The 72,089-nt window shown below is 45.9% G+C and overlaps 1 protein-coding gene across 4 annotated transcripts; it reads right to left on the bottom strand.

Moving 5' to 3' along the window:
• Positions 1–29,210: 29,210 nt before the first annotated feature.
• Positions 29,211–70,284, bottom strand: NPFFR2 (neuropeptide FF receptor 2). 4 transcript variants are annotated; one of them, XM_075929401.2, is made up of 7 exons: positions 70,138–70,284; positions 43,380–43,439; positions 41,140–41,202; positions 40,754–40,872; positions 39,687–40,115; positions 32,989–33,088; positions 29,211–31,281 (listed from the first exon to the last, which is right to left on the bottom strand). In XM_075929401.2, the coding sequence occupies exons 5-7, from the start codon at positions 39,991–39,993 to the stop codon at positions 30,438–30,440; spliced, it is 1,251 nt and encodes a 416-aa protein (XP_075785516.2). In that variant the 5' UTR covers positions 39,994–40,115; positions 40,754–40,872; positions 41,140–41,202; positions 43,380–43,439; positions 70,138–70,284; the 3' UTR covers positions 29,211–30,437. The 4 variants fall into 4 exon arrangements, with proteins under 4 accessions (XP_075785516.2, XP_075785519.2, XP_075785515.2 ...); XM_075929404.2 differs by lacking the exon at positions 40,754–40,872; XM_075929400.2 differs by lacking the exon at positions 41,140–41,202.
• Positions 70,285–72,089: the final 1,805 nt, after the last annotated feature.

Raw genomic sequence — 72,089 nt, 5'->3', positions numbered from 1 at the left:
CTGACATTAATGGAAAACTTTGCATGACTCAGTATTGCCCATCCCAATCGTTCAAAAATCATGAGTCGATCATGGACCATTGAGGGTTCACATTTTCTATCTTTTCTCTGCAGCCGTGAGAGCTAGAAACTCTTTAAAAAAAAAAAAAAAAAGAGAAGCTGAAATTCTCACATATTAACCCGACTGGAGTGGCAACAGCAGAAACACTAAGGCTGCGTCTAGACTGGCATGATTTTGTGCAAATACGTTTAACGGAAAAGTTTTTCCATTAAAAGTATTTGTGCAACAGAGGATCTACACTGGCATGGATGCTTTTGCGCAAAAGACATCTTTTGCACAAAAGCATCCGTGGCAGTGTAGACGCTCTCTTGCACAAGAAAGCTCCAATGGTCATTTTAGCCATTGGGCTTTCTTGCACAAGAAATTAACTTGCCTGTCTACACTGGCCCTCTTGCGCAAGAATACTTGCACAAGAGGGCTTATTCCTGAGCGGGAGCGTCAAAGTATTTGCGCAAGAACCACTGATTTTGTACAGTACAAAGTCAGTGTTCTTGCACAAATACTCGTGGCCAGTGTAGACAGGCGGCAAGATTTTGCGCAAAAGCACCTGCTTTTGCACAAAATCTTGCCAGTCTAGATGCACCCTAAATATCACAAGGCTTGCGATAACATACAAAGAGTCAGTAATGCTGGTGAGTTCAGTGGACTTTGAATTACTCAACATGAAATCTACACGCAGTGTAAGTCCCACTAAGTCCTTCTGTGGAAATGTAACCTGGTGCGTAAACCATGCAGGATGAATTTTATCCATTGTGGCTGACTGTAACCTACTATATTTGCTTCTTAGCACTAAATTCATTCTCAACAGTGTAGTATTAGAAAAGATTACCCTGTGCTATTTCCAATGATTAAAAAAAGAGCACATGCATGTTTGACTCACTTTTTTTGTATAGAGATATAAAGTTCCCTGATGTATTTCACAAAAAATGAATGCTGCTGTTTGAGAATGTGTGGTGGGAATTTTGCTGTGACTTAGCATTAATCTAATGCATTAAACTGCCATTCAAAATACCACCATCAGATAAGTAATAGCAGTCCTGGTTACCAGACAGATTGCATTTCAAAGGAATCTGGTTACTCTGTCTTAGCAAAATCTGTAATTACTGTGCTGTCAGTAGTCTGATGATTTGTCCTCACAGTCATGGACAATTTTGATTTCCCTCTAAATTTCCCCACAGAAATTTTTGTTTTTTTTGGCAATCAATCAAAAGCCAAAAAAATTCAGCTGCAAGCTAAAATTTTCAACTAGAAAATGCTGTTCTGGTGCCTCATGGGAGTTGTAGTTTGAGTTCTCTATTGCTTTCATGATGCATCACTTTCCCTCTTCTTGATGAGCCAGCGCTCCACTATTGCTGGAGAAAGTGTACATGAAACTTCTGTTAGGGGTCACTTTCCTGAGACCACCCTCGGTATTGCCTGTGGATTTACTCCCCCCTGCCTATCTAGATAAAGATATTGATAAGCATGACAGCCTTCCCTCATGGTTAACTCTTGCTTTCCCAAAAGGAGAGGGTGATATTTAGCTAGAGGCATGCGCTTTGGAATTTGGGATCCTCTTGATCCCTGCCTGATCAAGCCTTCTGTATCTGACAAACCCCCATATCCCCAAGCACTTTCCAACCTCTTTGGGCCCTCTGGAGCATGAGCTCAGAATGATGTATTCCCACAGAGCAGATTCATTCCAGTTCCCATGCCTGGCCTGGCCTACTTTCTCCAGGATGCTTTCTCTCCCAGCTTCACAACTGTCTCTTCCTCTGCTGTTTTTTTCCCCCAGCACAAAAATGGAAGGGAAGGGAAGCTGACTGGCCTACGTGACCTACACCTTCCCCTTCTCTTGACGTTGCAGTGACATCTCTCCTCCCCAGTGAAACTCCAGTCACAGGTAGACAACCCTTTATCTTTGTTTGTTTCTGCCAAATGAAAACCTACTGGTCTATTGGTCAGTCTCCTGCTCCCATTTTGCCTCCACCGTAAAGGAGCAGCCACAGTGGAAATTAGGTGGTGGTGCTCTTTTTCATTCCTTCCGGGTTCAGAACTTTTCCTGGAGAGAAAACAGCTCGATGCTCTTCCACAGTTAGAAATATTAACTTCAGCTGAGTTGTAGCTGATTTACACTTGTGGAAGGGAGACCAAAATGGGGCCCAGAGACAATTATCAAAATAAGTCAGAGCAGTAGTTTTCAACAAACATGTCTTGTCTAAAAAAAACCCCAGCATATAGCAGATGGCACTTGCTGCTGAGTCCCAGCTATTGTGCATTACAATTACCATTGTTAAATCATGAATTTTACTCCCAGTCGGAGCTCAGATGGAAAACCTGATTTCAGGTGGCCATTTTTAGGAAAAGTCCAGTAAAATGTTTCCTCGTTAAAAATGCTACTTTTCCCATAATAATTGTGTCAGTTACTATGTACCACAAGTAGAGTTAAGTGTTCTATTCCTAAACTTTTATAAATATTGTAATCGGGGAAGAGAAGTGAGATTTGACACTGGATTTCCAGTAGCCGAGATTCCATTACACCAACATGAATCCAGATAGTTACAGGGTACAAACAGCCTTTCTATATATTCATCTCTTCTATATATGTTCTTTCATCACCTGTAGTATGACTTTGCAGTAATGAATTAAACAATCGGACTAACATCTGTCATGCTTCATTCATTCTTTCTCTCATCTTTTCCCTAGGGTATAATGGGGTGTGCATTGTGTCTGGGGAACATTTTTGTTTGCACTATTACGAACAAAAATTAAAATAAATAACTTAATACACCGCTGTCTTGTTTGGTTTTGTGGCTGCTGGAGAAGAAATGGCACTGTCTGGCTATAATTCTCTGTTCTTCCTTAAACAAAAAATGCAGTGTAAAAAAAACAAAAACAAGAGCCAAAAGCCAAGTAATATAGCATCATTACCAAGCATTTGTATACACTTTATTATTGCATAATCACTTTTACTCTCATGACATATTTTTTACCTTCAAATGATCCTTTTATTTTAATGATCTGGTTTGTCTGCCCGCACTGAAATAATGTTTGGGGGGCGGTTTTCTGTACAGCTCAGTTTTGCAATTTAGCTTCCTCTTTCATAGAACTTACTTTTTTAAAACGTTGTTTATGGCACCAATTTTTAACAACTTATTTGTTTTTCCCTTTGGATTGGGAAGACATTTTATGTCTAATTTATTTTATGTTATGTTTGACAATTTTCTAAATTAATCTGTAAACAAGGCCTTATGAATCGCCCAGAACTTCTCATAGATTTACAAGGAGGCTGACAAAGGTTTTGAGTTGTTTTGGAATTTTTATGTGTGATGGCTCCATTTATTTTTCTTATACAGACAATGAAATCTCTGCTTCTTAAAAAGATAGCAAATTGGTTCTTAGTTCTTAATAGACAATATAGTAAGTCTCTTCTTATTGTTAACATGATGTAGTATCTAGAGGTTCTGTCCATGAAAACGGCCTTATTGTGCTAGGCAATATACAGATGCCTCTCTTAGACGATTATAATCTAAATAAACAAGCAAAGGATGGGAAAACAGAGGCGAAGGGAACTGAAGACTGGGACTTTTCAGTTTAGAAAAGAGGAGACTGAGGGGGGATATGATAGAGGTCTATAAAATCATGAGTGGTGTGGAGAGGGCCGATAAAGAAAAGTTATTTATTAGTTCCCTAAATAGAAGAACTAGAGGACACCAAATGAAATTAATGGGGAGCAGGTTTAAAACGAATAAAAGAAAGTTCTTCTTCACACAGCGTGTAGTCAACCTGTGGAACTCCTTGCCAGAGGAGGCTGTGAAGGCTAGCACTACAATAGAGTTTAAGGAGAAGCTAGATAATTTCATGGGGGTTAGGTCCATAAAAGGCTATTAGCCAGGGGATAAAATGGTGTCCTTGGCCTCTGTTTGTCAGAGGCTGGAGAGGGATGGCAGGAGACAAATCGCCTGATCATTGTCTTCGGTCCACCCTCTCTAGGGCACCTGGTGTTGGCCACTGTCGGCAGACAGGATACTGGGCTAGATGGACCTTTGGTCTGACCCAGTACGGCCATTCTTATGTAAGTTCTTAGAGTGCACTTGCTTCACATTTTCAATCTTTTCTCCTCTTAAATAAAAGGTCAGAAATGTATTTTTTTAAATTTAGTATGGAATCCCTTTGTAATCTCAAGACTCATGATAAAATTGCAGAAGTTCCACATGGGTTCAATGACAGGACAACCTGAGCATGGCAGAGTTTCTACTTCTTGCTTGTCCCTGTGTTCCATTACAGGGCTTAATAGTATCACAGTTGGGAACTGCACTGCTTCCTTATAAATGTGGAGTAGTTGTAGCTAAGGAAATGCTCACTGCCTGAAGGCAGAGCTTCAAAGCTCCGTAGAGAAAAAGTCACATATAGGGAAGGTTTGAATAATGCTTTCCACCGTCCCTGGAAAGAGCATTATGGCTGCTCAAAAAATGATTTTCTCTTCTGCAAATGTTCCCTGTTCCCCATTCTTCAGTGTACGTAAACACACAGAGAGAGTATTTTGATGGCAGTACTTCCCATGGCTGCAATGCAGAGAAACTAAATTACTTCTTTGCATTGGTCTTCCTGGCTGAGGATATGAGGCAGATTTCCAAACCTGAGCCATTCTTTTTAGATAATAAATGTGAGGAAATTCCCTAATGGAGCTGTCTGCAGAGGAGGTTTTGGAACAAACTGATGAACTTAACAGCAATAAGTCACTGGGACCAGACGGCATTCACCAAGAGTCCCAAAGGGACTCAAATGTGAAATTGCAGAATAACTAACTGTGGTTTGTACCCTATCCTTTAACTCAACTTCTGTACCAATTCATTACCTTGCCCAGGGGGTCCGACAAGTCTGTCACCTCCCTGGATATGCCGCGCTGCAGACTTCCCAGTTCATGGCTGAGCACATCTGGAGATGATCTCCTACCTGCCCTGAAAGCATTGAGGACAGAGTGCAGGACACGTCTGCGGCACATGGCATGGAGTAGTATACCTTGCCACCACCACGTTAGCTCAGGGTTAGCTAGTGGGCTTCACTCACTTCTGTGAGCAGCTGCTTACTCAGATGAGGGAGCAGTCACTCGTGTGAGTAAGGGGCTGACGTTCGCCCTCAATGCTCGTAAAATTGATTTTTATGGGTGAATGTATAAGTGGTTCTTACTTCTCTATAGATGTGTTAGGAGAAGAGAATCAGCTTAGGAATTTTGCATCACCTGTTGCTAACCTTCCTCCCTGGTCTTCCCTTCCCATGGTCTGAAGAGCTTCCTGCCTGCCTCCTTTCCACCCACAATTCATCAGTATTTATTGCGATGTCAGTAAATGGCAATGTGAGATACTGTATCCCTTCTTTGATGCTTAACTTTTGTTGGCTGAGCTTGAATATGGGATGAAAGAACACTGCCCGTTACAGTCCACAGCAATTATGCCCTAACAATCACCATCAGAGAGACAGACCTGACAGAGAAGTGAGCTGAAATAGGGTCTGAGTCATCAGCATCTTGGCTTAGTGAGGAGGGAAGGAAATTTTCCTTCCCTCTTCTGTTCGTGGAGCCTGAGCACAAATAGCTCAAAGGCTCCTGTTCAGAAAGATTAAGAACTTATTAAGCAGTACTTCGAGGAACGAATGGGGCTGGGAGTACGTCCCCAAAACAGTTTAGATGATGTATGTGCCATCTGGTGCACCAGCACACAACCACGAGGACTAGAATTATGTGTAATCAAGTAGCTGACAGCAGTTCACAGCCTTTGCTGGTATCTGAATACCTTCTGACAGGGCTGGACGGAGGCATGGGCGAGCCGGGCAGCTGCCCAGGGAGCCAGCCCATGGGGGGCACCTGATGGCAGCTGTAAGGGGCGCATGGCGTCCCTTACAGCTGCCATCAGGAGCTGCACGCCCGGCTCCCGCAGCGCTGGCCCTGCGGCACCGGAAAGCAGTGCCCTTGCCCCTACTGGCTACACACCAGTGGCCATGGCCAGCATGCGCCATGCGCCCCAGGGGCAGGCCCGCACACTGTGGGGGGGCGGGCCCACACTCCATGGGCGGGCCTGCGCATGCGCACTGTGCCAGGGGGCAGCGCCGCATGCCCGGGCCCAGGGCGCCAAAACGGCTCAGGCCAGCCCTGCCTTCTGAACACTGCTCTTGATAGAATGATGCTGTGATATTATGCCAGGTGTCTCATTGCTTCTTTTAATAAATCCAGCAGGCTGTTTGGCCAGATGAGCTGCAGGATAAGTGCATCAAGTGAGCAGGAGAAAGGGATCAGTAGAAGGATGGTTTTGTGAGAGGGACCTGAGCTAGGACTCACATGAAAGGGGCTTTGCCACAGACTTCTTGTGTGACCTTGGGCAAATCAATTTATAGCTCTTTGCCTCAGTTTGCCATCAGTAAAATGAAAATGATCCTTTTTGTCTGTTTAAATTGGAAGATTAATAGGGCAGAGATTGTCTATCACTGTGTGTTTGCACAACAGCCACCACAACAAGGGTGGGGGGGAGGCTAATTTCAGCTGGAGACTTGAGTTGCTGCTGGAATGTAAAATATAACAAGTGAGTTAACTTTTTGTGGTGCCATAAATCTCCCAAAATAATCTACTGTGTTGTAAAGTTTCATTTTCTCTTACTCCTTAGCAGCGGAATTAACAGAGAGCTCATGTATCAATAGCACATCTCCTATGTTACTTATATGTTGTGATTGCCTACTTTGCATCTTTTCTTCCTCTGTTTTAAAGAACAAGTATCAGGAAGGAGTAAGTTATTTCATGAAAAAGAGAACCTCTGTGGCTTGCCCCCAAAATGTATTCCACAGACTTGTGCAAAATCGCCTACAAAAAAAACACATCAGTTTTAGTGCAAAAAGAAATTTGTAGGAGTCTTCTGTAGGGCTGAAGAATGAAATCATACTTTTAATGAATTATATTTACCAATGTGATGTGATGTAATCTCATGAATTGTGGCCCAATTTTTATGAATAGGATTTGGATTAATTTGCTAGTAACCTGTTAAGAATTGTCTTTGAAGAATGTGATTGTCACTTTTTTCGTAACTTTATTATATATTGTAACTGAAAACTGTTAGGTGGCTAAATCATTTTAGAAGGATAAGGCTGTATAGGTCCCCTAACAAAACTAGGCCCTCTGTCCGGTTCTGTGACAGCCAGCATCTATCATCTGGCAGTGTGCCTCCCTCTTCCCTTAATTAATCAGAGATAACAACTCATTGTAGGTAAACCAAACATATAGAAAATTTATTTAGTGAAAATTTACAAAAATGGGGAATTCAATGGGTAACCCAAAGTAGTTAAAAAACAGAAGAACCATTTAACTAGTATAGTACAGTAGTCATTCCCCAGCACCCACTGAACAAAAGAAGCCTTTGCCTGAGTATAAATAATATGTTTATAGAAAACTTCTTGAAAGTTCCCAAGATGGACGCTCAGGACCTCAGATCTCATGGTTCCTGGAGAGCCTTGAGAGAGGAGGACTGAGGAGAGCCCTCGTAGTCTTTCCTGCTTCAGGTGGAAGGTAACTGGCAAAGCTGCTGGCTGTCTGGTGGTACATGTGGAGTTTTCAGTATGACTGCGGCTGTCTGGTCCGGAGTCTAGATGACGTGGAAAGGAAAACCCCATGCAACCTGCCACTAGGATGGGCCACACTGAGCTGTTTGGCTGCCAGCCTTTTATGTAATCTATGGCGGGACACACACACACACACACACCCACCAGGGAGACCCCATGGAACCCGCCCCTACAGGGAAACCCAAGAGGATCTTCTGAGGTGATTCTGGTCCTAACTGGATCTTGTTTACCTTGTTTACAGTTGTAAAAAGGCGGGAAAATCTTTGCCTGTCAGACCCAGTGTCATGGGATTGATCTTCCTTTTTGTTTTTCAAAATGGATGCCCTAGAATACATTTAAGCATTAAAAACCTAGGATTTTTGCCCTTAACAAAACCCGTTTAAAACTGTTAGAACACTGTAACTAAAGTGACTCCGTATTGTAACTGAAACCACATTTTAAACTTTGAACTCTGTTTAAAGTTAGGTGAGTGTCTATGTAACCTCATTTAAAAGCATTCACCCAGCTTCTGGTATCTCTACCTCCACCAAAATATTATAGCCAGCTGCCCTGGGTCTGTCACAGTACTTTTTGGGGGGCTTTGCAGTGGCTCTCAAACGTTTGTTTTGTGACCCCTTTCACACAGTGAGCCCATGAGTGTGACCCTCCTTATAACTGAAAAACACTTGTTCTATCTATCTATCTATCTATCTATCTATCTATCTATCTATCTATCTATCTATCTATCTATCTATCTATCTATCTATTTTTGCCTCCCCTCTCCCTAATAACCTTGCAACCCCCTAAAGGACCACATCCCCCATTCTGAGAACCCCTGCTATAGATACGAGGTAAGAGCTGGGGTGAAACCACCCAGCTGGTTGAGAAAACTCTGGTGCTGAATGAGTGTGATTGCATAACTGAAAAGTAGGAGAATTAAAGTTCTGACTTTGTTTGAAGGTGACTTAATTTTGTGTGATGCCAGGAGTTACTGCTTGAAATGCCATGGCCTATGTTATGCTACAGATTAAACTAAACTTTTGGCCTTATAGTCTTGACCCTGATGTCTTAGACGAGCTACAAACTTGGAAACACTTTTTTAATGGTTGCATCTAATTTTATTGTGTTCCTTCTGTGCTAGGATCGTTGCATATTATTTAGTACTTTGTTAACAAAAGGCTCCTCTAGGAAAAGGCATTTTTACATTAAAAATCACTTCCTAAAAATCCCACCTACACTGCAGATGAGCAACAACTCCCATATTTTACTGTTCAGTGGAGAGACATACAATGTCTGTTGCCATTCTGTAGTGTTTCAGGTATGCTATTAATGTGAACAAGGTACTCAGTACAAGACCACTTGTAATGCCTGTGTACAACATCTATAGGGCTGCCTTGGTTGAAAAGAAACAGGCCTCAAGGTAGGAAATCCAAAGAGCTGCTGAATAAGAGGCTGTGAACTCATAGATCATAGCTCACACAACCAGTGTCCATAGAAAGTATTACTGACTACAGTTACCTCATGGTCTGTCAGCTCTCCACTATTATCTCAGGGTCTTAGATGAGTGCAAGGAAAGGGAAGCAAAAGTGGGTGTCTGGTCTTTATCCAGTTGAAATAAATAGCTGATGCGAAATGAGAACACTTTTGGTCGGAATCGTTTCACAGTCATGCTGGAAAGGAGATCTGGGAGCAGCTCTGTTCCATGCATCCTATTTTCCAGGTTCAAATGGAACCAGTGCAGAACGGCTACATGGCTATTTGTAGCACAGTGATTCCAAGTCGCTAGACTTGGGTTCTGAAACACACAGCCCTCTTCCATTTGGTTTGCCATGTAGATGTACCACTGCAGTCTCCACACCCGAAAACCATCAGAGACAACCACTTCACATTGTTAAACTCACCGGGAAACCCCACAGCTGTGGAGGTGGAACTGGCATTATTTTCTCAGCTCTCTCAAATTTCAGAATATCAATACATTGCACATGAGCCCTGCCCTAAAGTTAATCTAACTACGGTAACTAAGAACCCAAAACTATGGGTTATTATTGTATTAGAATTGCCTCGGCATCAAGGTCTTTTAGAAAAGATAGCACAGACAGCTAAGAGAATACAAACTTGAGGTCTAAGGCTAGATTTTGGCAACCTTTCCCAAAATTACGGTGTATCTTTGTTTTGTAACAAGTTCCAAGCACGATTATTAGAAACTGGCTTTGAAACAGGACAAGACACTGTTAATCAAGTTTGTGCAACAGTGTATACGAGTTTACTGTAGCTAATGGTTTCAGACTGCTTTTTAAGTTCTAGGGCTGTGTCTACATGTGTTTTTGCGCAAGAGGCCAGTGTAGACAGGTAACATCAATTTCTTGTGCAAGAAAGCCCGATGGCTAAAATGTCCATCGGAGCTTTTTTGTGCAAGAGAGCGTCTACACTGGCACGGATGCTTTTGCGCAAAAGCAAATCTTACTCAAATACTCTAACGCAAAAACTCTTGCGTTTAGAGTATTTGCACTAAATCTTGCCAGTCTAGACGTAGCCTAGGTGTAAAGAGACATAAAACAACATCAAGCGTGCAAGCATTTAGAATTACACTCAATCTATGGAGTTTATCATTGATCTAGGCATTTGTTAGGTATTTAGGAGTGTATGTAGTTTAAGTGGTCTGATTACTATAGATCCATTAAGGAATTGGTATGTAAGTAATTGACCAAGCTGTCATGTATTTTAGTTTAGGATTGTGTTGCCACTGTTGTGTTATCAGCATCGCAGTTGATGACCAAATGGCACAAGTGAGGCCCTATTCTGGGGGGACTGTAGTCAAAATCTAAACTAAGTCATCTTCCCAGAATAGAGATTAAGTATGTGTGTTTTGTATTCCATTGAAGTTGTAGTTTTTTATTCTGAAAACCTGGATCGTTATCGTATTGGCCAATTTGCTAGTTTATTAGCAAAATTACAGCCCAGTACTATTTTTTTTCCTTTTCCTGTTTTAGTCTACTAGTTGCTATTGTTCAGAATAGATAATAAATATAGAAAATTTAAGTAACCTTTAGTTAAGCATTCAAAAAGAAAGGAAATACAAGAAAGGTGATACAGGTAATTAAAGAACTTGCTTGATTAAGTTTCTTTTGTACCCTTTCTGTGTTACATTATTTAAACATTAAAGAGATGGTATCATGCTGAATTTTTTTCCCTGCAATTTTAATTTGTGATGCAGATTAAACTCACAATTTTCCAGCATGGCTTTACTATAGCCCTCCCTACAATCCATTTAGCAGGCTCTTTGCCTGTGATGCAGTTTGGAATAGACATGCACAAACCACTTTATGGTTTTAAAGCAGTATTGTCTGTTTGCTCCAATTGAAAATTGAAGACAGAGTTCTGCAATGTGTGGTCCTTTGCTGTCTTCAGCCTAAGCTCATGCAGTTAGTCATCGTGACTCATACCGTGATATCCAAGTTTGCGTGATGCCAAATCGAGAAAATGTTGTAATTTAAAAGTTGATTTTAGAATAATGCAAGAACAGCTTGTCCCTTCATGCCTTACTAATCTGGGAAGCTGTGTGCCAATTGATATCGTACCTTTACACACACCTTTGGGATTATTTGTCTCTCCACATACCATGATTTATGTGACTAGCATACATGATGGTTAGAGGGGATGGCATGCATCCTGTATCTAATGAAAATCGTCACCTTTGTCCTATACTGCCTCCAGCAACTATATTAGTACAAAACTGCTTATTAGAAACATTGATTCAATTAAATGTTTCATTATCAGGGAACTGATCTTCAAACCCATAGCTAGTGCTAATCCTGAAACAATCTGAGTACCCCAAATTTCCACATATTCAAAAGACTTACAGATAGTGGTGGATGACATTTTTTCAGATTAAATTGTTACTCCCCCACCAAACAAATACACATTCAGGATGATGAAAATTTTTTAAAAGTTCACGTCAAATTCCCTGAATTGTTTTGGCCAAAGAAATTTTTTTATCAAGTCAGAACATTTTGATTTGTTCCAGAAAAGATTATTTTGCTTCAGATACTTTATTTACAAAACCTTCCATCAAAACAAAATACTTTGCTGGATCCATTTTTTATTAAATAGCTTGGTTTGGCACTGAACCACGATGCCCATTTTTTCACACAGCCCTTCTCACAAACCTCATGCAGTTCTGCAATGAGACTTTTACAATCTGTCAGGAACAGTTGGGCATTAGCTAGAGAGAAACATCTCTAGAGAGCTGGGTACTGTGTGGTACTGAAGTAGGAGAAATGGTTGCCTGTGTGTGGCCAATAAACAGAGCAAGGTTGCCAGAAAATGGGAATACCTTCCCATCCAAAGTTTTCAGAGTGACAAGAAGGGTTTAAATACCTGAAGGAATTTCTCTAAACAGTATGAAAATTAGGCATGAAAGCCTCAGGCTCAATTTGCCATAGTGTGTAATCAGGACATTTAGGAACTGAGCAAAGCACATTAAGTTCAATGGGAGTCATTCCTTTACCTGTGGTAGTGCTTGCATAAGCCTTTACAGACAAACTGTACAGCCCTTTCTCCTGCGAGTTGTCCCAATAAGACCTCTTGTAGAATAAGAAATGTGTGTCTCATCTTTCCATTGACTTCCTTGGGCAATCGATCTGGCCCTACTTCTTGTGGAAAATGCAAGAGGATCTTTAATGCCTGTCCAGGGAGGTTACATCGGAGTACCTGTAATTAGTTTGCCTTAAAGTGTCTTGTGCATATAGCCTTTTATTGAAGCAAATTATCTGGTGTTGTAGGTCCCAGTTAGGAATCTTCTCTAGCATGGAAGCAACTCCACTTTGCAAGGAGTTTGTTCACTTTAAGGCTCGTGCGAACGCATTCCTAATTGTTCTTCTGTTGCCAGTCCACCACCTACTCTTACCCAGTGTATTTCTTCCCATCTGGGATGACTTGTCTTTGCACCCTGCATTGCTCGAAGGTCATTTTGGCCCATTGTCACCTCTGTCTAAAAGCTGGCATGCATCTACGAGTGTCCCTTTATAGCAGCCATGTCCCTACCCACCTATGCATCCCTCTGGACCCCTTCAGAGGTCGGACTCAATTGCCCTCTTTGGAGAGCTGCATGCTTGGTTTTATGTGGAGCAGAGTCACCAGAATGCAGGCATCTGTAAGACAATGGGAGAGTAAATGAAGGTGAGGGGGCATTCCCAGATAGAATCAAAGCAAAGATCCTTAGCTATTTCTGCCAGAGCTCAAGTCGCCAGAACAGGAGCTCTGCTAAGACTTCCATTGCCTGCCCTTATGAGGAGGAACTGTACAGGAAACCCCCGACTTCTGACCGCCCGAGTTATGATCCCCCCACACTTACAACCATTTTCATAAGTGCGGAAGGGGCCAAAGACCCCCGACTTACGTCCTCAGCCCGCATTTACAACGGTGCACGGCACCTATCGTAAATGACAGTTCAAGTTACAACACCCCTACCTTGTGACGCTTCCCTGGGAACCAATTGCATCGCAAGTTGGGGGCTGCCTGTCCTGCATTGTTGCAAGCTATGCTGCCACTGAACCTGAAAATGGAGTGGTTACCTACCAAGCACCCCGGACAGCACGGCTAGCACGTGAAAACCCACCAACATCCCTTTGATGTCATGGGGTCCAATTTATCAGAGCAGCCATAAACTGCAAGGCCCCTCCAGATTTGGAGATGACACAAGAACTCCAGGCAGGCACTTGTACTGAAGCTGCCAGGCAGAACTGGGGCATCTGGAACCCACTTGGACATGCAGAGGGCGGGAGCTGTGCCTGCGAATATTATGTCCCGTGTCATAAAACAACTGCATATGGGGAGTTCAATGACTTTTTCCCAGTACCTGTGTCTGCTGCCATTTTGGACAGAGCTAAGTCCTTATCTGCCTGCTTGGCATTTTAACACTCTTTCCCCGCTTCCAGCATGCTGAAAATGGGGTTCTCGCCAGACAGTTAAAGACTTTCCTGCAGTACCCTCCTTTGCATTCTTCTGCCTCAACTTCCCTTGCCCAGGCTGCTCAAGGTCTCCGCACCGTGTTGATAACAGAACCAAGCTCACTGGATAGCAAGCGTGTTTATAGTAGCAGCACTTACCGAAAGAGCAGAGCCATAGGACAGGTACGTTGGTTCTGTTTCATTACTGCACTCAGCTTCCAGCAAAGCTGAGATTTCACGAGGCAAATGGCCCAAATTATGATGCTGGGACATTTCCAAAGGCACAGTGTTTGAAGCACTATGAGGCATTTGGGATTAGAACAACTATGGCAGCATTCTATAAATGCTGCAGCACATTTGCTGCTGGATGGTGGGTGTCACAAAAGAGACTAAAAGCTTCAGAGGGGTAGCCGAATTAGTCGGTAACAGGAAAAACTTAAAAAACAACCAAAAGACTAGTAGCACCTTAAAGACTAACAAAACACGTAGATCAGTGGTCCCCAACCTTTCAGGGCTGCTGGGCACCTGGGGGTGGGGCCACACATGCGCCATGCACCTGGGGGTGGCACCGCGTATGTGCCGCGTGCCCGGGGTAGGGGCCACCACTGCACATGTGCTGCGCGCCCGGGGGCAGGACCGGCCCAGATCATTCTGCCCAAGGCCACCGCATTGGGGACCACTGATGTAGATGGTATCATGAGCTTTCATGGGCACGACCATCTTCTTCAGATGACCGATTGTGCCCACGAAAGCTCATGATACCATCTACATGCTTTGTTCATCTTTTAGGTGCTACTAGACCATGGGTTCCCAAACTGGGGGCTGTGCCCCCCTGGGGGGGGGCGTGAAGCGACCCAGACATACACAACCCCATCAATCCCACCCCAAGTTTTGCTGCTATTTTGGGGGGGGGGGGTTAGGGTTTCTCAAAAATCAAAAAGTGGGCGTGATGCCGAAAAGTTTGGGAACCACTGTACTAGATTATTCATCGTTTTTTAAATTTTTACAAAAGAGAATGCAAGGCAAAGATGGTGCTCTCTTTTGGTACGCACATTAATGTCCATACAGCTAGAATTTCCTTTCCGTTCCTAGAGGTGGGGGTGGCAGGGGCCATTCTGGTCAATGGAGCCTACTTTTATGGTTTGCCCATTGCCTTTTAAGTTACCTCAGCATAACTCTCTCCACTGTAAGAATAAACCTGCCAAGTCGCACCTGAAATTACTAACCTGCCAACAGCTGCCCCCATCTCACCTGAAACTAATACAGCTACCCAAACATCCAGATCAGCGGTGTTTTCTCCAGTGGACTGGTATCAAGGGAAGGTAATTTGGAGATTGTCTGCCCCTCTGGAAGCAAACCCAGGAGTGGGAAGAAAAGGTGGGAACATTTCAAAATTATACAAAACATTTTCATCACTGCTGGCAATGGAACTAAGAATGGAACAAGCGTGTGCTTTTTTCTGATGTCCCTGGGCATCGGCTATTCCGCATCCCCTGTGATGTTGGCGTTATCACCCAGAGAGAGGCGGACATCAAACCTTCAACTGACGCAAACAAAGAACAAGTCACGAGAGGACTAGTGAATGCATCCCAGCAGACGTCCACAAAGGCAGAGTTGTGGAGGGATGGTTTCCTGGAGTAATCTCTAAGTATCAGAAGGGAACATTCCTCCATTAGTTGCATCACTGTGAAACCAGAGTGCCAAATCCATCCACCCGCACAACTACAAATGCCATCTGGACAAATGGCTGCCATGGTCACCGTTCCTAGCAGAATGTGCTCCATGAGCCCTGACAGCAGTTCAAAAATTGGCCAAACTGACGGACGCCAGGCGAGAAATCATGGGAGTTTGTTAGTTTGATCCCCTCTCCCAGATTTCCTGTCATTTCCGGTGGGCATCCCACAATGCACCAGGAGAAAAATCTGAGAGCACAGAGCGGAGCATCATGCCATGGAATAGCTTCCCAGACTGCTGAATGGTGAATTCGAGCAAACACAGAGCTATGCAGATGCAATGGCTGACAAAGAAAATATGTAAATCTGTCAAAGTCATTAGGATGCACTTCAGTTTGATATTACATCACTGCATTTAGCTAGGCTTGCCAGATGCTTTCAACAAAAATCCTGAACATGGCATACTTGGTTGAGCAAAAAAAAAAAAAAAACGCAAAAAACCTGGGAGACCAAACTTGTTGATCAAAAAAAAAAAAAAAAAAAAAAACGAGTTGCTGCACCTTAAAATGGCCCCACACTCCTCACTCCCCCGCCTCCACAAGACATGATGGGGAAAACTGTCCCAGCCAGGCTTCCGTCCGAGGGAAACAGAAAATACCGGACATTTCACATGTCTGTTTTTTTTTTTTAACTGCCCGGGAGATCCGAATACCAAACTATCCGTGCAAAAACCGGACATCTGGAAACCCTACTTTTTAGCTCTAACATACTAATCCAATGCAAGCTCCCCATGTAGGTATGGCCTCTGGTTTTACCTTCCATTTGAAAGTCAGATATCTTTCCAGCTGCTCAGCTCTAAACTGTAGCAACACATGGTCTCCGAATGCCATACTGGGATGTTGGCTGTGCACTTCCCACAGAAAGGAAAAGGCCATTTACAAGATTTCCAGCATCCCCCTACAGCACAACTTGTAATTTCCTTGATGGTCTCCCATCCAAGTACAGGCCTCGCTCAATCCACCTGAATTTACAGGTAAAAGGTTCATAGTCTGAAGTTAAAAAGTCGTTATCATTATTGTATTCAGAACATTCTTTTACATGCTGCATGGAGGAGTGGATTCAGTTTTACTTTGAAACTGTGTCATAAAGCTACAAAAAGCTTGTTATGCTGCACACAGACAAGCTATTTAGAAATGTAACATATGCCTTTTTAGAAGAGTTTAGTTATTTTCTAAATGCGAATAGCCACATTGTCATTTAGCAATTTGGTGGCTTCCCTGGGGGGTGCTGTAACAGAAACAGCTCTCTGCATGAACATCGAACATGCTGGCTATCGGTTTATGCTTTTATATATGGAAATGTGGACTGTGTATTTGATTTTTCTGACTTTAATGCTTTTCTTTGCAATTTCGTATGTCATGGGCACTGAAAGAAAAGTTCAGGGCATTGTGTATCACTGGTGACCAATTTTCTGATGTCTGTGGTGAAAGAGGCATAGTTACCTATTTTTGCCAGGTATTTTGAGTGCATTAGAATTTGCAGTGGTGGAAGATGAAGAACTGTAAACACAGGCTTCAGCAGAAGTTTGACTTTGTTCAAATTTTGTTCTAAATATGTTGAGATGTTTCAACACTCCCCTTCCTTTTAAAATGGATAAGTTCTTGAAATAGTATTCTGAACTGGCCCTTTGAAAATACTGGTTTTCATTTTATTTTGAATCTAGTTTGGATTTAGCTGAAAGGATGCCAGTTTCTCTTGACTAGGAGGCATGGATTAAAGAAAACTGCTTCTAGCTACAAACAGGCACACTTCCACGAATCTTGAGTTCTACCTACATCTCCCCTTCTTTTTCCCAGGGACCATATTTTGTCTAAAATTCTTTACAACACTGTAACAGATTGAGTTGCCACACAGTGCCTCCTGCTGGCCAGTCTGGGAATTAGCTGTCACCCCGCTCCAGAGTACCCTCTTCTGGAAGGGTCACACCCACAGTTACCTGCCCTTGATATGTCCACCTCTTGTCAGGACCCCATCTTCCCAGACCACAGCACCCCCTTTTCTTGGATACTGCCCCATGGTAGCCCCTTTATTCTGGGTTCCTCTTCCCAGGGAACCCAGTTGTTCCTAAGCCCATCACTTGTCCCTGCGTGTGTCTAGACTGCAGAGTTTTTTCCGGGATACAGGTATCCCGGAAAAAGTCTGCCGTGTCCAGGGAACACGTCCACTTTTTCAGAACGGTTTCTGAAAAAGCAGGTACGTTCTTTCAGAAGTCCTGTATTCCTCATTTTATGAGGAATAAAGGCTCTTCCGAAAGAGGAGGTTTTTCCCACATTTTGCCCCATGTAGATGGGCCAAAAGTTGGAAAAGCCTCTTCTGGAAAAAAAAAGTGGATAGAAGTATGCAAATTGCTAATCTTTTTCTGGAAAGAGAACACCGTGTAGGCATGGCCTCAGAAACCCACTGCCATTCCTCATCTAGCTCCTTCCCTCAGGCACAGCCTGCAGTCTGAACTGGCCACTTCATCATTGGCAAGGGGAGGTTTGGCCTGCTGCCTATTTCTATCCTGGCTGCCCCCTCAGCAGCCATAGCACCTCTTCAAAGCTTTGCAGAAAGGCCTCAGCCTGGGAGTTCGCCAGGCCAAAGCTCCCCAGCTTCTCCTGCCCTTCCCCAGCACTGCTCTGTCCAAAGTACTCCTAGCTGTATAGGCTACAGGTCTTTCTCTCTTCCAAGCTGGAGGGATACTGACCTCCTCTGCTCTGCAGCTCTTCTTTATAGGGCCTAACTCAGCTCTGATTGGCTGCCTAATGCCCTCTCCTGATTGGCTCCTGGGATCAGTGCTGTTCGAGGACTGTTTTAATCCTGTACACTCCGAAGTGGGGCAAGCAAGTCTTTATGGCTCTCATCACCATTATATCTGGGCATTTCCCACCACTTAAAAAATGGTATTTTTCTCCTTTGCTTCCTCCCCTGTCAATAAGAAGCAAATATGTAGCATTATGTTGTTGTTGCTATTGATTTATTACTACAGTAGTGGGATTTCAGTGATGCCTGAGGTCTGAGCTGAGCTTAGGACCCTGTTGTGCCAGGCTAGACATATACCCATAATAGGAGCCCAGGTAAACTTTTCAAAAGTGCCCAAAGGATTTAGAAATCTAGGTTCTATTTTCAAGTGTGAGTTTGGCATTTAAAAACCTAAGTCTTAACAAAAGTGAATAGTCCAGGCTCTTAAGACCAGATTCTGTAATAAAGGTACGTCTACACAGTGATATAAGCCTACACCTCCTTGTGTCCATACAACAATCATGCTAATCTAGGACTGCCGCCAGGACCCTCCATCACTGGAGGGTCCAAGCCAGTGTTAAGCTGGGAGGGGTCTAAGGCCTGAGCCCTCTTGCTTTCCTGTATGCATGTGGCCCCAGCTTGACTCAGGTACTGGAAGTCTTCCCGATGTATCCCAGAGTTCCTGGTGGCAGAGCGGCAGGACTGCAGGCAGCTATGTCATTACTGCCTGGCAGAGCGTGCCCTTCCCGCCCTCTCCCACTTCCTGCTCCAGCGCCTCCTGGCTGCTGTGCAGAAGTTCCTTGAGGCAAAGCTGGCAGGCAGGCGATGGCCCTTGCGTCACATGGCCCCCACCCTCCCAGAGGCACAGTGTGCACTGTGAGGGCAGGCAGCCCCCAAACTTCTCCACACCCTGCAGGGCACTGGTGGGCAACCTGCGGCCCATCAGGTTTATCCGCCAGTGCAGGGGTGGGGAACCTCAGGCCCAGGAGCCAGATGCAGCCCCCAGCTTGCCTGGATCTAGCCCCAAGGCTCAGTGCTCCCCCTCCCCCAGCACTGGGGTACCCACGCCTTCTGTGGGATTGGAGCACACAAAATCTACTAGCCTGGGCCCCAGTAGGCTCTGGTGTGTGAGGGGAATATGGGGAGTGTCTTTCTCCTTCTCAGTTAGGGGCCACGTCAGGGAGCGTTTGTCTTTTTTTGGGGGGGGGGGGGCTTCTCGCTTGTGTGTGGCCAAGTGGGGCTGTGGCCCCCGCCCCAAAAAAGGTTTCCCACCTCTGCACTAGCAGGCCCTGACACAGTTTGTTTACATCGAGCTTCTGCAGGCACGCTTCCTGTCCCCAGCTCCCAGCGGCTGCGATTCACTGTTTCCGGCCAATGGGAGCTGCAGGAAGCAGTGAGCTGCAGGGGATCCCTTATCTCTGCTGCCTGAATCACTGGGGGAAGCGGTGCCGGTGCACAGTGCACCCTAAGCAATGGGGCAGCACTTTACCACTTGGTAGCTGGTGGGTGGATGTGTTCTCTGAAGCCTACGTTTTATGTCACACTGCAAAAACAAACAAAAATAAATTTAAACAAGCAACCAACCCACTCCCCTTCCACTGAATGTCCCCTTTTTAAAACTTAAGCCTTGCACAGTTTCAGTGTCGTTATCTGACAGCCTTGGAGCTGGCTGATTCTCCTCAGAACAGCCGCACGTGGCCATTAGGAAAAAGTTCCTAACTGTCAGGGTGGTTAAACACTGGAATAAATTGCCCAGGGAGGTTGTAGAATCCCCATCTCTGGAGCTATGTAAGAGTAGGTTGGATGGATGTCTATCGGGGATGGTCTAGATGGTATTTAGCGGAGGGCAACCAAAATGATTAGGGGGCTGGAGCATATGACTTATGAGGAGAGGCTGAGGGACTTGGGTCCGTTTAGTCTGCAGAAGCGAAGAGTGAGGGGGGATTTGATAGCAGCCTTCAACTTCCTGAAGGGAGGTTCCCAAGAGGATGGAGAGAGGCTGTTCTCAGTAGTGACGGATGGCAGAACAAGGAGCAATGGTCTCAAGTTGTGGTGGGAGAGGTCCAGGTTGGATATTAGGAAAAACTATTTCACTAGGAGGGCAGTGAAGCACTGGAATGGGTTACCTAGGGAAGTAGTGGAGTCTCCATCCCTAGAGGTGTTTACATCTTGACTTGACAAAGCCCTGGCCGAGTTGATTTAGTTGGAATTGGTCCTGCCTAGAGCAGGGGGCTGGACTTGATGACCTTCTGAGGTCTCTTCCAGGTCTATGGTTCTATTCTCCTGTGATTTGGTCCTGCCATAGGGGCAGGGGACTGGACTCAATGACCTCTCGAGGTCCCTTCCAGTCCTAGTATTCTATGATTCTATGATTTTCCTGCTTGTGTGACGTGGTCCAGATGTAGAGTGTCCAGTTCTCAGGTTAGCGGGTAGCTCAATGTCAGGCCTTCTCAACCTGCAGTTGTTCTTCTGGGACCATCACCACTGGAATTCAATACGCAAGTTGAGTAATTGTGCTCCTTACAGGGATGTGCCATAACTGGGGAACAGAGTAGGCAGGGGAAGCACCACATCTGTACAGCTAGCATGTCAATATTGGGGGCAGAGCCACTCTGGGCCAGGTTACTTTGACTTGGATCCGTGTACACTGCAGTCTAGACACCAGAGCCTTGGGTTTGAGCCCAGCTCAGAAAAAGTCTTTCACCTGGGTTTAAAGTGTAGTGTAAATGCTCAAGTCAAGGGCTTCCTGACACAGGTCAGCTGACTCAAATCCTTTTAACCCTGGGCTGACACTGCTGTGTATTCACACCTAAAGAGAGAAGCATCTAGGAGTGGTTTCAAAATGCTTAAGTAGCAAAGGTACATAACTCCTCCCAATTGGCTGGAGTTGGAAACAGGATACCGGCCTAGATGGAGAATGGGTAATGTCAGATGCAAACTGCTGGAAGGATGCAGCAATATATTAAATATCTTTGGTGAGGGAGGGGGAATCCAAGATGTAAAAATACAATGGATGTCGACTCAGGAGAGGGAAGGGCAATGATGTGTCTCCCAAATGTAGAAATAGATTCTCTGGTGTCCAATACTCCTTTCCCCTCAGAATGCACCGAGCAGCTGATCAAAACAAAGCTAAAATCCAGGAAGAATGGACATATTTGCTTAAGCAGGAGTCAGCAGATTCCTTCTCCTCCGTTAGCAATTAAAGACACTGCCATTGACGAATTGACTGCCTAGCATAACATGCTGCCTGCAAAGACTGAAAAATAAATATTGAAAGAAGTTTTTCACATTCCAACTGATTCTCCCAGGAATTGTGTGGGCTTTGCGATGGAGGCGAGGTTCTGTGACTTTCAGACTTGGGTGGACAGGCGGATAAAAACTCCTCAGTGAAGTGACTAATAGAGGCAGTCAGGATGAGGGGAAAAGATGGGATTCCCAATACTGACCTCTGGGCTCTCCTACCTTACAGACTCACCTGTCTACACATCCTGGAGCAGATCCTGCTTCAGATGCAGTCAGAGGGTGCTGTTCCAACTATTTCAGTGGGTGCAGGATTGGCCTTCTACGTTTGGACAGCAGTGAACAGCATATTGTGAATTAAGGACAAAATTTTCAGAAGCAAATTGGCTGCTGTGTCTGGAACTCCTGAAAGGGGCCTGATTCTCAGGCAGGCTTGAGTATCCTCCTTCTGAAAACTCTGACCCATTTAAGAGGTCTCACATTGGACATCTGAACTCACTCATCGGTCTCCATGATGTTGCTCTCTGGGTTTATTTCCAGTATAGGAGATTGTCTTTAATGGGGAAGATGGTTCCAAAAACATCAGCCTGTGGCAGCCGGCATGACTAGCCAGCACTAAATGGTAACATCATACACACTAAGACAAACTATGCTCCGCTATGTGCCTCCTAAAATGGAGCTTCCTGCCCTTAGGAGAGGTTTCATTTTATTGCCTGCTAAGCACCCTCTCTTTCAAGTCCTTCTTTGAAAACCCATTTCTTCCAGAAATCCTTCCTCCCTCACTATTCTTGCCAATAATCTCATCTCGTCCTCATTTACTTGTATCGTAGCCATATGTGTTGCTTTGCCATTCGCTGGCCTATGTCATGTAAAAATAAGTTGAGGGGGGAAAGATTAAATTCCCAAACCAACAAATACACTTCATTTTTGTCCCTGAGCCATTGGAAGCTATGGGGTTACTTGCACGAGTAAAGTAACACACATGCTTAAGAGTTTGCAGGATCAGGGACCTTAAAGGACAACTCCCACTTCATGGCTATATATAAGGGCCAGCATGTCATAGAATTGATCTTCCTTCTCTCCCTTTCATCAACCTCTTTATTCAGCATTAATTTGGCTGCGGCACCAACTAACTAGTGGAGCACAGTAGGTCTCTGCTGGCCCCTGTTTTGATGAAATTCAGATCTGCGAATGCTGTTTATTTTGTGGTGGTAATATCCTGTCTAGTCTGGATGACGGGTCATGGCATTGTGAAGAGAAAGCAACATTTTCCCTAGAGGGTTAACAAAGCTCCAAGCAGCTGTTTGGTGCAGATTTCTCCTAACAACAGAAATTGTTGGCTGCTCAGTCTCATCGAGGGAGTTTTAGCTAACTTGGGATAAAATTCGTGTTTAAATGTCTCCAGGACAGCAATTCTTCATATAAACATTGATGAGGTCTGACAGAAAAGTAAATCTCTCTCTCTCCCAACCTGGAGACACTACAAATTACAAATGCATTGCTTCAGGCTGCAGTGTCCCTGAGGCTATGCATATTCCTCCCCGCCACCCGGTGTCTGTGATTTCATTTTCTCATGTGAAGGGGAAGTGCTGATTATTCAGAAGCTCTTTGATTTCCTTAAATGACTCTTCTTCTGTCTCTCAAATTTTTCACGCCTTTAGACAGACTAAGCCACAACTGCTAAAAGCACCTGCTGTACTGGCCAGCTTTGACTACCACACTCTTTCTGTGGCTTCCTGGCTTTCCAATCATTAGGTTCAGGTTCCTTGTTCTTAACTCCAGTGCTCTAGATTTCTTCCAGAAATCCTCCCACCCTTGTTCTCAGCAACAGTCTCTTGGCACTGTAATCTGGATTGCTATCTCACATGTTGTCCTCTTGCTCTACGCTTGCAGGGAGATTAACCCAGTGGAGATAGATCTCTCAGGGTATGTCTACACTACCCCCCTAGTTCGAACTAGGGGGGTAATGTATGCATACCGAACTTGCTAATGAAGCCCGGGATTTGAATTTCCCGGGCTTCATTAGCATAAAGCCGCGCCGCCATTTTTAAAAGCCGGCTAGTGCGAACCCCGTGCCGCGCGGCTACATGTGGCACGGACTAGATAGTTCGGATTAGGCTTCTAGTCCGTGCCGCGTGTAGCCGCGTGGCACGGGGTTCGCACTAGCCGGCTTTTAAAAATGGCGGCGCCGGCTTTATGCTAATGAAGCCCGGGAAATTCAAATCCCGGGCTTCATTAGCAAGTTTGGTATGCATACATTACCCCCCTAGTTCGAACTAGGGGGGTAGTGTAGACATACCCCCAGGGAGCAATTTAGTGGGTCTAGTAAAGACATGCTAAATCAACTGCTGATCACACTCCCGTCTACTCTTGTACTCCACCAGGTTGTCAGGCGTAAGGGGAGTCAACAAGAATATTTCTCCCATCAATCTCCTGCAGCAGGGACAGCACAGTTACTCAAATTAAGGTACATTGATGCTGGTCACATAGCTTGAGTTATGTACCTCAGTTCGACTTTGCCCCTTAGTATAGACCTGGCTTATATTCCCATGCACACAGCTATAAAGCAAGTCACAGTCTTCCACCTGGAGAGCTGAGACTAGAACCTATGGCCCTTTGTGCTACCAGTAGAGCTGCCTGCACTTGGAACAGTTTCAGTTTTACTGTCTGCTTAACACCAACTCTCTTTTTATATATAGCCCATGTCTGCCAGAAATCTTTCATCCCTTATTATCCTCACCAATAACTTCCTCACACCACCCTTCATTTATATTGTAGTCTTGTCTCGCCTTTGGCTTGTCTCTGTCAGTCTACAAGCTTCTTGCTGCAGGATACATGCCTTGCTGTGTGTTAAATTTTGCATTTATTGTGGTTGCACTCTGCCAAAAAACAAACGCCTAATAGGGGGATAATGGCTATGGAGTTCTGTTTGTGTGAATTCTATTGAATTCCTGCGTTTTATCTTCCATCCTAAATCGACTTTCTTTTCAAAGGTGCATAGGAGGGTAATATACCTTTCTGGAAGGTTTATAGTAATACCAGTTTTAGCGCTAACTCAATAGCTCAGCCATTCCACTCTGCTTTGTCAAACCGCCAGCACGCAACGATGAAGTGAAATGAAACATCATAAAAATGAAAAAGTAATCATCCTAAAATCAAGCACCATGCCATTCCTTTGAACAGCTTAGGCAGTTAGAGTTCAGTGCCTCTTTAAATTGGCTACAGGTGGCTTTTTAAAATAAAAATAGTGACCCAAGGCAAATAGACCTAGGACTGGGCCAAACGTGGGTGCCTAAGGTACATCACTGAAATCTGTAGTTTAGTGTTAAACAGAGACCCAAGCATTCAGGGAGGCTCTTTGGAAAGAGAGGAGGGGAAGGTTCTGCTCACAGTATTGGGAACTGAGTCCTAAATTTTTCAGCAGTGCAGAGCGCTTCCCACAGCTTCATAACGTGGGCATTTTAGGCATCACTGTCACAACCTTATTTGGGGGAGGGGTATTCTCTAGCTACAGTCAGATGCTAGAAGATAAACTACCATGATTTATGTGACCATTGGCAGCGAAACATTGTGTTTCTAATCCCACTTGTTAACACCTTAGCAAATGTAAGTCATGCATACTGCAACATTTATCACTTTATTCTCAGGCTATGTCTACACTGCCAGTTTTTGCGGCAGAACATATGCTAATGAGATCACAACTTATGTGAATGAGTCCCTCATTAGCATATTTTTTTCCGGAAGAACTGGCAGTGAAGACGAAGCCTCAGTGATTAAAGGATAGCTAGATTGGTATACTTAGAGGTGAGAAGTCCTCTCATTTGTGGGCTTGTAACTCAATGTTAACGAGAAACTCTTACTCTAAACTTCAGGGTGTGTCTAGTCGACATCCCCCTATCGACAGAGAGATGTAAATAAAACACTTCGAAAGTGCAAATGAAGCCGGGATTTAAGTATCCCGCGCTTCATTTCATAATCACGTAATGGCTCTTTTTTGAAAAAGCGCTATTTCAAAATTGAAACCGCAGTCTAGATGCGGTTCTTTCGAAAACGGGGTGCTTTTTCGAAAGATTCTGTAAACCTCAGGAACCGGCACCCCATTTTCGAAAGAACCGCATCTAGACTGCGGTTTCAATTTCAAAATAGCGCTTTTTCGAAAGAGTGCCATTATGTGATTATGCAAACGAAGCACAGGATATTTAAATCCTTGCTTCATTTGCACTTTCGAAGTGCTTCATTTACGTCTCTCTGCCGACAGAGGAATGTAGCCTTAGATGTAGCCTCAGAGAACAACCAAGGAATTATGTTGAATTAACTCCCAATGTATGTTTGGTAACAAAAAGGAAACCAGAGTGTGAATGAGAAATGGGACAATCCACTTGGCATAGAATCATTAGTTATTAAATACCAGAGAGATGCCTAAAGCAAATCATTGTTCCTGAACAGTCAGAATTTTGCTACTGAAGGATGCTCAGCTCTTTGGAAAACCAGGCCACCTATTTAGAGACTTAATGTGGATTAAGCCACCTACTTTTGGACCCCAACTTCTGAGAATCTTGTCCATAATATATTGCAAGGCCAGATGTCTAGGACCTGATTATACTTTCGCTGAAGTCAGTGGTAAAACTTCTGTTGATTTCATTGAACGGAAGATTGGTTCTCTAGAAAGAGTCTTAAAATAATAATCAAAACTCAGCACCACCTCAAAACAGGTGTTTGTTGGAGTTAAGATGTGTGCCCACCCATTCATCCTTTGATAATTAAAATCCATTAAGTACTTGAGTTTTATCGTTAATATGTTTACTATCTACTGAAGATGTTCTCAGGTCTACATAGCAATTAATTCAGACTGCATGGTATTGATTATGTAATCAAGCATGCAAATTCACCGCTACCTGAATTGAAAAAAAATAAATCAGAATGCGACATAATTAATTGTGCCCTGAGGTATCAGCAGTAAAACAAGCCAGATGTGTGACTCTGCAATGGGAATATTCCTTTTTAGTGGAGCTGATCTGAAAATACAACTCCGTTGCAACTTAAAGTGCTTCACAAAGGCATGTTTTCACAAAATGTATGGGACAAACAAACATCAAAAAGTTACAGCAATGTCCAAAAAATGTTTCCGTTTTTCCATTTGAAATGACTTCGTTTCTATTTTTAAAATTGTATTACATTAGAAATTAAATGTTTTAATCGTTCTAGGATTGGTTTACTACTCACCAATCAGATTTTTCCTTTAGGCTCATCTGAGGAATATGTCTCATCTGGTCTGACACTACTCCTTTGGTTGCTCACCACAGAGTGAGTGAGTGAGTAAGAGAGAGAGTCTCTCTCTCTATTTCTCTCTCTCTCTGGAATTGGTCGCTGTCTCTTCATGACACAGTCCTCCTGTCCAGTCACTATCATCCTCTTCTTATGGGGTAACAAAGTCCCACTGGAAAACTCTCTCTGACAGCCTCCTAATGCACTTCCCAGTCTAGCCTTTAGGGGAACGCTGGCCTGTCCATTCCTCCAGGTTCTAGCCCCGGGACTCTGGCTACTGGGCATACAGTCTACTCAGTTTCTGACCTTGATGCGGTTTCCCTGCGCTCTTTCCTAACTTTCTTTCATATCTTCTGGCTCCACCCTAGGTTACTATGGGCGCATCCTTGGCTCCATGTAGCTACTTCACCTCAGTTCAGACTTTTGCTAGAGTCTATAGTCCAAGACCAGATCTCAAGGCATATTACTCTCAACCTAGAGCTCCTCCTTGTACATAGCTGACTATAGTCCTTTCTAGGAGTGACTACAGGGATTCCCTCTTGTGTTACCAACTTCCTCTCTTTATAGGCCTCTCCCATCTCCTTCCATGGCTGGGCTTCATCAGACATTAGAGCTTGTCAGTCCTTGGTGCCCCTCCATCCTGTCATGGTGTTAACTGGCCCATATTGCCTGTTCAGGCCCTGTGTGGGATGGACACTTTGGGGGGAAATATTCCTTTATGCAGAATTTCTACATTTTCAAGTTGGGTTCCAATTCAAAACCAAGCCAGATTTTGAAATATCAAAATCCTTCATAAACCAGAGTGCCCTTTCTACGGGCAGTTCTTTTTAGTAAAGCTAAAGCAGAAGGTGCTATGTACTTTATCAATCTTGTCCTTTAATGAAGGGCAAACATAGCAGTCAGCATCTGTTTTTTAGGCTCTGATTCAGTGAAGCATGTGCTGTTGACTTCAATTAGACTTACCTTTGAGCACATGCTTAAATCTGCCACAGTTTTCAGCAAAGCTCTTCAGAATATACTAAAAATTCAACATGTACTTAAATGCTTTGCTGCATCACCGCCTTATTCAAGGACAAGCTTGTAACAAAAGGTCTTGGGTAGAAAAAAAACCCCACTACAATATTTGCCTCAATTATTAGCTTATTGAATGTCATTCTTATATCAAAGTGTAGCCGTATTAATCCATGTAGGCCTGAAAGGTTTATACCATTAAACTGAGCACAATGATCAGAGTTTTGAAGGGCATAGAGTTTGTATTTCCCTTTGATAATGTCATTTATCTGTCTGCCCCACTGGTAGACAACAATACTGCTTTAAATCAGGCTCTTACTCTAGTTTTTTGGACACATGTTGAATAATTTGGACATTTTCAGGTATAATAATTACAAACAGGGTGAGAAACTTATCAAGCTCAGGGGATTTCTCACCTGAAACGGCTGTCTTCCCGATATCGTGTGCTCCACGTTTGTGAATGGATGACTCGGAGAATGGGAACCAGTCCACAAGCAAACAGCTCACACGGAGTCAACTTTAATTTGGCCTGTAGACTATAAAGGCGTATGCCTGCAGAATCCAGAAAGACCAAATTATGCCAAAGAAACCGCAGCCCCTTGTTTAAAAGTACAGTGGGGGTGTGTCTAGATTACATCCCTCTGTCAGCAGAGGGATGTAAATGAAGTACTTTGAAAGTGCAAATGAAGCGGGGATTTAAATATCCCATGCTTCATTTGCATAATCACATAATGGCACTCTTTCGAAAAAGCGCTATTTCAAAATTGAAACCGCAGTCTAGACGGTTTACAGGATCTTTCGAAAAAGCGCCTTGTCTAGACTGCGGTTTCAATTTCAAAATAGCGCTTTTTTGAAAGAGCACCATTATGTGATTATGCAAATGAAGCACAGGATATTTAAATAGGCTCATAAGATCCATAGACTCATAAGACCAGACCCTCAGAGGCATTTACCCACTTAAGTTACACTGAATTAATGAATGACTAGGTAAAGATGAGAATCTGGGTCTTAATAGGTGGATTTCAGTCAAGCCTTTATGCTGAGGTTTTCAAAGGACCCTAAGGGTGTCAGACAGCCAAATCCTATTGGCTCCTTTGAAAATCCTAGCCTTAGGAATAATGTCTCATGAAATCTTACCTGCAAAATGAGAGCTGCTGCTGCTTTTTCTTCAAAATCCCCAAGTGCTGTTTTACCCCCACTCTCTTGCCCCTCAAAAAAAAACCAAACAAACCCCAAAGCAAATGGTAGAAAAATGTTTTATGTGAACTTGAGCTGGATTGTCCTGAAACTTTATGAAACTCCAGTTAGCGACACGGAGTTTCCATGAACTAAAAACAGTCAAGTTCCATCCAAAACACATATTGTGATGAATATTCCACCCAGGACAAACTGTTGTGAACAATCTTGCATTGACAGGTGGATACTATATTATCCCATAGGCCTTCACCATGTTTGCTTTGTGTGGATGGACCCCTGCACTTATCTGGAACCTCAATGACTTCAGACGTTTAAGTGCTTGGACTCCAGTGAAGTTCTGTGTAGATGGAAGTCTGTGCCCGATTGATTGGAGGACAGGAACCTTAAAATACTCCTGTCTCTTGGTGGAGCACTGATGTCATGATATCTAGTACAGTTATCATCGAAATGTGCAACTTAGATGCTTGACACAATATACTGGTAAGATATTTCTTTATCAAAGATTTGGGAAAAAAAACAGAACATGATTCTGAGAACCCACCAAAATGGTAGCATAAAAACAGCTTTTCTTTTTCACATCCTTAATCCTTTTTATTTCTCAGACTGAGCAACAGATATGCTGAAATGACAGTCCAGTCACAAAATTAACAAAAGGAGCAGCCGAAAAGGGGAACAAATGAAAAGGCATAGTAGCTGCATATTTTATACCAGTTCAAGCAGGCAGATACTTTAAAAAAAAAAAAAAAAAAACAAGAAAACAGGCAGCATACAAAATATCCAGGCTAAAAGCAATGTGAATACAAATTACACATTTTCCTGGAAGCTGGGCGGCACGATATTCTACATCCAGAGGTATTAAAACATTAATGCTAGTCTATTAAGCAAATCTCTAACATGTGAATTAATGGCAATGGTAGCATAGCACAATGAATAATTTCATGAACAGGCTATTATGTCTGAGCAATGAATATAAAACAACGGTACGGGGAAGGGATCCTAATAAATGAAGTGAATTTAACAGCTAACTTTAAAATATGACGGTTTACCAGGTTATCCTCACTTTAATAAACGGGCACCGTTCAAATAAAAGTGGACGATTTTTCATTAGTCTTATAAACCATGCTGCTAATTTGCAGAATACAATTTTGATAGTGTCCAAAATTGGCTAATGAAAATGTGCCAGCAGAATCATTCCATGATTCTCACCCGGTCCAAACCCCCAAAGCCCGAGTGGATATTACAAAAATTAATAACCTCTTCAGAGTCTACTGTGACAAAACCGGTGCATGGATTAATAGCAAACAGCATTACATGCTCTGACACTTTTCTAACAACACTGTATGTAACCCTGTGTCACCTATTCTGAGAACAGTCTCAAACTAAACCAAAACAGGCCCGATTCTGCTCCCCAACACACCAATGTGTATTTAAATCCATGGTCTCATACCAGGTTTATGCTTGTGGGATGCCACTGACATCAGTGGAGTAGCTCCTGATCTAAAAGGGAGCAGAATTAGGCCTCATTAGGTCCGAGTGATCCGATATTATACACATTCTACATACTTTACAATAACAACAACAACGTTTTAAAATGTTTTGTTTTTGCCAGAGAGGGCTTAACTAGCATGACCCTCACAACACCTCCGATAAACTCTGCCAAGGGAAGCTGGGAATAAACCAGTTCATTAGTTCACAGCAAATCTCATTTTACTCCATTGTCGCTGGCTGCCTTCTCGAGGTCTTCCATCATCAAGGCCTGCGGCTTGTTCATCCAGTTCCCTCTCTGAACTGGCTTCCCCTCTTCTTGGGCATTTTGAGATGGCTGGCTTTCCAGTAGCTGGTGGGTGGTGGCCGGTAAGACGGCATTGCTCTGACCCCGCTGAGAGTAGAATTCCCGGCGCATCATTTCCCCAGAGCACAGCTGAAGCTTAAAGGCCGCTTGGAAGCCCCGGCGGAAGTTCTCATTGAAGAAGCCATAGATGATGGGGTTGATGCTGCTGTTGAAGAAGGCCAGCCAGTGAGCAAAGGGGTAGATGTAAATGTTGATGACCTGCAGTTGGACCTCGGTCAGATTGGCGTAGTCTGAGAGCATCATCAAAGTCCACAAGGGAAGCCAGGAGAGGATGAAAAGCAAAGCCACAATGATAAGCATTTTGACCACTTTCTGCTTCTTCTTGGACACAGAGTGGCGCTGCTCCTGGCTCTGTTTCCCCGCTACAGGCGCCGCTCTGTTGAAGAGAGCGATCCCTATCCTGGCATACATAATGACGATGAGTGAAAGGGGGGCCAGATAGATGTTGGTAAACAGCACAGTTGTATAGATCTTTCTCATTTCCTGGTTGGGCCAGTCCTCCTGGCACCAGTATATAGGGCTGGTTTGACTGCTTGAGCTCAGGATCACCCGGAAATATTTTTCCTCTTTTACCTGCAACATGACAGCCGACGGACACATGATGGCGATAGCGAGAACCCAGATGACGGCTATAATGACAATTGCCGTTGATATGGTGAGCTTCTGTTTAAACGGGTAAACAATGCATCGGAACCTGTAGGGAGGAGACGAAAGGCCAGAGACCAAATCTAAAAGCAGTGTCCATAAAACCCAGTTTGATCATTTATTTTAAGCCTAAGAAATACCTATGGGCAGTCAAGGGTAGCTCTGCTGACGTTAAAAGGAGTTGTGTAACTAGATCTTGTAACAAGGGGGTCCTCAAATTTTGGCTCATATCTCAGTAGAGAAATTGCCTCAATGACAGGTCCCCTCCCATTCATTACTGGCTGGGCCACCTCCCTGCCCAATGACCAGTGGCAACTACAGTAGCTGCTCGCAGGGAACAATGGCATTAGGAAAGTATTTCATGCATTTTTAGGTGTCTCAGTGTAATTTGGCTGCTGGATGTTAAGAAGCAGGAGCCGGCACCATGTGACCCATTGGTTATAAAATAATCATATGGAGATATACCATCTCATGGACCTGGAAGGGACCTTGTGAGGTCATCATGTCCCCTGCCCTCACAGCAGTACCAAGTACCATCCCTGGCAGATTTACCCCAGATCCCTAAATTGCCCCGCTCAAGGATTGAGCTTGCAATTCCAGGTTTAGTAGGCTAATGTTCAAGCCACTGAGCTCTCTCTCCCCACACACCTGCAGGTCACCAGGAACGTATGATGTCACACAGTCCACAGTTTGCCATAAACAAGAGGGTCAGACTCAGCAAACTGGCCAATCTTCCGTTTAAAAAAAAAAGTTAATTTTATGCTAATTTTGAACCCATAGGGCCTTGACCGACTCCCTCCTCTTGTTTCCCTTCCCTGCCCCTCGCTTAGGCAGGCTCCTATGGCGCCACAGCAGTGGGGCTGGCAGAAGCTGCTGGAAGGGACAGCAGTTACTTCAAAGAAGGCCAAGGGCAGAGTCAAATGGAGAAGAAAGCAGCTTTATTCATCCCTCACGCTCTTAGGAAATCCAGAGAAGGAAGGGGGAGAAAATACCCCTGCTCCCAAACTGAGATGAGGCAAAGCAGCTAGCTATCTCACCATCCTCCAAGGGTCTTCTGAGAAAAAGCCTCCCCATAGTATTGAATTGGCTGGTGTAGAGGCTGGGAAAGAGCATTTATAACATCCCCTCTAGCCCCAGGAGGGTCCAACAGTATCCTGGCTGGCGGATGGGAGAAAACACACATTCTTCATAAAAAATGGGCAGAGTGAAGGGGGAGAAGGAGCTCTTTAGAGTCCCCAGCAAGCTAAGCCTTGTGATCTTGGGCCTCAGCACTGAATTGCCTTCCCTCCTACTGCTGCTTTGATCTGCCACCTAAACAGAGAGTAGCAGACACAGGATCCGCCAGTGCCCCCAGGGCATTCTCTCCAGAAAGGGATGGGTGAATTCCCTGCTCTGCTGGGGGATGGGGACCCACCGGCTTTTCTCTTCTTCCCTCTCTCTCAGTAGCAGATCAGAGGGCCCCAGACTCAGAATACAAACCGTTATTCTCAGCTCTGCAAGAAAGAGATGGGAGAGCTGGACACACACCCAGGGTCCTCTACCATTTGAATGGAAAATAAGTCAGAAAAGAGGGTGATGGGCGCACTTTAACTTACGTGTGTCTCATCTGGTCCATCCATGAAACGAGAATACTCCCTACCTCAGTGCAGTGTGGGTGACTCAGTAATCGTAAAAATGCTTGGCGGCCCGGGGATGACGAGCAACAGATTGTTTTTTTCAAGTGAATAATTGGTTTCAGATCGTTACGTCATCTTACCTGTCAACTGCAATTGCAACCAAAGTGAAAACAGAGGCGGAGACAGAGATTCCTTGGACCATCCCGCTCATTTTGCAGACCGTGCTCCCAAAGGGCCACCCTGGAAGGTACAAATAGCCCCAGACAGGTTAGCTGCCTCCATTTCACTTCCAACACTGACGGTTCGAACACTGATGGTTCACTCCCAGGGCTGAGGTGCCACCCACAGGCACCATGCTGTCCCAGCGCAGGTGAATGATGGTGCACAGTGACCCACCACAAGGTAACAAAAGGGGACAGAGATGACATCAGAGTTCGGCCCAAATTGTTCTTCTGATGATCCTGAAAGCAGCACATCTGCATCTGAAGCATTAGCACTTAAAACAGCAACATCTGAGAGGAAAGGGAGCTAGATATTATTACTACAAAGGTCTCACATGCTTTCCATATAAATCCGGGACTTCACCTTACCTAGGTTTAGCTTTCACCTCCTCCTGGCTCCCCACAGTATGTATCAGTTTTGACACCATTAGAATTACTCAGGCCAGGTCTATACTAGACCCAGACGGTTGGCTTCAAGAACGTTTATTACCATAAGCCAAGGTTAGTGCTGTCTCCACAGTAGGAGGTCGACAGGCGCAAATACTCCCATTGGCTTCCTTACTCCTCATGACTATGAATACCACCAGCGCCAACAAGGGAAGGGGCACCTTTACTAGACCCACTAAATCAAACGCCCGAAGATAGATCTCCAGTGTGGCAATGGGAGATGTGGCCTTAGACTTCAGCACATCTACACAGCAGTATTATTTTAGAATACATCAGTTATTCTGAAATAACAGTTCATGTCTATACTACAAGCAGTCATTTTGACATTTAATGAGGTGGAAGGGAAGTCAGAGGAAGAGTGCTCTTCCTTCAACTTCCTGCTGTATAGACAGCACCAAAAGCCGAATTAAACTATTTCAACTTAAGCCAAGCATTGACATAGCTGAAGTTGCATAGCTTATTTCAGCTTTAGCTCAGTTGTGTAGACATGCACTTGGTTAATCACTGAAACTTATACCAACAATTTACACCCTGCCCTTTGCACGTCATCTCTGAATTTGACCAACAGAGTCTACTCAGTATAACTGAGAGCAATGGCATCTAATCTGGGAAACCACACACACCAAAGGGAAGAAAAGAGAAATGTAGTAAGAAAAACAATTAGGAGAAGATGTAGGAAGGAATGTGTTAAAGCTGATCTTATACAGATTGCTTCCTGCACCTGCCCTGGACGTGCTTAATTCCCAACACTGATTGCAAACAGTAGTAGTAGTAACTCTGTACCATTCTTCACTATGTATTTGCTGGCTGGTGTCCACACCCCAAACTGCAATAATGCACCAATCAAAAGATCATTTTAGGCACCATGTACCTCCCATTTCCCACTTTCTTTTTATTCAGTGAGCTGGGTACATGGCTCTTAAGGCCCTTCCAGATCTTTCCTAAATTTCCAGAGTGCCTTAAGTGTCATTTTGGGGCATGTGTGCATTTTCACTGCCATTTGACCAGTTTGAAAAACAAAGCATTTTAATGTTCTATTTAACATATTCTTCTGTGACTCATTAAAAATCATTAATAAATAATATTTTAGGAAAATATGCTTTTATGCAACTAACTCAAATCTAAATAAATAAATGCAAACAGAGGAATAAATAGGAGGTGATGATATATATTGCATGGATTTTCTAAATTTTCATAATTATCCAGCAACTTTATCTCATTGACCGGGTCACTTACAATATTCATATCATCATTAAATATGATTCATAGCTTGATATATAGCAGTTCTGTGATGGTCATACCTGTATTAAACATTTAGCATTTGTGAACCAAGAGAGAAGTTTTAGATCTACAGTTCGGCATATAACCTCCCCGTTTATAGAGATGTTTTATAGTAAAAAAGGAGCAAGAAAAAAAATTCCCCAGTCTTTAGTTTTCTCTCTGTCTGAAGGACAAAGCTAAAAAACTGCAACATCTGTCATCCACACAACTCCCATCCGTCACTTTCCTATCCTTCTTTTCCTGATATCTGATGATAATAAGATGGTAAAAGAGATGTTCACTATGTCCTTGCATCTATGTTTCCTTCTGATAAACATTCTGATTTTTCATGAGAGGTCTAATGAATAACAAACAACACTTTTATCTCTTGTAACTGTTTGAAGCACAAACTATTGATCGTTACTTTTTTTCCCTGGCTCTTTTTTTTTTTTTTTTTTTTTTAACTGTAATACACCTCTCTGAAAGAAAGGGTTTGTTTGCTCCTGGAAATTAAACTTGCTTACTTTACATCTAAAACAAGAAAGAAACACAGCTTCATGAACTGCCTACAAGATATTTTGTTTCTTGGTTTTCTCTTGTTTCTTAAATGCCGTGTTTTCCATTAAGCAAAACATTACACCAAAATTAGCAGACTTCTTGAGCCAAAGGGACTAATTTCCCATCATTCAAAGTTATGTGAAGAAATACATAACATTTAGGAGCCTGTGGGAGAGAAATATAGGAATATTTGGGAGGGGAGTGTTATACCATTAGGAATTTTTTATTAATGTTAAATAAACATTTTAGAGGGCATATGGGGAAAAACTTATTTAGATGTGTTAGATAAATGTAGATGTGTGTGCTCCTTTTGGTGGGCTTTATACTTTAAATTTCCATTTAACGATAGCAGCAAGGTTGGTCAATGGTCAGGGTAAAACTTCTTCTACTACAATATGGGTTAAGATAAGGCAAACATCAGATAAAGATGCCTTGTATTTTATATATTCCGACAGCAAAAATCAATAGTAATAAAACCAAAGTCGATGCAATGAAGTTATTCTTTAAATATTGATGGCAGCCTCCGAGATCCAAAATGCATGTGGGTGCTTAGGTAAAACATAAATTAAAGATTGCTTGGAAAACAAAGTCTTGGTCTTATCTTTAAAAACAAACAAAAAAAATCTATAATTCAAGGTCTTAAAAGTAATACAACCCAGTCCATGGCAGGCCTGGCCCAGTCCCTACCCCACCCCACCCCGCACCTGCTCCCCCTTTAATCGGTCGTTTAACCAGTAACCGATTAAACAGGATTTTACATCCCACCAATCTGACTGTGGGCACGAGACGTTTTGTTGATTTTGATTGTCTACTGGTACTGCCCCCTGTAGCTCCTAGGGGCTGGGGTTTGTTGTTCCTGGCCGATGGGGGCTGTGTGGAGGGGGGAGACTGGGTTCTGTGGATGGTGACTAGCAGCAATATTTCTCGTGGTCCAACATTAGATCACTCCAATGGGCCGCATGCAACCCACAAACCGCAGGTTGCCCACCGCTGCTCTGGAGGCTGCAAAAGTGGATTGGAGATTTTACAACAGTTTTACAAAATCTGTTGTGAGATTTTCTGAGGATGTCGGACTTTAACACAGCTGGGCGCAGAAAGGGGGAGCCTCGCCCCAGTACGTTCACATTCCCAGCTCTGGTTAGGACTTTTAAAATAATGAAGAAAAATTGAACTAAAGGCCAGATCTAAAAGCCAACAAAAAGATCTAAAAGCCAGAACTAAAAGCCAAGCTTCACTCTCTGCAGGACCACAGCAGGGATGGGAAAAAGACCAGGGTTGTACCCTCTTGATCCAGGGGGCAGTCTGTAAGTCTGAGTAGCCTCAGGGCATGCTATCTCCTGCCTCCAACACACATTCCCCTTCTCCTAGGGGGAATTGGAAGTGGTGGCAAAGAGCTAGCTATGCTGACTTTTTACCGTTGTGGGGGTGGGGTTCACCCTCGCTAAGTGTAGTCCGACACTCCTCACCCCCATGCTTAGGGTGACTATAGTTCCCTCTGCTGAATACAGGACACCTGATAAAATTACTCCTAATTAAGCTAGTTCAATGGCAGTCGGTCATACATTCACAGGGACTGAGCCCCTGTTACAAGGAAGTACTGCGTAGTTGGATGCTTTTTATATACCCTCTTATCTGTAAGGCTCTACAGTTCAAAGGAGGTGGCATGGCACACACACTCCTATACACCTCTCTCACATGGGGTGGGTGTGTCTGACTGACCCAACCCTTCCTGCCTGGCAGTTTCTGTTCTCCACACCGGACTGGGCCCCCCGGACAGACCCGCCTCTCCTGGTACCTGGCACAGCATCTTCCTGGGGCAACATGTGGGAGGCGGAAATGCAGGGTCACAGGCCCCCTCCCCAGATTTCTGCCAGGGCTTTCACCAGGTGGCCAGCAGCAGCCTTTTGGCCCTGTGCAGGGAGGCAAGGGATGGGAGCTGCTTGCAGCTGCAGGGGAGAAGCAGAGGGAAGGGAGGAGGGATGATCGGGCAAAGCTCATCTCTTCCCCCCTGCCACTGCTCCCACCTGGAAGTAGCTTGTCCCTTCCTGCCTGCACAGTGTCAAAAGGCAGCTAATGTCTCTAGGCTGCTGCTGGCAAGGGGCAGGAAAGGGTTAGGCCCTAAGGATGTTGTGGCAGACATCCCCCCTATGCTTTATGAAATGCATGTATGGACATAGATGTACAGAACTCAAAAGGTGCTTTGAGCAAATGACTTCCTGTAACCGATCAATCTTCATGCCTTCACCCGCTGGGTCTGTGCATCTTATTTCAGTGCAGGTATCATTCTTGTGTGCAAAGTTAGACCTACGGAGGAGGGAATACTTCACGGGGTTTACATGTGTGAAGGAAAGTCATCAGCGGAGGCCTCAGTGTCTGGGCAATCCTATGCAAATAGCCTTTTGTCCGTACGTCTTAGCCGTGGTTGGTGGGGAGCAGACATGTGACTGCCCATGCAATAAGGCAGTGTTTCCCAATTGGTGGTCCGTGGAACCCCAGGGTTCCGCGAAGCAAACATAAGGGTTCCGTGAGAACGCGGCATTGCCCCGCCCCCTCTTAAAGAGACAGAGTACTTCGCAGGTTTTTTTGCTCAACCAATTCTGGCAGGGCTTTTTTTTTTTTTTTCCTTGCCAAATTTTACCCTGGGAACCCTAGGGGGGTTCCTTGAAATTATTTTAAGCTGAAAAGGGTTCCGTGGACAAATAAAATTGGGAAACACTGCAATAAGGGAATTCCTTAAAAAGAATCAGAAGGTAGGAGGCTTTTGTCTTTGACTGTCTGGATACACCTGAGGAGGACCAAGCAGTGAGAAGCCCCAGAGAGCAAACAGGCCTTGTTAGCACCCGGGAATCACCCCCAAGGGGTTGTCCATGACCTCACCCCATCACAGATGCATAGAGGGCCACTGCCCAGGGAACCGGACTGCAGGGGCTGCGACAAACCCAGCCACAGAAGTGGCTCGGCAGAGAGATGGAGCAGGACTCAGGCCTGCGGGTGGGTGAAGAGGATGCTAAAACTTCTGCCCTGAGGGCTGCTGAGGAGCCTGCAGGTTCAGGGTGAGAACAGGCTGGACATTGTCCCCCCCGCCTGCTACTCTGAGGGGAGGAGAGGCCTCCCACTGCCAGGGCTGTGCGGGGCTTTGGCACATGAAGGGTTTGGACCCTCCTGGCCAGGGGGCCTTGCGCTTTTCCAGGGCACTAGCCCAGCCAGCGACAGTTGGGGGAGAAAGAAGCCTGCTGGCCAGACTGAACTGGCTGCTGCCTGGCACCCGCCTGCACTCCCCAACCACCGCAGCCAGGGAGCAAGGCCCTGCTGGTCAAGAGCCAACACGAAGCAGGGACAGCACCAGCGGAGGGGAGCAGCTCTCCCCGCGTGCTGCATGTTTGCCCTGCCACCCACCTGGCACGCCCACCCCCCATCGGTCGGCCACTGGACCATCCCTCCCTCACCACTGGTGAGCTGGCAGCTGGTGAGCAGGGATCAGGCCAGCAGCAGGACCCATCAGTATTGATGGGGAGAAGACAGAAAATACGGGACAATTTGCCAGTTTTAAAGAAAAATCATGACACGTGCAGGAGGCCTAAAATATAGAATCATAGAATACTAGGACTGGACGGGACCTTGAGAGGTCATCGAGTCCAGTCCCCTGACCTCATGGCAGGGCCAAGTACGGTCTAGACCATCCCTGATAGACATTTATCTAACTTACTCTTCAATATCTCCAGAGATGGGGATTCCACAACCTCCCTGGGCAATTTATTCCAGTGTTTAACCTCCCTGACAGTTAGGAACTTTTTCCTAATGTCCAACCTAAACCTCCCTTGCTGCAGTTTAAGCCCATTGCTTCTTGTTCTATCCTCAGAAGCCAAGATGAACAAGTTTTCTCCCTCCTCCTTGTAATACCCTTTTAGATACCTGAAAACTGCTATCATGTCCCCCCTCAATCTTCTCTTTTCTAAATTAAACAAACCCAATTCTTTCAGCCTTCCTTCATAGGTCATGTTCTCTAGACCTTTCATCATTCTTGTTGCTCTTTTTTGGACCCTTTCCAATTTTTTTCCAAATATGGGCCTGTCCCTTTAAAAACAGGACAGCTGGTCATCCTATTCACACTATGATGTCAGCTTCCTGGCCCCTTTCAACCGTTCTTTTGGTGCCCAGAAGCCAAAGCATGGGCCAAACATCTGGCTGTGCATGTTCTTGAACTTGATCTATATTTAGGGTGCTAGTGCAGGGTAAGGTTGGGTAAAGATTTCTCTTGGCTCTTATTTTGCCTGAAGCATTTGCACATCCCGCAGGAGGCCCAAACTCTGCAGAAGATGTCCACGATTGCTCCTACCTACAGTTCTACCCACCTGCTATGATGTTGTCCAGGAGAGTGGTGGGCATGCAGAATATCCCCACCAACAAGTCGCTGACAGCCAGGTTCAAGATGAAGAGGTTTGTGACCGTTCGCATGTGCTTGCTCCTCAGAACAATGAAGCAAACCACTCCGTTGCCAAGCATACACAGGAGGAAGATGAAGAGGTAGGAGATGATGAAGACTGCTGCCACGGGAGGCTGATGAAGGTAGAAGTCCACATAGGAAACGTTGTATGTCCCATTGAAACTCAGCACGTGGGGCCCGCTGAGCGAGGAATTTGAATTCACTTTCTCATTCATGCTGAATTGTGCCTTGTAAGATTAAAAAAAATGATCTAGACGGTGCTTGGTCCTGCCGTGAGGGCAGGGGACTGGACTTGATGACCTCACAAGGTCCCTTCCCGTTCCAGTGTTGTATGATTCTATTTAAAAAAAACAAACACATATAATAATATGCCCAAGAGCTGCCGAAAAAGCTTCTGAGTGCCCATTTCCCATTAAAGTAGGCATTACGGTTGTACTAATCATCTTAACCTAGCTGTACAAACAATGATATTTGCAACATCCAGCACCTGCACGCTGCCCACTCATATTGACCAGGATGGATTAGAACAGCCTGAACAACCACAAATACCAGCCACGTTTTCTTTCAAAATACACAACGTGCCATGGAAGTTTTCCCTTCCTTCCTTCACTAATTTGGGTACCGTGGTTTCTGGGTGTCCAATTTGAGACAGCTTGGGCCTCCTTTTTAGACATGGCTTCTGCAGGCTGTGTTTAAAATTGAGCCTCTAAAATTAAGGGCCCCTTTAAAAAACATCAGACTCTCCATCTAGTACTCTAGATGCTAGCATAAGGAGATATCACTCATTAGAAACTTAGGACTCCTCCTTTTCCAATGGGAGGAGGCTTTTGTTTCTAGAAATTGGTGATCCCAAGATATCATGAGACTTTAAATTCAGGATATTTCTATTGTGGTGCCCATCGGTAGGTATTGAAAAGGGGACCCTGCTGTTCTGTTTTCTGTGAACTGCACTTTTGAAGGAAGAGAAATTGCTACCTGCTTGCAAGAGCAGCTATCAGACTGTTGCTCTTTTGTGTTTTGCTTCAGGTGTAGAGTATTAGTGATCTCTGGTCTCTCCCACTCATGGAGACTTTATATGAGTTGTTCCTTCTTTCCTTTAACAGGAAATAAGACATTTACACCAGGAAATGCATATTTTATGCTTAACATCATCTAGCAGTTAAGGTGCTGCCCTGGAACTCAAGATATCTGGATTCATTTCCTGGCTCTGCTGCTGATTTCCAATGTGACTGTGGCTAAGTCAAACTTAATCTCTCTGTGAGACAGCTCCCCATTTATAAAAAGCAGATAATATTGCTTTTCCCACTCTTTGTCCACCTCATGTATTCACAATGCAAGCTCCTTAAAGCAGCGTCACTTACTGTGTGTTTGTACAGCATCTCGTGCCATGCTGCTTTGATCTTGGCTGAGACTTGAAGGTACAACTGTAATCAAATTTACAAATAATAATAAATAAGGAACTATATTTCCGAGAGCTGTATTTAATTTGCTTGCTTGTCAAAAGTTTGTGCCTTCCTTGGGCCTATTAGAAACCTAACCTAGTTGTGCATCATCCTGGAATGTAATCACGGGTGATAGAATATTTGTTAGCCTTAGAAATGAGATAGGAGTGTTTTGATGACCAGGCTATTGGAGTCTGACCAGATCAAACTTGTGTCGCTCATGCCCTCAGCTATTTCAACAGTGTTGTTCATTATTCTAGGGAGGCCCTCAGAGACAATGTAATCAATATCGTTTTCTCTTCCTCACTGCACCCCAAAGAACCGACTTGTGAAACAACACAGAGTCACCTATAGAAAAGAACATTTTAAGCCAGGCTGTGACCCAGTTTGCTCAGCTGTGCCAAGGAGACTGAGCACAGCTCTGCTACTGAATCACAGTAATAATACTGCATTGATGGTAGCTCAATATAGAAGAGCGGCTGAGCATTAGCATAAGAATTTCACCGTTTAACGGTTTAACCAGGAAGCTGATGCTTATCAGTTTCTGTTAATGGTTAAACTCAGTTGCCTGGAGCCCATGGCAGCAGGGCCGGCTGCCAAGACCCCAGAAGTGGGGTGGAGCAGCACCCTTTCCTCCCTACCCCTCCATCCCCGTAAAACGTTTAACCATGTAACCGATAGAATTTTGAGCGGTTACACAGTTATTGGTTTTGCATATTTTTTACATCCCTACTGAGCATATCTGAATGCAGCTGGTTAACATTTCTACCTGAACCAGTCACCTGCCTTCAAACTTCTGAACATCTTGCAGAATTTCACACTGCAAAGACTTGGTCCAACATATTTTCCAGTTTTACTATGACAAAGTGGCTGCATGGATCACTTATCTGTTTTCATCAATGTTGGAAGTGTCGTTCCCCCCCCCCCCCCCCGACACACACACACTGCCACCTAAATATTAGGGCACTGAATTTGGATTTTAGGGACAGACTGTAAAGCTGTTACTCACACTGGGGACATTGTCATCAATGGAAGTGATTTATGAGGAAAGGGCTCACAATGTTAAGACTGATTTAATCAGTTAATGTTAAGACTGATTTAATCAGAACAGAAAAAACTAAGAGGTAGAACCCTCCCACACTCCACCCCCGCACACCACATGGGATGCTACTCACCAGAGTTGTGCAGCTGTAAAGGGAGAAAAAAGAAACAATACGGCTGTGTCTACACTGGCATGAATTTCCGGAAGTGCTTAAAACGGAATACTATTCCGTTTTCAGTTTTTCCGGAAAAGGAGCGTCTACATTGGCAGGCTGCTTTTCTGGAAAAGCCCTTTTTCCGGAAAAGCATCTGTGGCCAATGTAGATGCGCTTTTCCGGAAAAGAGCCCCCGATCGCCATTTTCGCTAGTGTTAGCTTTTCTTTTGCTTAGGGCTACATTTTGTCAATTGTTCAAAAGGGAAGGGCTCTGGTTACTGATCTCAGAGGAAAGGGGTCAGAAACTTCAGAGGAAAAGGGGATCATATGATCCAAAATGAGGGATTTGCCAGGATCATCTCCAATAGATGCTGTGCGGGAGATAGTACAGTCCAATGTGGGTACAAGGAATGCTACAGAACAAAAGGTTGGTCTGGAAGGGGATGCAGTCACCAGGGCTGTGTCTACACTGGCCACATAACCCGTAATAGCTATGGAAATGAGAGAAGTCAGAATAGGGAAATGCGCGGGGGATTTAAATATCCCCCGCGGGATTTAAATAAACATGGCCGCCGCTTTTTTCCGGCTTGGGGAAAAGCCGGAAAAGAGCGTCCAGACTGGCGCGATCCTCCGGAATAAAGCCCTATTCCGGAGGATCTTGCAAGTAGGAATAAGAGATCCTCCGGAATAGGGCTTTATTCCGGAGGATCGCGCCAGTCTGGACGCTCTTTTCCGGCTTTTCCCCAAGCCGGAAAAAAGCGGCGGCCATGTTTATTTAAATCCCGCAGGGGATATTTAAATCCCCCGTGCATTTCCCTATTCTGACTTCTCTCATTTCCATAGCTATTACGGGTTATGTGGCCAGTGTGTAGACAGCCCCCAGATGTTCCCCACATGTCAAGAAAAGCATGGACATCAAACTAACCAAAATGGCTGACTTCAGTGGGCGCCATGGATACTTACCTACTGCCTCTGAAAAGCAGGCCTCAAGTCCCACAGCAAAGCAGCCTTGTTCAGAGAAACCTTCCAATGAAGAGAAAGAGGACAATTTTGTTATGAAACCCTTTTGCATTCGATGACTCCTACAGGGAGCAACTTTCCAGATCAGTGCCTAAAATATCACAGTGATACAGAATCCTTTACAGGCCAGATCCTCAGCTGATGTAAATCAGACTAGCTCTGTTGCTGGTCCAAAGCTTTTATATGAAACTATAAATAAAATTAAAAGGAGGAAAAAGCAGAAATCTCTGTGCCAGAGAGAAAATTTTCTTCAGCTTGTACCTGAGACACAAATTATCTATATCTATTAGATAGATAGATAGATAGATAGATAGATAGATAGATAGATAGATAGATAGATAGATAGATAGATAGATAGATAGATTACAGCTGACAAAATATTTCCACCACACTTTCACCAACTCTTGCCACAGGTGAGGGGGAGGGACGGGAGCTGAATGAAAAGCCAAGCCCCTGGTCAAGGTCAGGAGCAGCCTGGTTCCACAATCCTAGAAGGAGCAGGACCTCAGGCATAACCAGAGGGGCCCTCTTCTCCCCACCCTATCGGCAGGCCTGGAAGTCATTTTAGATACATCCTTTATATTTGCCGGCTGGATCCAGTAGAACTGAGAAACGCTGCATATTCATTTTTAGTCATAATCTTAACCCGTATCAGGCCCTTAACATGTGTCACACAGCTCAGTCTAATTCCAGATTACACCCCCACAGATGTCTTGACATCTGCAGCAACTCCAGAGGCTCTGACCTCTTTTGAGCACTCAATGGTTCAAACAAATTCTTGGTTGTGTCTTTCAGATGGAGACTTTGAATCTCAATTAAATGAGATACAGAATAAGATCAGATTTCCGTCCAACGTCCCACTGCCAATTTGGAAGTCATTTAATTAAAATAGGCTTTGTTATTTATTTACCAGTCAGGCGTCTCTAACTTTAAGCCAGAGGAGCAGTGTTGATTTTAATTAACAATACAACTGACAAAAGACCCAAAAATAATAAATAGAAAAAGGACGCTCTCAAGGCGCTTATCACATTTGGTTCTCTTAACTGGGATATGAATTGAACTTATGAGTATCCATGAGGGTCATGGGGAGGGAAGGGAAAAGTTGGCTGGATTGTCTCTTTGATCGAGAACTGTGACAGGTCCAAGAGTGGGAAAGTGTGTCAACAGAGGGAGAATACAAACATTGGCAAATAACCACCCCCTGGATTGGGCCTCGAATCAGGGTGCTGAAGAAGGGTTGTGTGCACCTCTGAAAACTGGGACGCTCTGATCCGGCAACATCAGTTCCAGGGGCAGAGTCCCCATGTGCTGTGGGGTGTTGGGGGCGGGGCTGAGAGCCTGGCGCAATGCAGGGGGAAAGGGAGAAGCCAGGACAATGTGGGGGAGGAGGAGGAAGGAAGGGGAGTCTGGTGCACTTCCCAGCTGGAGTTGAAGGGGTGGGAGACGGGAAACCCCTGCACGCAGCTCAGCTGGGCTGTGGGGGGGCCAGGATAGCCAATGCACGACCCAGCGAGGCTGCGTGGGGTGAGGAGGGAGCCGGGAAGGGGCTTTGCAGGAGAAGGGGAATGGGGCGGCAGGGCAGGGGTAGGAGCTGACAACAAGGTGGCCAGAAACAACCTCCCCTGGTCTGGCAAAATCCCTCATCCGGGACCAGTCTGGTCCCTAGGGTGCCAGACCAGAGAGGTCCAACATGTACTAGGAGCTGGAATGTGTACATTCCCACGCCAGCTCTGACCGAGGGAAAGTCTCCAGCAGCTTCTGGAAAGGCACGGCCAGCAGGAACCTACACTGCCAAAAACTGCAGCGTAGCTCGGGCATGTCGAGAGAGAGGTGCATCCCCACAGGGTTCAGGCATGTCTTTACCTGTCTAAGCAGCGCCTCACCATCTCCACTGCTGTTTATACCCATGCTAGGAGCATGCGCTGCATGTCCTCTATATGCCATCACAAGATCTTTGCAATATAGAGGAACCTCCAGAGCCAGGCTCTGGGTACATCATAGGTGCATGGGGATGGGACCTTATTCCACAGCGGGGCTAAGATAAGGACACATTCTGTCCCAGGAGAAACACCAACAGTGGGTGAGCAGCCCTGATTTATTTTAAAAGTCATATTTGGCTTCGTTTTGTGAGTAAGCAAGAAAAAAAATCCCTGGAGGTGTCCAGCTACCAACATTACACGTTGCTGCAGAGCCTCCCTGAGATAAGCTTCTTAATGAAAGAGGAAGGAATGGAGCAGCATGTGCAACGCCACAGCACGGGTTTGTCTTGCAGGGCAAACAAAGCACGGCAACGTACCCTTATCAAGCTACTGTGATTGCGCTAATCAACATGCAGGGCGTCCTCGCTATAAGTTGCCCCGGTATACGTGGGTTCCACACTAGCGTCGCTGAGGCTTGTGGGAACTGTCCCACTTTGAGTCCTCCCATCCCTCTCGTCTTTCATCGCGCAAAAAAAAAAAGACCAAACAGAAGTCGGCTGCAGGAAAAAAAATTCCCCACTTTGGCCGTGTCCAGACTCAGGGTTTTTTTCGGGAAAAGTAGTCTTTTCCCGAAAAAACTTCCCCTGCGTCCAGACTCAAGCCGCGTTCTTTCGAAATTATTTCGAAAGAACGCGGCTTTTCTTTCGATGGCGGTAAACCTCGTTTCACGAGGAAGAACGCCTTCCTTCGAAAGTTCCTCTTTCGAAGGAAGGCGTTCTTCAATGTAAAGAGGCCGTCTTCGAAAGAGAGCATCCAGACTCGCTGGGTGCTCTCTTTCGAAAAAACGGATTTCTCTTTCGAAAGATCCACCTGCAGTCTAGACGCGATCTTTCAAAAGAGCCTCTTTCCAAAGAAGCCTGCAGTCTAGACATAGCCTCAATGTGTCCTTTCACTATATGTCCACTTTTTTTAAGTCTCTTGGACCTATAGCGGGGATGCCTTGTATAAGCAAGTTGCATCCGTGTAGAGAGCCACCAGGAAGCCGCTGTCTCAGTTGCGTTCCACAGCCTTCAGTGAGACGCTGGCAGCACAATCAACCCCGCATATTCTTACAAAGCAGAACTCAGTCTCCAAAAAATCATGAGACTGGTCCTGCCTAGAGCAGGGGGCTGGACTTGATGACCTTCTAAGGTCTCTCCCAGCTCTATGATTCTATGAGATTTAAATAAAATAATAACAATAATATATTTTTGGCTTCTTTTTATTTGCCTTCTGGTTTTGTGGGGTCCATCTGTTTCACATTTTCAACCAGGAGGACCAGACAATGCTATTTTAAAAGCAAGCGGAGATTCGTATATAATCATTTGACTCCAGGTGGCGGGGCTTTAAGGAGAACATCACATCTCAGGGAAGCTGCCAACTCTGCAGTGGTGCAAAGATCTTGCTCCGCTCTTTGGCAAGGGAGTGGATTTCATCCTCGGTTGTATTCCCTGAGTCGCACAATTCCCCTTTTGCAATCAAGGGGCAGCAGAGGGGTAGGGGAAGAGATTAAGGGGCAAGAGAGCTTTATAGAGATGCCTCCTGCTTTCAGCAAGTCTGTGGCTCTACCAAACGTCTATAGATTTCAGGGACTGAACTCCCTGCCACCTCTGGGAGAGGGAAACTTGACTCCAAAGAATTAAGGAGCAAGTCCGTCAACAAATGTGCCATGGCTCCAGACCCTGTGTTGTCACTTCTATCCGTGCAAAATGATACTCTCCTGATTTAGTAGGGCTTTACAAACAACTGCACAAGAAGTGGGGCAGCCGAGAGTTTGGCTCCATGGGTATGTCTACACTTACCCCTTAGAAATCCCTGGCTGACCTGTGCCTGATGTGAGGCTTGGGCTAAGGGCTATTTAATTGCTGTGTAAACATTTGGGCTCAGGCTGCCACCTGACTGCAGGGGACCTAACAGCCTGCACTGGCCTCAAGGCAAGGTGGGGAGGCCAGCTCTGTGCTTCTGGAAGGGGCGGGGCTTGGGTAAAAGGGGTGGGGCTTTAGGCAGAAGGGGCGGGGCTGGGGACAGCCAGCCTTCTGGGCTGCCCAGAGCATGACATGCTCCCCCAAAAGCTGCAATGAGAGTGTGACATGGCACTCCGGTAAGGCCCAGGGCTCCAGCCCCCGAGTCTCTCCCACTGCGGCTCCCAACACCCCCAGCCCCTATGCTTACCTGGTTCCGCAAGGCTGCTGGCACAAAATGGCTGCTGACCAAGGGTCTTAGTGCTCAACCGCTCCCCTGTTCCTAACCCTGCACTCACTCTTAAAGGGGACATGCTGTTTTAATGCTTTTATTAATAAGTCTTGGAGTCCTTTTTTTTTTCTTCAACAGAATTTTTTCCCCGTTTTTTTTTTGGGCGGAAGGGGTGTTCGGTATTTTTGTTTCAACCATCTGGCAACCCTAAATGCAACGGAAGCAAGCTACAATGATAGGGAGGCCTATCTTTGTCCCTTTGCACCCAGCCGCCAAATTTCAGCTCTTTCTTGTAATGAAGAAACTGATTTTCTCAAATGTGCGTGAGTGTTAATCCAGAATGATAACCCAAGTAAATTCATGGGATAAGCATTGGTCTGCACTGTAACTCTTCTGGCATAATTTGCTAAAAATATTCCAGAGTTAAAACCTGGGCTTTTTTATTGAACACCAAGGACAGGTTTCAGCTCTCTGCTACTCCCGTTTTATGCTAGTGTCACCCGGCTGGAACCAATCTTGTTACACCAGCGTGAAATGGCAGTAACCTGCGGGGGTAGCCACCATGATAAGGTTTTTATTCCCTGATTAGAGGAGTTCAAAGCCTCAGAATCAGCTTTCTGGGGTGAATGCTCAGGGTTATAAATTCTCTCTTCTCAAGCATTTTGTAATCATATATATAGTAGCCCATTGTCTGTGCATCTGTAACGCTGACGGACACGTACACGGCCACGCCCCCTGGCTGTGTACGTCAGCACCCTGCCCCCTTCCCCTCCCTCCGTGGCACGCTGCGCCACTCAGCTGGGCCCCGGTGGGGAAGCAAGCAGTCGTTTGGGGTCCACGCTCCCCACGCGTGGGGCCCAGCTGAGCCCAGCTGAGCCAAGTCTGGTTTTTTCTGAATTTTTCTACCGGACAGAGGGCACAAATACCAGACTGTCCAGTAGAAAACCGGACACCTGGCAACCCTAGTCCCGGCGGGAGCATCGAGCAGCTGGGCCCCGGGTGGCAAGCGGCTGTTTGGGGTCCAAGCTGCCCATGCATGGAGAGTGCAGACCCCAAATGGCCGCTTGCCACCGCTTGCTCCCCCGCCGCGGCCCAGCTGAGTGGCACTGGCGCTGCGCCACTCAGCTGAGCCCAGCTGGGACGGGAAGGGGGGCGGGGCAGTGACATACACGGCCGGGGTGGGACCGTGTACGTCACCGCCCCGCCTCTCCTCCCCCGTGGTGGCCCAGCTGAGCGTGCAACACTCAGCTGAGCCGCCATGGAGGGAGGGGAAAGGGGCGGGGCGGTGATGTACAGGGCCAGGGGGCGGGGCTGTCTACGTCACTGCCCCCTTCCCCTCCCGCTCTGGCACTCAGCTGAGTGCTGCGCCCCTCAGCCGGGCCGCCGGGGGAGCCAGCAGCACAAAGGGCTGTTTGGGCTCCCCCGGGGTGGGAGGGGAAGGGACGGCGGTGACATACACGGCCACACCCCCTGGCCGTGTACATCACCACCCCGCCCCCCCCCCCTCGCGGCAGCCCAGCTGAGCTGGTTTCACGAGGCATACCTGTGCCGATCAAGAAAGGCTTCTTTGTCAGCGCGTCGCGTCCAGACTGCCCCGATCTGCCGACAAACAGCTGATCGGCAGAGCGGGGCAGCCATTTAAATTTAAATGAAGCCGCGATTATTTTAATCGTGGCTTCATTTCCCTCTGCCGATCTGGCTAATCTACATGCCTCCGTCGACGGAGGCATGTAGTCTAGACACACCCACAGTGTTAGCAAACGTGGCTGCTGGCTGTAAACTCGGCCACTGGAATGTTCCAGGGAGATGAACCCAGAAAGGGGCACAAACAGAATGGAAGCAAATTGTCAGCCGTATTTTTTGCAGCGTTTAACCAGCTGTACGCCTCTCATTCAAACCTGCCCACCCGCCAGCGAAAAACACTTCTTCACGCCGAGCACGACATAAAAACCCTTTTATAGACTGACAAAGAAGAATTACGTGAAACAACCCACTTCAAGCAGAGGGAAACTGCACCTCACGCTCACAGTTGTCCGGCTGTGAAGCTTTTGTGTTGCTGTTAGATAGAATGTCTCTGGGGGCAGTGACTTTGAGCAGATCCTGGCCTAGTCTGCTTTGCACTGTTCTGATCGAAATAGTCATCCAAGGATTTTGCTAGCGCACGGGGAGTCCCCATGCAGGGCAGCTGCAAGCAATTTTTAGAGCAGGGTGCTAAGTGTTATGTTGTGGGGAGTTTCACTGTATAGGAAGGAATCAGTGGAAATGAAGGGAGCTTGATTAGTTTCAAGTGTCCGTTTTATTGCATAGCACAGAACTCACTAGAACAAGCCCAAACTAGCTGGGCTGTCCCCAGTGACCTAACTCAGTTACTCTAACAACAAGATCTATATCTACAACCCAATACACAACACTAAGGATGGTGTCTGTTATTACTATTTCCAGCCAGCGCATGCCGCAGCCCCCCCACTTCCAGCGCAGACCCAGTGTTGTCAGCCTCTTTGAGTCTGCGGCACAGCGGGTGTGTTGGGGGACACGTGGCCAGCTGTTCTCATTTCACCCAAAAGCTTTCTGGGGCCGCTAGGCTTCTGCTCGACCAACCTCAGGCAGCAAAGCCGACAGATTCTGTGGGCCCCGGGCAAGGTGGCGGTGGGGACTCCGCGCTCCCCAAAGGGGTGGGGCCAAGTGTGTGAGGGGCGGGGCCAAGAGCAGCCAGCCCTCAGCGCTGCCCGGACCGTGTTGCCTCTCCCAGCCCTTAGCGCCGCCCGGTGTGCACAGTGCGGCAGCCCAGCAGCAATTCAGAGGGCCCTGGGGCTTGGACCCCTTTGAATTGCTGGGCCCTGAGGCAACAGCCTCCTCTCCCCTTCCCATCAAAAGGCCTGACCTCAGGGCTACTCTAACCCGAGTGCAGACACTCAGTGCAGTAAAGGGAGAGGTTCTCCCATCACTATTAGGGATGTTAAATTGCAGTCAGTAAGCTAATCAAGTACTTGATGGAATTTCCATCGACTCCTTGATTAGTCGATAAGGGGGTTAGCGCCCAGGGCAGCGCAAGTTGGGACTCACGCTGGCTCCAGGATTGCTTTTTAAACGTAATAAGAGCCACCAGGCTCTTGCTACATTTAAAAGGCAAAGTCACAGTGGTCTGGGAACGGGCACGAGCCGGTACTCAGCCAGGCACGAGCCAGGACCCCCACTGCACCTCTGCCTCCCCTATCCCCCACGGAGACGATGCTGGGGGGGAACTGGCTTTTAAGCAGGCTCCCTCTAGCACTGGCTCGTGCTCCCTCCTTACTGCCTCTGAGGATGGGGGGAATGACTAATCGAGTAGTGACTCGACTACCCGATAAGCCTAGGCTTATCGGATAGTCGACTACTCAACTAGTCACTTACTAGTTTTTTCTAAAAAAAAGATGACAGCCCAATCCTCAGCCTTGTTCCACTGAATTAAAAGCAAAGCGGTCCATGTATGTGAAATGAAAACCTAGTCTTGGGACTTTAACAAAGCCATGCTTTGGAAGGATTTAAGAAATGGATTTTCACATATAAGGTACTTGCAGTAAATTATTTTGTGAGGAGGTGCTGGAGCGTAAGAGTTTTAGTTTGGAGATATAGTAAGTAAGTAAGTAAGTAAGTAAGTAAGTAAGTAAGTAAGTAAGAAAGAAAGAAAGAAAGAAAGAAAGAAAGAAAGAAAGAAAGAAAGAAAGAAAGAAAGAAAGAAAGAAAGAAAGAAAGAAAGAAAGAGCAAATACAGCATTTATTTGCACCCGATTGTCTCTCTCAATTTTTTTTTACTCTAACAACCCTTTGGACACAGTCAAACAGCATACCAATAAAATTCTAAATTAGACAAGAATGAAGTTTGTAAATAAAAAAACTTTTCAAGCTTTTGGAGGGGCCCACACATTAAATACACAGTATTAAATGATGCTTTGGGAAGAATAACTCCCTTCCTTTTAAGAGTTGTACAGCACTCTAAGCTCAAATCCTGAGCCCTGGACTCATCCCAAGATGGGGAGGGTGCAGTGGGGGTTGGCGTAGGAGGGAAAGGATCCTCTCTCGAGTTCTGTACAAGTCCCTCCACACACAGAATGGAGGTCAGGGCTGTCAAGTGCATCTCACGTGAATGTGGTAGCCCTGCTTGTAACACTGGAACACCCACCAGCAGCCAACCTCCACCCCCCGACCTCTTCCCCAAATCAGTCTCCTGTCTACTCCTCCCCCGACTAGTCACCCTCCCAGTAGTTCTGGAGAGCTGTGAACTGCTGATTCCCAGAAGAGAGAGGTAGGAGCAAGCTCAGGTGTTCTCTAGGGAGGAGGCGGGTCAGGGACTTGGTGGAAGGAGTAGAATGGGGCACGGGGAGGGGAGAGATTGGACACCATCCCAGACAGGAGTGTGTCTAACCTGCTCTTAAATATTTCCTGTAATGGAGATTCCACAACCTCCCTAGGCAACTTATTCCTGTGTTTAACCACCTTGACAGTTAGGAAGTTTTTCCTCATGTCTAACCTAAACCTCCCTTGCTTGCAAGTTAAGCCCATTGCTTTTTGTCCTGTCCTCAGAAGCCAAGGAGAAAATTTTTTCTCCCTCCTCCTTCTAACACCCTTTTAAGTACTTGAAAACTGTTATCATGTTCGTTCTCAGCCTTTTCCTTTTCAAACTAAACAAATCCAATTTTTTTCAGTCTTCCCTCATAGCTCGTGTTTTCTAGCCCTTTAACCATTTTTGTTGCTCTTCTCTGGACCTTCTCCAATTTCTCCACATCTTCCTTAAAATGTGGTGCCCAGAACTGGACACAATACTCCAACTGAGGCCTAATCAGCGCAGCGTAGAATGGAAGAATGACTTCCCATGCCTTGCTCACAACACTCCTATTCATGCATCCCAGAATCATGCTTGCTTTTTTTGCAACAGCATCACACTGCTGACTCATGTTGACTTGTGGTCCACCAGGACCCCTAGATCCCTTTCTGCCGTACTCCTTCCTAGACAGTCGCTTCCCATTCTGTATGTGTGAGACAGATTGCTCCTTCTTAAGTGGAATACTTTGCATTTGTCCTTATTAAACGTCATCCTATTTACCTCAGACCATTGCTCTAGTTTGTCCAGATCATTTTGAATTATGACCCTTTCCTCCAAAGCACTAGCAACCCCGCCTATCTTGGTATCATTTGCAGACTTAATAAGCAAATTCTCTATGCCATTATATAAACCCTTGCTGAAGATACTGAACAGAACCGGTCCCAAAACAGACCCCTGCGGAACACTGTCATATCCCAGCATCTATCCATCCCCTACAGCACCCAGGACCCACCCACAGAAGTGAGTCATACATGTACCCACCCCTGACAGCATCTCCTCCTCTCAAGCAGCATCTAGACTACAGACTCACAGCTACTATGACCCGCTCCACCACCCAATGGCCCAAGCACTCCAGGACCTACTCATCTCACCCAGCAATACCAGACACGTTCCAGCACCATCACTTCATTTTGTTCTGGGCAACTGCATTTGTATTTCCCCTTTATGGTTTACCAAGGGCACCCACTCTAGGCTTCCAGCTTCCCAGCCATGGCCAAAAGATCGTTAGTGTCTGCTGTATTGCTCACATAGTCACAGTACTTCTCAGATATTGCACGAAGGCCTGCCTGACTTTTACGGAAGATTTCTACCATCCCGCACTAATACACAAACATTTGGGCTTTTTATACACCGAACTCCTAAAATACCTCCATTTAACTCAGGTAGGATTAGTCTTAATTCAAACATGTTTGTCCAAGATACTACAGGAAATGGCCATAGTTTTCACATTCCCTTTTAATTCCAAATTCCTAGACCACCTCACACCTCCATAACTTACTGGTGAAACCCCAATGAGGTAAACTGAGGGCCACTAACAGCAATCAAATCTACACACAAACCTCTCCATTTCCATGGGAAACAGGGAGCTTAATTCTTCACCTTAAAAGTAAGGATTGAAGAGTATTATAAACTTCTCCCACCTCAGATTGTATTCACTTGTCCTCTCTCAGGAAGCAACAGATGCGAAAAATTAGATTCATCCATTCCCAGGACATTCCATAGACCCTAGAAACCGTTCATATCCTTAAGTCCTCTATGAGATAGTTTTGAAATTAAATTAGGAAAGGTAGAGATTAATTTTGGATAAGAAAAATATAAGTTTGCTTTCTAGCTTGTGGTGGGAAGTAGAATAAGGTCCTAATCAGCAAGTATGGGAATGCCATGTGAACAATGAGTTGTAAGACCATAATATAATGGGAAGGATGTATGGTTTAAAAACGAATAAAAAACAATGTTATCTTGAAACTGAGGCCTGAGTGCAGAAAAGGGCAACAAAAGAAAAACTGTTGATAAGAAAGGGGGGAGGAGGAGCTAAGAAGGGAAGGCCTCAGAAAGTGAAAAGTAGCAAGAGTGAACTGTCCCTGACTAAGTACTACAGATGCTAGCAATTATGTTTGCTGAAGCGCCATACATTTGAGGTCAAGTACGAGAGGGGTAGCCATGTTAGTCTGGATCTGCAAAGCGACAAGGAGTCCTGTAGCACCTTATAGACTAACAGATGTATTGGAGCATAAGCTTTCGTGGGCAAAGACCCACTTTGCATCTGACGAAGTGGGTCTTTGCCCACAAAAGCTCATGCTCCAATACGTCTGTTAGTCTATAAGGTGCTACAGGACTCCTTGTCGCTTTTGCATAAATTTGAGGGTGGATCTAGTCCAATTACACTGGGGTTCAGCCAGGATTAGAGGACTGTTCTCTGGTCTGGTCCATCTGTGAGTATAAATGAACATACATTTGTTCCTGTTTTATTATTGTCTGGATGTGGGAAATACTTAATGGCTAGTAATTTATACATGTTTAGAACATTAGCATGAATCGCATTTGGCCTTGGATTTCATAACAGAATTTATGGTTAAGTTAACGTCTGCCCTATATTTTTTCATATTTATAAACTAATCATTCCAAACACTTTTCACATGAAGGCGAACCTTTCCATTGTATGCTTGGTCTTCGGTCTTGCTTATTTGAGGGAAAACGTATCCTGCCAGCATCCATTAGCCAAAGCACTGGCTCCAACCCAACATAAAGAGACAGCAAACACTGCTGTGAAGCTCCTGCTAAGCATTTAAAAAATCCTATGTTAGAGCAGCAGGAAAGAAAGCTCTGCCGGGCAGCAAGGATTCCTAGCCCGGACCATTTAGACACTTCTAATCTGGACGAGACTTTTCTGTGAAGAGCCATGCTGAGCTCTCTTCAGCTGCTGCCAGAGATTGGGCTGCAGAGCTAGCAGACGAAAGAACCCGTCCATGCAAAAACGGCAATGTCCACGAGTTTGCAAACTCCCCACAGAGAAATGTTCTGTCACCCCCAGAGATTGCAGCCCCCGAGTTTGCTCTTGTAATGATTACCAGCCCCACAGGTGAAAGGGTCCCGGAGCTTGTGGAGCTCATAAGGGGTCATTATAGGACCGGTTTCTGCGTTAAAATACAGACCTTACTAAACTGAAAAAAAGTTGGTGTCGATATTATTTTAATTATTTAGGTGGTTGTGCACTGCTCAACAACAGCAAAAGTCATTACTGTGTCCATGCAAAACTGAGATTTTGCTCTATGTGAATAGACCTTACCAGTGAAAAATACTACTCTGAAAGCTAGACCCAAAGTTTTGACTACCAGAGCTATAAGTGTGTTCTACGGCTCCCCGCCCCCCTGCTCCGCCCCCAAACTACTCTATATTAGCTAGGAGAACAAGAGTCTGCTATTTCCCCATGGCTCATGTTTTACGCACCTATCACAATTAACTTCAGCATACATTTAGGGTGCCTGGCAACTTTCTGGGCTGAGCATCGAGGACCTGATCCAACTCTCATTGCAGAAAATGGCACTTTTCCTTTTACTTTAGGGGAAAATGGATGGAAGCTCAAGGAGAAAGTTCCTTCATCAAAATCTACAAAATTACCATACACTTCCTCTGCCTAGACACCTGTGTAAAGGAAAGATTCTTCTAGGTCTAGGAATATAATTATAAACCAAAAATTGGTTGGTATTTACCAGTTAACATGAAACCAGTCATACTGGGCCAGACTAAAGGTCCATCTAGCCCAGTATCCTGTCTTCCAACAGTGACCAATGCCAGATGCCCCAAAGAGAATGAACAGAAGAGGTAATCATCATGTGATCCATCCCCTATTGCCTACTTCCAGCTTCTGACAAACAAAGGTTAGGTTCACCTTTCCCTGACTGCCATTCCTGGCTAACAGCCATTGATGAATCTACCCTCCATGAATTTATCTAGTCTTTTTTTAACCCTGTAATAGTCTTGGCCTTCAAACACACAGTCAACCTGAGGAACTCCTTGCCAGAGGATGTTGTGAAGAAGTACTTCCTTTTCTTTGTTTTAAACCTGTTATCGATGAATTTAATTTGGTGACCTCTAGTTCTTGAGTTATGGGAAAGAGTAAATAAGTCTTCTTTATTCACGTTCTCCACACCAAATGATTTTATAGACCTCTAGCATTTCTCCCCTTAGGTCTTTTTCCAAGCTAAAAATAACGAATAATTCCAACACTTTTGGATATGAAGGCAAAGCAGTCCATTGTATGCTTGGACTACAGGCTTACCTATTTGAGGGGAAAATATTCTGCCAGCATTATTCTCTTCTCCGAGACACAGCCAATGACAGAAAACTCATGTGCAATAAAGCAAAAGGAAAAGTAATGTGAGAGATGCTCACAGAACTGAACACTGAAGAGGACACTTTTCTAAGCTACATCACTCTTTTTTTTTTGCAGTTGAAAAAAAGACAAAAAAATGCCCTCTACTGCTTTATTTTCCTTCTCTGTGATGAATAACATCACTTAATCTCACAGAGTCTTATGAAGATAAGTTTATGAAAGCTTGTGTAGCACTCAGGCACTATGGGTGTGTCTAGACTACATGCCTCCGTCGACAAACAGCTGATCAGCAGAGCGGGGCAGCCATTTAAATTTAAATGAAGCCGCGATTATTTTAATCGCGGCTTCATTTCCCTCTGCCGATCTGGCTAATCTACATGCCTCCGTCGACGGAGGCATGTAGTTTAAACGTACCCTATGAGATCACCATAGAAAAGCCTGGGAGGAAATTAATAATGTTGTATTCAGTGCAGGGTTTGGACCCTGTACATTAAATAAAGGCTAGTGCATCACATTGAATGAGGATAAACAGAAATACCAAAAAACTTTCTATTCACAACTTTTCTGTGGAAAACAATTATGAGACCATGTAGTTAAATATTGTATCACTAGAAGACTTACCCTGCATTTCTGGGCCCTTCATAGGGTTGCCTATGAATCGTGAACATGGTATGAAAATTGGTTGAGCGGAAAAAAAAAGGGCGGGGGGAGAAAGTTGTTCAGCACAAAGGAGGGAACAAAGTTGTTCAGCAAAAAAAAAAAAGGAGACCAAACTTGTTGAGTGGGAAAAAAAGAAAAAAAGGTCGCTGCGCCTTTAAATCCCCACAGTCCCCACTGTCCCTGCCCCCACCGCATACAGCAGGGGAAAAATGTCCCTGCCAGCCTTCCGTCCAACAAAACAGAAAATACCAGACATTTTACATATCCGGTATTTTCTGTTTTTTTTAACGGACAGGGGCCATAAATACCGGATTGTCCAGGCGAAAACTGGACACCTGGCAACCCTAGCCCTTCAGAGAATGGGGCTGGCAGTGTGAGCCAAGAGCTGTTCTCGGAGGCAGTCCAGGGTGGTGGAGACCATGATACCAGCCAGCAACTGCCCCCTGTGGTCATGCGTGAATATGACTCTCTCTGTTTTCACACCCTCATTTTTCATTTGATATGAACCAATTGAATTCCAGGCACATCCCATTATCCTGACACAACCAAACCTTGGCCTTGCTTTAAGTTATGTGTATGCACATAGGCACTGAATTAAGGTTGCCCAATCAACTTTAATTCTAGCCTTTCCTAACTTTCATGTGCTTGATTTTGCAACGTTAATGTTCTTTTAATGTAATGTAATATTATATATGGCATGCAAGGACTCCCAAATGCGTACATTTAAGTGACTCTGCAACTTGCACTCTATTTAGACCATTTTCAAATGCATAATATTTATTCAACTAGAATGCCCTCTTCTGAGCTGTTCCTTTTTATTGTGCAAACTGGCATTTTCCCAAAAAAGTCTCAGACTCACTAGAACAGTGTTTCTTAATCTGTGTGCCGCGGAGAACAACAGAATTCAGGCGCCTTTTTTTTTTTGCTCATTAACTTGCACCCGACCCCTTTTTTCCCCCCCCAATAACTTTCCCCTCGGCCCTTTTTCCCCCAACCTTTTTTTTTCTTTTGCTCAACAATAAATCCTTGGTGTTCCTCATAAAAAAAAAAATTGTTTGGAGTTCCTCGATCTTATAAAGTTTAAGAAACATGGCACTAGAAGAAAGGTGTAAAACTGTCGATAACCAGAATGGTGTCAAACCAGCATGTGTTCTAGTTTATCCATATACGTGTATGTGGGATGTAATCTGAGGGCCATGGGGCAAAGCTCACTGACTCATTGGTAAGAGACTACCTGGTAAGAAAAGGCTCTAAACGTGGGCTTCAGTCTTCATAAGAGACTCAAGGACAAGTCCTTCAGTGGCAGGAAGGGCTACAGAAAACCCTGAACAAAGTAGGACTGAGACATTTCGGATACGTCTAGACTACATGCCTCTGGTGACAGAGGCGTGTAGATTAGACTACCCGGCATAGGAAAATGAAGTGGCATAGGAAAATAATCACCGCTTCATTTAAATTTACATGGCTGCTGCGCTGAGCCGATCAGCTGTTTGTCGGCTCAGCGCGGTAGTCTGGACGCACGGGGGTCGACATCAAAGGCATTTGTCGACCTCCCAGGTATGCCTCATCCCCTGCAGGTATGAATGAACACAGCCACAGAGCACAGCTCCTTGGGCACGAGCAGAGGGGAATGTTTTGGAAACAGCCTGGGGAAGAAAGGAACGAGTGAAGCTATTACCCCCTCAAATCAACCAGCCAAAGGAGAATACCACAGATATGACTCCATTTCCCTAATCAAACACAGAGGTGGTGGTGCTGCTAATATGGAACCCCTTCCCCACCTAGGATTGCCAGATGGTTTCAGAAAAAATATCGGAAAAAAAAAGAAAAAAGGACTCCAAGAGTTGTTAAGCAAAAAACCTCCCCAAAACCAAAAACAGCGTGGCCCTTTAAGAAACGCGGGGGAGGCTTTTTGGCTCTAACAGGCTGCCAGCGGCCACCTGCCAACTTGCCTTCTGCGCCGAGCCGGGCGGCTCACCTAGAAGCACTAGGGCCGGGAAAAGATCAGAAAGTACCGGACATTTTAGGTGTCTGGAATTTTCTGATTTTTTTTTTACCAGACACAAGGTGAAAACACCGTACTGTCCAGGTCAATAGTGGACACTTGGCAACCCTATCCCCACCAGATCTACTTTGTGGTTCGTCTGTGGGATAAAAAATGTGTTTGCTATTTTCCCTCCAAACTTTGTCATGCCATACAACAAAATACTAACCTGAAGTGCCAGCCACAAGTTAATATAAGATAGCTGCCGGAAATGAGGAAATTAATTATATTTCCATTACCCATCACCTCACCACTTCCCAACTTGCCTTAAAAAACCCTACTTTCAGTAATATTTTATTAGTCTTTCTTTTAAATGAACAGTTTTGCAAGTAATTTTCTGGTTAGATTGTCCAGGAAATTCATTTCCAATTAAGCTGTCAGGACAGTGAAATATAAAACCTGTCCTTTTGATATACCCACAAATCCCTGTTAGTCTACCTGCCTCCTTGCTACTGTGCTTGCTAACAAGAAATATGAAACATAATGAATACCATTATGCAAGGAGTTCTGGCACCGTGCTCATCTGCATGGATTACATTTACACTGAGCTCCCCAGAAATTGCTGAAACATATAATTACTCAAACTACATGTTATTTTAACTTATCAGTGTCACTACTGATAAGAAAACAGATATGGAGTCATCCAGCATCTAAAATTCTGACTATATTAACGGCAGCCTTAAAACTAATAGAATTATTTACATTTATATAGGGACTCTCATTCAACAGAAGGTATATGAATTCTTTTCTACGAAGACTGGAGTCCCTTCATGCCTGTTTAACAGGGCACCATAGCAATACACAGCACAATCGCTGTGGGAAGGAAGTGAAGAATAATGTAGCTTAGCCAGATGAAACGACAGAGAGAACATCTGGCTCTCATCTGTAATCAAAATAAAGGGACAGATCACCAACCAATTGTCATAATATTGTAAGAGACTGGGGCTTTGTCTACACTGTGGATTCACCCCCATTGCAGCCAATCAGTGTAGCTGCACTAGTGCAAATACCTAGTGTAGACAAGCGAGTAGTCCTGTAGCACCATTGGGCACGTCTACGCCGGAGAGTTATTTTGAAATAACAAGGCGAGCGTCCGCACTACCAAGCCTGTTATTTCAGAATAATGGGCTTGTTATTTTGAAATAGTAACTCCTGCTTGCGAAGAGGGATAAGCTTATTTCAAAAGTGGGTAAAACTCACTTCCTCAAAGGAGAGTGGAGAGGGGGGGGAACGCTGAAATTTACATGGAAACTAGCAGCTTTCCTGGTCTACTCTGGGATAGGGATGTAATAGTGTAGTCGATTAACCAATAAGCAGAAGCTTATCAGTTAATGCTATAGACTACATGCATTTCCCACCCTCCCCCCAACCCTCACTGTCTGTCAGTACATTTTTTAGCAGGCTGGCCAGCAGCCCAGCTCGGTCCTGGCTTGTGCCAGGTCTGGGACCTACCCTGCTGCAGCTCTGCCTTTAAAGTGTATTAGGAGCCGGGCAGGCAGGCAGCCTGGTTTATTTCCGGCTTGGATTGGGACCAGGAGCTCAGATGCCTCCCTGGACTGGAGCTGCTGCCCCCCTGCACTGCTGTCTCTGATACAGAGGCAACAGCGTTGGGTGACAGGCAGCCAGTCCACAAGCGGAGCTGGTTTTTAAATTGGCTCCCCTCATGGACCAGCTCCTGCCCGGCACCCAGGGCCGGACTAAGGAGTGAGCGAGCTGGGCAGCTGCCGGGGCGCCAGCTGATGGGGAGCACCTGATGGCAGCTGTAAGGGACGCACGGTGCCCCTTATAGCTGCCATTAGGCGCCACGTGCCCGGCTCCCAGCTCCTGGCGGGCTGCAGTGGCCGCCCGGGGCGGGGTCTGCGTTAACCCCCGCAGTGCCCTTCCCCCTGTGGCTGCGGGGCCCTGCATGGCCAGGCATGGCCCTCCCGGGCGGTCCCAAGCTGTGTGCCAGTAGCAGTGGCCGGGCAGCGCATGCGCCGTGCAAGCGCGGCACCAAAATGGCTTGGGTACCCTGCTGGCACCTAGCTCTGATACAGAGGCAGAAGCATGGAGCGGCAGGGGGCTCCTCAGAGGTGGGGCCGGAGTGCACTGGCTGCCGGCACCACCCCCGGAGACTGTAGAATAGTTGAGTCACCGATAAGAATTCATGAGGTTAATCGACTATTCAATTAACCGATATTTAACATCCCTAGGCTGGGGGCTTGTGCTGGTGTGGTAACCTTGGTGACCGGTAATAATGGCTGTATCTATGTGGCATATCCCCAGTGCAGACAAGGTCTGATAGACCTAGCTCAAAGTAGTGTCATTTTCTAGCCGGGTTTCTTACATTGTACAATCAACTCATTAGCTGGAGGCCAACGCTCACCACTCTGCCTAATCTGACTCATTCTGTTTTCTGGTAGTTTGGGAACATGTGAAATTCTGTGGGCAAGTAAGTGATAGAAAAATAAGGGAGGGGACACTGGACCTGTAAGACTCATAACATCAGAAGTGCCATCCTCTGTGGTGTGGCACGGGGGACTTGCTGCCCTTCCTCCCAGCCCTCGGCGCCAGATCCTCCAATTTGATCATCCAATGGCGTCAGAAATAGATCAAGTTGTAGATCGTTTAAAAATCTGCTCTCCAACAAGCACCATGATACGAAACAAGACAAACCTAGAACAATTATGTAGAGGCACATTCAAGAAGAGGTTTAAAATCTAAGGTGGTTTTTTTTTTAATTATACTTGAATACAGGGAGAGCAAAGAGGGGGCTGGCTGCAGTAGGCCGAGGCAGGAAGTTGTTGGGAGGGACCAGAGGAGTGAGGAAGATGCTCCTCAAAGGCAAGGAAGAGAGGGAAGAGGCCCAGGGTTCTAAGGGATGTTGTACCACACTGCTATAGCCCTGAGTTGGAACCTGGAGTACCGGGCAGGCCTGGGTCCCCCACCACAGTCACGAGGGGAAGTGACTATGCCCTGAGAGAACAGGATTTAGACAGGCCTGGGGAAGGGACTTGTATGTGGAACTGTTACCCCAGAAGGAGGCCAAATTGAGACTGACTCGGCTGAAGAGCTGAAGTCACGGAGGATTCAAGGAAAAGGCAGAGTCCCCAGGGAGGAAACCCTGGGTGTGCTGCTCCCTGCTGGACCAGCCAGACTCCAGCTGAAGATATTGCGATGGGCCCTGCTGAGCCGAATGAGGGCTACAGGACAGGAGTGAGGGGCTTTCAGATAGTCCGACCAGGCCTGCGTACCCTAGAAGGGATTGGTTTGTTTTTGCACAAGGCCTGACTCGGCCAGAGGGCCGAATCACCGAAGATCTGCTGGCAGGAGGCACCGTGAGCAGGGTTAAATTGAGGAAAAGCTGTAGGTGCACACTCGACCAAGAAGTGACCACTTCAGACATCTTGCCAAATTGGGAGAAGTGATGAACAAGCGGCAATTTGGTAACAGTTGGTAAGAGTGCTGTATGATCGCAGCAAGGAAAGAGGAAATCCACAGAGACCGGAATTGCTTGTGCCTCAGTTGAGCCAACAAAAAGGGTCAAGTTGCTGGCTGAACTCACACTATGTGAGGACAGATTTGCAGAGCCTGTCAAAAAAGTATCTTGGCAAATAAATACTTGGATGTCTTCGCACACCAGTAAGCCAGATATTTAATCTCCATTACCACAAAGATGGGAAAATGTGGTGATGAGCTAATTCTTCTGTCCTCCAAGGGCCAGGGGCCTTCTAGGCATCTACAAAACTTTACTGGTGCCTGTACCATCAGGTGTTGCTACAAAATCAACAGCTTCCTGAGGTGCTGGAACAATTTGGCTAGCGCCAGTACTGAGAGCCATGGAACCAAACTGTAGACCCTGTGTAGGATGGAAACCTATTCAATCCAAAGGGTGTTGCAGCACCCCGAAACCCTCAATTTCCACCACCTATGAGTGTCTGTAGTCAGAATAATTTTCCCTGCACAGCGCTGTGTTGGTACCAAGGCAATGAAGACTCTGGTAACCCACACACTCTTCACAGAGATCAGGATAATGAACAAGATGACGATGTTGACTAGACATGTCACCAGGGCTCTTCAAGGACACCTGATTTATTATTAGATTTTGTTTTACCCTTTAAATTGTATTATGATGCAGTGATGTCACAAATAAAGCCATTTGTATGTCTCAGAAAATACACAGAATCATTAAACTTACAAAAATGAACACAACTGTTCCAAAGACATTTGCATGTGTTGAGGTTTATCCCGGTTTCTTTGGTAACAGACCCACCTGACAGCTCCACATCATACCTCATCTGACATTAAGTTGACCAAAGGAGTGGTTTGTGCAGCTGCCTAAAGTCACTTATCGCACCAAGAGACCTCTTCCTGATTTTGGATGCCTATTTACTAGGGAATACGTTTGTATTCTAAAGCAATTCTAATGTAGTAGATTTGCAGCTTCAACTGTAGAAGATTCTGTGGACCACTCTTAGGCATTGGGGTGGGGTCAAAAATGAGGGGTTCAGTGTGTGAGAGGGCAGCCAGGAAGAGGGCTTGGGGTGCGGGGTCTAAGTGGGAGGTAGGATACTGGTTCTGGCTGGGGGGGGGTCTGGACAGGAGGGGGTGCAGGAGCAGGATAAGGGTATGGAATCTGGGCAATGCGGGGGGCGCTTACTTGGCACAGCTCCCCAGGGACGCACATGGTTTTGTGTCCCTCGCTGCTCCCAGGCACCACCTCTTGCTGCTCCTATAGGCCATGATTACAGCCAATAGGAGAGGTTGGGGGAAAGCTCCTTTTGGCCATGATTACAACCAATCGGAGAGGTTGGGGGGAAAGCTCCTATTGGCCATGATTACAACCAATTGGAGAGGTTGGGGGGAAAAGCTCCTATTGGCCATGATTACAACCAATTGGAGAGGTTGGGGGAAAAGCTCCTATTGGCCATGATTACAGCCAATTGGAGTGGTTAGAGGAAAAGCCTCCAGGTGCTTTACTGCACCTGCTGGGCGGAGGGGGAATGGCAGCACATGGAGCTGCTTCCTCCCATGGATCAGATTAAATTATGACTTATCTGACTCCGGCCCATGAGACTTGGGGTCCCTCCCTTCCCCTCACAGCAGGGAGCTGGTGCTGGTGCTCCAGCCCTGCGGGGGCTGGGGTGGCTGAAAAACCAGCATGGGCTCCCCAGTGCTGGGGTAGGGGGAGCGCTGAGCCTCGGGAGCCGGCTGCAGGCAATCTGAGGGCCGGGTTCCCCACTCCTGCGTTTAAAAAGTATGCAGTGCTCCTAATGTCCATTTACTAACACTCCTTAAAACAGAGCCAGTCTCATTGTAAAGTGTGTGGCACATCATCACGATGTGTCCACCCCATCCAGGACTGGAAGTGGTTAGGGTGGCCAGGTCGGGCTATTAACTCCACAAGCTGTTGGCCTCAAGAAAGCGCCAGGGAGCTGGGCTGGATCACAAGCAGGCTGTTGTGGGGAAAGGGTGGTCACTTCCTGGCAAGAGGGCTTGGAGCTGGAACACCCAGAGCAAGGAAGGGACTAGGAGAGGCAGGAAGCAGTTCCAGAAAGGAGCTGGCAGAGGAAAACCCAGAACCACAGTAGACTTCCGATAATCCGGAACCTATGGGACCTAGGTGGTGCCGGAGTATTAGGAGGTAATATAAGCTGGTTATGTATATACTGTATACAGAATATACTGTATATTAAGTGTTCCTAACCTTTTTATTGTACATACTGTATACAGTATACTGTAATGTTTTAGTTTTTTAACCCTTTTTTACCTTTTTCGCTCAGTTCAGCTGCTGCTGCTGTTACCTTGTGACTCATTTTTTGCCGAAGCTCACTCACTAGGCTCTTGCCATTTTGATGCTGGACTATCAGGAGTGCCGGACTATTGGATGCCGGACTTTCGGAGTTTTACTGTACTAGGTTGAGGGTCCCTGAACTGGAGCCCAGAGTAGAGGGTGGGCCCTGTCTCCAATGCCGGTGGCTGCGGAGGGGGGCATGGCAGGGCAGCAGTAACCTGGAAGCCTGTTTGGATCACTGTGGGAATGCCAGACTTTGGAGGACCACAAGGGGGGAAACTGCTCCGTGGCCTGGCCAGAGGGCTGACTCACGAGAAGGAAGCTGTAGTTCCTGGGATGAGAGCGGAGCCCGCTGGAGAGAGAATGAGGCAGCGTGAAGTGCAGCAAGGAGAATCCACCTCAAAGGCTAATCCCCAGAACAATCAGGAGGAGGTGGTGAGTGGTACGTCCCACCCCTTGCATGCAGAATATAGGGCTGATGGCCAAGAGACCCACCTGCTATCTGTTGGAGGTACGCTATCCTTCTAGCACCACATTATGGAAAGCCTGATTGTGCAATCCCTACACTGGTGAAGATCTGTGTGAATGGTCCCCCTGGGTCCTACTGGCTTCAAGGGGTGTGTCTAAACGACATGGCTCCATCGATGGAGCCATGTAGATTAGGCTGATCGGCAAAGGGAAATGAAGCCGCGATTTAAATAATTGCGGCTTCATTTAAATTTAAATGGCTGCCGCGCTGAGCCGACAAACAGCTGATCAGCTGTTTGTCGGCTCAGCGCGCTAGTCTGGACACTCCCGCACCAACCTGAAAGCCCTTTATCGACCTCCCCGTTATGCCTCGTAGGATGAGGTTTACCGGGGAGGTCGATAAAGGGCTTTCATGTCGGCAGGGGAGCAACTTCATTTCCCTTTGCCGATCAAACAAATCTACATGGCTCCGTCGACGGAGCCATGTAGTTTAGACACACCCAAGGAGTCCTTGTGATAATAAACACCTAGCAGTGTAACCAAAGGTTACACAATGAGACCCATAGGGGAAGACTGCGCAAGGCACTTCTGCAGCTGCCCTCATTCTCAGCCACTGAATTCTCCTATCAATGGGACAATTCACCTGCTGAAAGTTGAACATCTCTTTCAATACCTTGGTGGATTGGGACCACAGGGTACGTCTACACTACCGAGGAAGATCAAAACTGCTGCCGTTGATCTTCCAGGGCTCGAAATAGCAGACAGCTAATTCGAAGTGAAAGGGGTGCTCCAGTCAATGCCGGCCGTCCTGCTTCCAGGAGGAGTAAGGAAAGTTGAAGGAAGAGTGTTCTCCCTTCGATTTCCTGCAGTCTAGACCAGTGATGCACAACCCATGGGTCGCAACCCGCAAGGGGATCACAGATGTCTTCCTGGGGGGTCGTGGCGCTTAGATCCAGCCAGCTAGCAGCTGGGCCTGGCCATTGGTGGCTCCCGCAGCGCAGATTTAAAAAAAGGTTGCGCACCACTGGTCTAGACAGCGCCAACAGCCGAGTTAAACTACTTTGACTTCAGCTATGCAATTACCATAGCTGACGTTGCGGATCTTAACTCGACTTTGTCCTGTAGCGTAGATGAACCCTTTGACTCTGCCATTCCTATGTCGCTCACAGTCAGTCTCCCTTATGATCCTATAATTTCAAGCTCGCCTGAGGAGCGAGTTATTCCATCACCGATATAACAAAAGATAAAACCAAGGCCACCTAGTGGGAGAGTTACATTTCCAGCATTGTTAGCTTACACGACCTTCATTCCTTTTGACAAGGAGTCCTGTGGCACCTTATAGACTCCTTGTCGCTTTTGCCGAGCCAGACTAACACGCCTACCCCTCTGATACTTCATTACTTTTGTAGTCATGGGGAAACATTCACAGGAGAAATACTTTGCAATAAACTTAGGTCCACCCCTGCCTCCTCCTCTCCCCACACCCTTCACCCCAATCACCGCAAAGTATTCTCTTCTTTGAGTTCTACAAGGAATGTAATTTGTGGACAGCAATGAGAAAATGTAATTGTGCAGTTTGGATCAATAGAAAATGTTCATTCTCTAGAAACATGTCTTCCCTTAGCACGACCTCTTCTGCTGTATTACCTGCTGTAATTTAAATAAGTTCCATTTCAAGCTTTTCTTTGCTTCAGCTAGCAGTGGCAGAACAAGGTCTTTAATACTGTATGTCCAACACAGAGCAGAGCAGCTGGGGAAAAAAATCTCTTGTATCTACACCATTAAATACCTGACTCATTTGCTACACTTGACTGACTGCAACCTTTATTAGACTGAACAGAACCTTGATTTGATAAGACACACAACCTAAACTGCTTCGGAAGGCAATGGAAGTTGAAGGTGCTCAGCAGGTCACAGGATCATCTGCTAAACAGGTGTATGTCTATACTAGCCCCCTAGTTCGAACTAGGGAGGCTAATGTAGGCATTCGAAGTTGCAAATGAAGCCCGGGATTTAAATATCCCGGGCTTTATTTGCATCTTCCCATCCGGTTACCATTTTTAAATGCCACTAGTCCGGACTAGCTGCCCACGGCTACACGCGGCAGGGACCCGGTAGTTCGAATTAAAGCTCCTAATTCGAACTACTGTTAAACTTCCTTGAGTTGTGATGCCATGAGAGCTCAGATTCTGCACTTCTATGTGGTCCTCGTGGTACAATGGGGCTGGATAATAATAATAATAATTCTGGCATAAGGGGGATCCCCACACACTATAGTTATGAGGGAAGCGGGGAATGGAGGGAGAGTCAGAGATCATACTCAGACCATGGACTGCTGAAGAATTCTGCTCTCATTTCCACCAATGTGCTTAAATCCAGAGAAGTGCATGGAGTTACACCAGGAGAATAGCTGTGGGACTCCAGCCCAGACTCTGTTTGATAATAACTTTAACACTGAACACTACATCTCAGGAATTACATTCAGAACTGTATTTAAAAGATAGCAAGCAAAGTGGGTCTTTTGTAGATTGGATTATTGAGTGTATAATGTGTTAAGTGCTAGCTGCGTTTCCTCTGCTGTTTGTAACTATGGATATGCAAATGAAAGGAAAGATGGGAAATGGAAAAACATTTTCTTCTCCATTTAGAAGGTAACACGAATGCTCAAATCACCCCCACCAGGCACACAGTGATTGTGAAGCAAATGAGCAATATGCCAGGCTATGTACAAAGTATTACACTTTATGGTAAGGTAAAGAATATCAGCAACTTGTTTTAATAAATGTCTTTCCGGTTGTTTTTCAGTGCTAACTTGTAGTCTCAGCCAGCTCTGAGTCTCCTCCAACTTGAACCAGTATAAATCTGGCATAGGTCCATTTTAACCAATGGTGTGACACCAGTTAAGACTGGTGCGGCAGGACAATATTATTGAACCACAAAACTAGGCTGCAGTTCTATTAAATTCAGAGTAAATAAAAAGAGATGTCGTTGAGTGAATGCACGTCTGGGGGCTGGATCCTTCACCGCCGTAAGCCAGTGCTTCTATGCCAATTCAAAGCAGCTGAAGATCAGCCCTATAAACAAATCATTTCAAAGAAGGTGATTTCTACCCTATACGCCTTTAGCCATTCACAGCCACAGCCACATTGCCTGCCTGGCGCAAACACACATGATCTGTCATCTGGAGGCAAATACATCAATGTTGCCAGTTCAGGTGGTGATAACCCGGGGTACCATAAATTATTTAACACATAAAATGCAAATGACATCTCCCTGGGAATACAGCTCTCTACAGACACATTGATTTCTTCCTATTTGAGTAGCTATTGTGCTTTTAAACCATCTCCACACCCTCATAAGGACTAGTCTTCAGGTGTGGCCCATTAAACGCCATCGGCTAGAATGGAATGGAGTTACATTGGCGTGAAACATTCCATCTCATGTGGAAGCAGATCTAGCTGCATAACAGTGCACGTATCACATAGCTTACGTCTACAAATTATAGCTATAAGAGCACCTTTTGTTAACAGTATAACTGTGCCCGCACTGAGGGAGCTGCCCCCATATAATTATATCAAGTTATAACCCAAATTCCTTAGACTTGGTACAAAAGCTATGCATGGATCAACCTTGCCGCGAATAAGTTTCCAGCTTCACCATATTTAGGTGTAAAAATCACAGAGTCCGTTAACTGATATGAACCTCACACACACACACACACATACACACACACACACACACACTTCACCATATTTAGGTGTAAAAATCACAGAGTCCGTTAACTGATATGAACCTCACACACACACACACACACACACACACACACACACTTCACCATATTTAGGTGTAAAAATCACAGAGTCCGTTAACTGATATGAACCTCACACACACACACACACACACACACACACACACACACTTCACCATATTTAGGTGTAAAAATCACAGAGTCCGTTAACAGATATGAACCTCACACACACACACACACACACACACACACACAGCACAGTGCAGAGTTTAAGGGTGCAAATAGTAATGCCAAATATCTATTCACCAGGATGGACAGAAATGGTCTCTCTGGTCAGTGGTTCCCAAACTTTTCGGCATCACGCCCCCTTTTTGATTTTTGAAAAACCCTCATGTCTCCCCCCCCCCCCCCCCAAAAATAGCAAAACTTGTTGAGCAAAAAACAAAACAAAACCCTGACCAGCGTAAAAAACTTGATGGGGGAGGACTGGGTCCCCTTGCGGTCCCCCTGGAATTTCTTCTCACCCCCCCCCCCAGGGCGGCATGCCCCCTAGTTTGGGAGCCCATCTAGCCTCTGTATGTCAGAGGCTGGGAATGGGCGACAGAGGACGGATCCCTTTGTGGATTCCCTGTTTTGCTCACTCCCTCTGGGGCACCTGGCATTGGCCACTGTCGGAAGACAGGCCATGGGGCTAGATGGCCCTTTGGGCTGGCCCAGGGTGGCCGTTCTTATGCTGTCCAATGAGCAGATGGGACGCAGGCAGCATTCCGGTGTCCGCTGCTCACTCTGCAGGGTCGTTTCCCCCCTCGCCCCGGGGCAGGGGACGCGTTTCCCGGCGGGTGCGGTCCAGACTGGCCAGCCGGTGCCGTCGGGGGGTCCCCAAGCGGTTCCTCGGCAGGGCCGGCCAGTCGGACCCCGGGGTCATCCCGAAAGAAACTGCCGCCCAAGGCGCGTTTCCCTGGCCGACGCTGCCCGGCGGCACAAGGCTCGGAGCAACCCCGCAGCGAGCCCCCGCGGGCAGCAGGGTGCGCCCTAGGCGCAGCCACCCGCCTGGCCCGGGCGAGGGTCCCCTGGCGGCCTCCCTCGCCGTGCGCCCAGCCCGGCTCCAGCCTCGCCACGCGGCGGACCCGCAGGAGCCTGTCCCGGCCCGGCGCCCGCCCCTACCTGCTCGGCGCCCGGGGCAGAGCGGCGCGCCCGGCTCCACGTGCGCCATGGCCGGCCCGGGGCAGCTGCGCGGCCGCCGGGGTCCGAGCCCAGCCCGGCAGCCGGGGATGCATTTGAGCAGCCCGGGAGGGGGCGGGCCCGGGGGGGCGGGGAGCCCTTGCCCGTATTGGGGGAGCGGAGGAGGGAGGTTTCCCAGCCGCGCCAGCCAAAGACCTGGCGCCGCAGAAGAGCCACCCAGAGCCCGCCCCGTAGCGGGGCCACCGCCGCCACTCACCCCGCCGTCCTCTCAGCAGCAGCGCCCCGGCATCCTCCGCCGCTCCCCTCCGCACCCATGATCGCCGGCGCCCCGCTGCTGCCAGCGGTGGGGAGCAGACAGGGTGGGGAGAAACAGCCAGTGGTCCCAGGCTACCTCTCCTCCCCCCTCCTAGCTTGGGATGGGCAGAGGCTGCCCAACGCATCTGCCTCCTCCACGCTGCCAAATCCACCCTGCTTCAGCCACGGGCTGGCAGAAATGTACATCTGGGGGGGGACCACGACGAGCAGGCATCAACCGCAGCTCCCTGCCCTCCGGACTTGGATTCTCTCTAACAGGTGTTTGCCCAACCCTCTCTTGAAAAAAAAATATCTCCAGTGATGGGGATTCCGCCACCTCCCTTGGAAAACTGTTCCAGAGCTTCCCTACCCCTAGAGTTAGACCTGTGACCTAACATTCCCACGCTGCCCATTTTTGTCCTGCCTTCAGTGGAAGTGGAGAACAGTAAAGCCCTATCCTCTTCAATAAAACAACCCTTCATATATTGGGAGACTGGTGCCAGGTCCTGCCTGTGTCTTCTTTCCCCAAGACGTGCCAGCAAATATCTTGGATTCGAAAGGTATTACTGTAGTAACGATGATAATTGGTAAATAAATTCTTTCCCAAGCCCCCTCTTCTGGCCATGAAGCAACAGCCCAGTCTTATCAAGCACAGGATCAGAAGCCAGCTCCCCACAGACCAGGGCACCACTCAAAGTACCAACAGCCAATGCCCTGGCACAAAAGCTGCAGACATAACCTCCCCTGCTGCAATGATCAATACTCCCCACAACAAGCCTTTCAAGATCAGTAGGTCTTACACACGCCTATCACATGTGTGTGAGATCTCATCCCCTGCACCAACTGCCTCCAACAACAGCTAAGCGAGTAAACAAGGCAATCACTACACTCTCAAATAAACTCCTACTGAAAAATGGTAAAAGACAAAATCACCCATCACCCAGGGACAAACACTTAGAATGATCACTCCACATTTGAAGCCAAATGCAGGACAATGTAGCACTTTAAAGACTAACAAGATGGTTTATTAGATGATGAGCTTTCGTGGGCCAGACCCACTTCCTCAGATCAAATAGTGGGTCAGATCACTCCACATTTGACTTCTCAGTCCTCATTCTCAAAGGAAAATCTTCAAAAGACGAGCCTGGGAGGTGATTTCATAATGTTGCTAGACACTAAATTCATGCACTTAATAAAGACTCCGGATGCACGACTCATTATAGTCTCTTACCCACTAACCCACTTTTGTCCTGCAGCTGCAAAGATGCTAACTGCCTTCCCCTAGAATGGTTTCTTGCAACATGTGATAATTCCTGATCTGTTCTATTTTGTTTTTAGCTGGGACATCCTAAGGGCAGGTCTACTCTATGAAATTATTTCAAAATAACTTATTTTGAAATAATAACTCCCAAAATAATACTTTTGAAATAGCGTGTCAATACTATGGGGAATAGTGATAGAGATGCAGCCCTGTTAGTCTGGTCTAGCTGAAACAAAAGACAGAAGTATGTAGCACTTTAAAGACTAACAAGATGGTTTATTAGGTGATGAGCTTTCGTGGGCCAGACCCACTTCCTCAGATCAATATGTGGAAGAAAATCAGCACAACCATATATACCAAAGTGATACAATCAAAAAAA

This window comes from Pelodiscus sinensis, chromosome 4, assembly GCF_052426305.1.
Source record: "Pelodiscus sinensis isolate ZL-2025 chromosome 4, ASM5242630v1, whole genome shotgun sequence".
Classification (NCBI taxonomy): domain Eukaryota; kingdom Metazoa; phylum Chordata; order Testudines; family Trionychidae; genus Pelodiscus; species Pelodiscus sinensis.
The sequence above is the reverse complement of the archived record's forward strand: the minus strand, read 5'-3'. Positions and strand labels throughout refer to the sequence as shown.

Excerpts from the sequence above, each read along its gene's own strand:
- NPFFR2 (XM_075929401.2), bottom strand. The coding sequence starts at position 39,993 with ATGAATGAGAAAGTGAATTCAAATTCCTCGCTCAGCGGGCCCCACGTG. Across the intron at positions 33,089-39,686 it reads CCTGGACAACATCATAGCAG|GGTGGCCCTTTGGGAGCACG; the intron begins GTGGGTAGAACT and ends TGTACCTTCCAG. Across the intron at positions 31,282-32,988 it reads GTTGCAATTGCAGTTGACAG|GTTCCGATGCATTGTTTACC; the intron begins GTAAGATGACGT and ends TCCTCCCTACAG.